This window comes from Mesocricetus auratus, unplaced genomic scaffold, assembly GCF_017639785.1.
Source record: "Mesocricetus auratus isolate SY011 unplaced genomic scaffold, BCM_Maur_2.0 Super-Scaffold_100004, whole genome shotgun sequence".
NCBI classification, from domain to species: domain Eukaryota; kingdom Metazoa; phylum Chordata; class Mammalia; order Rodentia; family Cricetidae; genus Mesocricetus; species Mesocricetus auratus.
In genome coordinates this window covers 9,239,578-9,311,666 of record NW_024429189.1, presented here as the reverse complement: position 1 = coordinate 9,311,666, position 72,089 = coordinate 9,239,578, and the positions used below count along the sequence as shown (strand labels likewise).

Sequence of the window (72,089 nt, the reverse complement as noted above, 5' to 3'; positions counted from 1 at the left end):
TTGTTTCTTCTTCCATTTCCTGCCTTTTTTGGTTTGTTTCTTCTTCCATTTTTTTCATTTTTTGCTTTGTTTTTTCTACCATTTCTTGCATTTTCTGCTTTGTTTCTTCTTCCATTTCCTGCCTTTTTTGGTATGTTTCTTCTTCCAATTCTAGCATTTTTTGCTTTGTTTTTCCTTCCATTTCTTGCATTTTTTGCTTCGTTTCTTCTTCCATTTCCTGCCCTTTTTGGTTTGTTTTTCTTCCAATTCTTGCATTTTTGGTTTGTTTTTTCTTCAATTTCTTGCATTTTTTTGGTTTGTTTTTTCTTTGAGGGATTTTCCTATATCCTCTTTTAGGGCCTCTATTATTTTCATGAAAGTGCTTTTAAGGTCGTTCTCTTCTGCTTCATTCGTATTGGAATGTTGGGGTCTTGGTGGTGTGGAGTCTCTAGAATCTGGCGGTGTCATATTTGTTTTTCTGTTGCTGAGTGTGTTTTTGTATTGTCTCTTTCCCATCTCTTCTTCTAGTGGGTGCAGAAAGAGCCACTTACTGGTCTGGGGACCAGAGTTCCCTTTTGGTGGGTGCTAGCAAGTCCAATAATCTGGTGGTTCTTCTATTCCTTGTCCAAGTGCTGGTCCCGTGGGTGGAGAAGAAGAACAGGAATCTGGGGTGCTTAGCCTCCTACCTGGTCCCCTAGACCCTATGCTGGGTCCTGTTGTACCTGATCTGGAACAGCTACTCCCCTGGTCTCCCTGGCTCCTCTGGTTTCCTGGTCTCCTTGGTGGGAGAGAAGACCTGGAGTCTGGGGTGCTTGGCTCCTGCCGGGATTGGGAGCTCTGTGCAGTTCCCAGGCGATCTGCAGGCACTGGAACACAGGCCGGGAAGCCGGCCTGTTTACCTGATGCTGCAGGAGGAACAGCTGCTTCCCTGGACTCCCAGCCTCCTCTGGTATCCTGGTCTCCTGATGCTTCCGAGAATTTATTTATTTATTAGAGCCTTACTTTAAACCTTTATAGACCTGCTTTATGTTTTGTATTAGTATATTCTTAATATAAGCTAAATCCAAATATAAATAAAATTTTTCATTTTAATCCTGTGACTTGACACAAGTTTTTCTGAACTATTAACAAGATTATTTCTTCCCCATTAGAGTCCTTCATACCACTTCTTATAATGCTATTTCTCACCTTTCTGCTCAAAACTAGTGATTTCCTACTTCCTCAGATCAAGCTCAAGTTATTCTTATTCCCTGTTGAAGAGCTAATCAGGAGAAGGATTACTAATTAAAAATTACCAAAAAATTTTTACAAATGTAAACATGAAATACAACATGAGACCTCCTTTCCCAGTTAAAGTAGGTCGTTGTACCCATTTCCGTTGACAAATAATTTTTTTTCAACTAGGAGATAAAAAGATGAGGAAAGATCAGGGAGAGATGGCAGGAAAACACAGCTCACTGTCTTCCTCAATTGAGACATCTCTTTTCTTGTTCTTCCACTCCATCCCTCTGCCAACTCAACCATCCCATTGCATTCCTTCATGTTCTCTTCCTTCACCGCTCCCCTTTACTGCTGCCCTGTCCCCAGTTTACCTAGGAGATATCATTCATTTCCCCTTCCCAAGGAGATCCATTATGTCTATGGATTGTGGTTATCCTTTGCTTTACAATAAGTGACATAAGAATTCTACCAGGGAACTCCTAGGCTGATAAACACCTTCAGTAATGTGGCAGGAAACAAGATTAACTCCAGTAGCCCTCCTACATACAAATGATAAAGGGTTAGAGAAAGAAATCAGAGTAATACCATCCTTTACAATAGCCATAAATAATATAAAATATCTTGGGGTACCTCTAACCAAACAAGTGAAAGACCAGTATGACAACAACTTTGAAATCTTTGAAGAAAAAAATGGAGAAGGTATAAGAAAATGGAAAAATCTCCCATGCACTTGAATAAATAGTATCACCATAATAAAAATAGTAACATTACCGAAAGCAGTCTACAGATTCAATGCAGTTCCCATCAAAATCCCTTCACAAGTCTTCACAAAAGAACAATACTCACCTTAAATGAAAGACATAAAACCCAGGATAGCTGAAACATGGTAATAGTCTTCATGCAATTCTACAAAGGACAAGTTCTTATGCTCCTGAAATCAATAAAAACTATTAAGGCGAAAAGTATAACAACTTCATTTTATACTTTTCAAAAACTTACTGTGTGATAACATTATTTGTTTGACACACCAAATTTAATGGATATGTGTCTATCAATGTTTGTTTATGAAACAAAAAAATTTTAATTCAATTACTTATTTTTGTGTGTATATGACCATGGGTAAACCTGTATGTGAGTACAGATATAGGTGTTATGTACATGAATATGTATAGGTTTATGTTGGGTGTCTTCTTCATTATCTTTTGTAATTTAATTTTTGAGAAATGGTGTTTGACTAACCTCACTCACTAATTAGCTAGATTAACTGTGCAGCAAGTCACAAGGATAGTCTTGTCTTTGCCTTCCCTTCTTGGGATTAGAGGTACCAGGCACTATGCCCAGATATTTATATGTTTCTGACAGATGTATAAACTTGAACCCCATGCTTATGCAGTAAGTGCTCTGCTGATTATGCCTTCTCTACAAACACAATAAAAATGTTTTAGTACCACTGTGAACTTCTGTTTATTCACAAATATATTTTCAATGTATGAATTTTGTCCAATCCTACATAAGTCACTATTCTGAACAAATTGAGTCTAAATGTTCACAATGACCATCTTAAAGCCCACTAACCAAGATTAAAAGCTTGCAAAGCCACCTTACATTGTATCCTATTTGATTTATTGTCTCATGAACCTAAATTCTCTTTTTACAACATATTTAGGACAATAATTTCCTCTGTGCTTTTATGTTATAGAAAAGATAAAATATTTTAAGGAGATATTCCATGAATGATTAACATGTTTAATACAAAGGTAAACAGGTGACTCTAAAGTAAAGGAGGCAAAAACATGGAGGAGACAGAGATGTAAGATTTTGATCATCTTGTTGTTCGTCTCTCAGATCCAAGTTAAAAGATCCTTATTTTTTTAACAATTACATTTTCTATGTGTCCTCTACAAATAGTGTGAGATATAAGAAAGTTGCTTTAAATTTGTAGCAAAATAGGTATATTTCCAGATTTATCATGTATTTGAATTATTCGATAGCAGAAATGCAGTATTTTTTTCCTGTATTTAAATTAAGCTTTCAGTAGACCTTTGTAACATTTTATTAACAGGTTCTGTAATATTTATTGAAAATAATACTGAAACAATACAGTAAGGAAAATAAATAAAAGTCGTAGATATAAAATATACTTACAACAATGAAAGTACTGAAAAATAGAAAATATTTTATATAAATGGGATTTTTGTATAGAAGATTATATTTCATCAAAAATTAAAGGATGTTCTACAAGAAAAAAATAGAGCTTAAAAAACCCTAGTTTTTAGCATATGCTATAAAAAATAAAGTATTAAAACTTCAGCCAGGCAGTGGAGCATGCCTTTAATCCCAGCTCTCAGGAGGCAGAGCCAGGTGGATCTCTGTGAGTTTTGAGACCAGCCTGGTCTACAAGACCTAGTGTAAGGACAGCCTCCAAAGCCACAGAGGAACCCTGTCTCAACTCCCTCCCCACAAAAAAACCTTAAAAAATATGGCATGGGTATAACTATGTGACTACATATAATTAAAGGTTATTTAAAAATTCTGAGGCTTTGCTGAGTAGGTAACTCCATTGGTAAAGTGCTTTCTGTGAAAATAATGTACAAGAAAACAAGCTTAGAGAATGAACATTGTGCTGCATGTTTTTAAGATTTCACTTTTAATTCTATGTATTGTTTTGGTGGGTCTGTAGATACCTTCAGATATCATAAATGTCAGATACCAGTCGAGATGGGATTTTCACTGTTTGTGAGTCACCCAGTGTGGGTGCTAGGAACTTCACCTGGATCTTCTACAAAAGAAGTCTATCATTTTAACTATGAAACAAGCTCCTGTTGTCATCTTTTACTGAATGACCTGGGCAAAACTTGGTTAAATTTTACTCAAACTCTGTTGGTAGGTTCTTCAGGTAAAGTTCTAGCTTGTTGAATATTCCTTGCTTCAATTGTAGGAAAAATAATATTTAATAATTACTGCTGTATGGTGCTTTCCTGATAAATTATGTAATTATAAAACTTGTTATAGTTGACAAATATTTTAATCTATTTGTAAAATTTGACCCATGATACAAAATTTTAATTAAGCCTATATAATCTTAAATTGGTCGTTAAAGAAAGAAATGCCACTAATTTGTCAGTATTAACTAAATCAGCTTCCCTAGCCTAAGACACTATCATTTTTTTCTTCATATAAGATCTACCTCATTTAGCAAATATTTATTTCCTTATTAAAAAAAAGTGCTTGGTGCACTATAAGAAATGGGTATGGGTTGGGCAAGATATCTTGGTGTGAAAAATTACTTGCTGCCAAATAGTCAAAATAAGTTTTATTCCTGCAATTCACATAGTGGAAAGAAGGAATCAACTTCCACAAGTTGTCTGTTGACCCACATATGCATGGGGGCATAGGACCACACTCAAATATGTGCAACTATGTGCATGCTCACAAATAATTAAATATATAGATAGATAATAAATAAATAAGTCAAAGATCATTTTAAGAACAAGAACTGCATAAGCCATTTCTGCTAAAGCAGAGTTTTATACACCCTTAACCATGATTACTGAAAATGGAGAAATGGTTACAGTGTTTTCACAATGAGTTCCTGGGAAATGAAGATCTATAACAAGAAGAGTTAAATACAGATTATTTTATCAGTTAGAAAAAAAATCATTACAAAGACTTTTCCGTCAAGAGGGAAAATGACCCACCAGGAACTTCTGAGAAACTCGAGTGCAAAACCTCAGAAAATAAATTCATGTCTGCTTCCTTACCCCAAAACTTGTGTCCCCTGTTTCTGAGAACGCATCCAAGTGGACTTCAGAAAAGATGCACAACATTCGTCTTCAGTTACATTCACAACTGAGTACCATAAGTAACATCTCAAAAGCCCTCCAGCAACATTTGCACGAAATCTCATTGTTTTTACATTCTTTATTCATGCTATTGAGATATCTTTAAAACTTTCTAATTTTTGGAAATTTCTTCCGTATATCCTAAATGGCAGAATTATAGTCTTTGACCCAGTGAAGCTTCATAGTATATCCTATTAATCATGTATTTCTTACAACTTTTTGCTTATGCTGACCTCCTTAATTATTTTAAACACATCTGCTGTTGCTAGCCAACTTTTCTTAACTTAAATTATCCTGTCTACCTTTTGCCTCTGGGATTTTACCTTTCTCTACTCTATATGTCTTTCATGTGTTACTCTGTTGCTGACTCTATGGCTGGCTCTTGGCATTTTGTCAGCTTCTCCTTTTTACTCTCCTCCTTTCTCTTATTTGTTCTCTCTGCCTGCCAGCCCTTCCTAGTTCTCTCTCCTGCCCACCTATTGCCCATTAAGCTCTTTATTAAACCAATCAAGTGTTTTAGACACACAGCTTTACAGAGTTTAGCAAATGCGATATAAATGAATACCACACATGTTTACATCATTAAACAAATATTCCACACCAAATAAAACACACCATTAACTAATACTTCGCAACACACATCCTCATATTTTAAAAAAATAATCATATTTACTACCTTAATGTAGAAATTGTCACTTATTTTCTACAACTTAGATAAAATTGAGTTTATAAATTAGTAAACACTTCATTTAGAAGGTACACTCTTTTAAACTCAAAACAATGAACTTCTTCCTACCAAGAAAGAGCAGAGAGAACAAACGGTGCACATTTCAATTTTATACAGAATACTTTCTTTTTATTTTTCATCATGCATCTCAGTTGTGTGCCACTAGGAGGAGTAGCTTATCTAAAACCAAAACACTCATCTACACTTGTATAAATCAGATTGTGGTACAGAAATATGAACTTTAACTTCACGAGTAAAAGACTTCATCTGAAACACTTACACAAAAGTTATATTCAAACTAACATCATTCCACACAACATAGCACATGCTTTCCCTTCCCTTCCCTTGCCAGACCTGCAACTTAGTTTATCAATAGCACAAGAAACCTGTCCTCAGGAGTCACAGAGGTCAATCTTTCCTGTCTTTGCTTTCATAATTTCTGGAGCAAAAATAAAGGGTCGCATATCTTGGTGTCACATTCATTGTTATCTACATGCTGGTGCAGAAAAAATACATAAGTTTCAAGAATTTCAGCTTCAACAACTTATCTGGTTCTAGTCATAAAGCACACTCTGAGATTCTAAGAAATAGAAGTAAATCTGAGCTGACAGAGCCCTAAAGCAATGTTAGAATCTAAAGGAAATACAACTATGGTTCAGGCAGGCTGACAGTGCCCTAAGTGTCATGGCCAATAAAGGTAAATTCACTTCGGTCTATCTTTCCACCTAAATTAAAGTCTGTCCATGATGCATGTGGTTTTGGAAATATCAGAACTGCAAAAATAAACAAACAAACAAAAACCCAAAACAAAACAAACAAATAAAAAACAGAAAACAGCAGAAAGAAAGTTTAGGTGTTAAATTGAGAAAGATATAAACATGAAAATGGTGATCAAATGAACCAAATCTCAGAGCTTCGACTGGTTGTCAACCACTTCAGGGCAGAGGCTTGTGAGTAGTTGACAAACTATTGACTCCACAGATTTTTTTGTGTGTATGTGCTTTTATTTAGGTAAAGTTTGGTGGGGGTTGTTGTTTCTTTTCTTTTTTACTGTTGTATTTTTTTCCAGGTTTTGTTGTTGTATTGGGCTTTTGTTTGCTTTCTGATATAGAATTGAAAGTGGGTTGGCAGGGAGGAGAAGAGGTTCTGGAAGAACTTGGAAGTGGTGAAGAATGTGACCAAATATATTTCAATTTTAAAATTGTTGTAATGGTAACAAATATATTTTAAAATACAAGAAAAATAAAAATATAATGGAAACCTACCACAAAAAGAATATTCCATTTGGTTGCAAAAATTCAATCAATTAGAAACAACTTTATGTGGTATTAAACCTTAAACTGGACAAAATTCTAATGCTGAAATATCAGTTGTGTCTGACCTATGAGTAGTATTCATATAAAGCAGTAGATTTACTATTTATCTTTCAATTTATAAGTCCTCAAGACAATATTAACATATATAGGTTAAGTATATCTAATTTCCATATATGTTGATTTTCTAGTACATTTCCATTATACTTTCTCCTTAGTTTCATTTCAATAAATCAAATGAATTCATGCCTGATTTATTATTTGCTAAAAATTTTATTTTTTAGATATACATTTTATAAACAAACATTTATATTTCCTATACATGTTTTAAATTATTTTATTTATTTTAAACCTTTTTACTTGAGCTTAGATTAAATCTGTGTAAAATCTTGGGTACTTGATACTTCAAAAATACCTTTAAAAGTTGTTCCTGCATTATTCATTCTTGTCTTTCAATCATCTACCTGTCCTAGTCACTGCTAAGAAGTATAAAGATGTTGTAGCAACATGCTATTCAGAAAGGTTAACTCCTGAGAACTAATTAAAATAGCCTGACATATTTTTCACTTACATTACTGTCTTACTCTAACACTCATGACTTGCTAATTTCAAGTCCATGTTGTCAGAACACAACTGCTAATTACTAAGAAAGTGGCTAATTCAAAATCAAAATACTGTCAACTTAAAATGTAGATGTCAAAAATCAAGGATAATGAATCACTAGAACATAACGAATAACTGCTTCCTCTCAAGCTAGAAGGAATATTTTAAGGACATTTACTGCATACTGGGAATATGGACAAGAATGAAAATCAGGAAGAACAGGGGAAGTCAGAGTACAAGTGTGTTTATGAACATGGGAAGCATACAGGCTTGCACATGTGCACATGAGCACATGCATGTACACACACACACAACACCACTTCAAAAATCAATACATTTCCACATGACTATGTGGGAGATTCACCAAACTATGTGAGAAATGGTTTAAAAAGAGTAAAATTCTTACTGGACCACATGTGCAGAGTAGGTGGGAGTACCATGTTGTCAATATTTTAAGGGACTGAATTTCAGAACTAGAATTCACTTTAACTGCTACTCCCTCAATGATAGACAAAAATAGAAAATTCATGTAGGTTTCATGCATGAAAATTTTAAGTGCAAGAAAATAGTCTTATTTTTGTATTTCAGGGAACCACAAAACAGAGGTGCACAAAGATATCCGTATTTATACACATGCCATTCACTTCATGTACTGAAGTGAAATAAATAGTAGCCTGCTTCAATGTCAACACATACATTTTAAAACACAATATTTAAATATCATCTGAAACACCAAATTAGCACAGTTTAAACAGAAATCACCATCACATCTTGAACTCAAGCCATCAAATGCAATAAAGAACAAGATGAGTAATTTTGAAATTTCATAAGAATTTTAAAAGAGTCATAAGGTTCTTAAATAGGAAATTATAATCATATTTGAAAAATAGTAAAAAATTGATCTAAAAAGAGCATAAAAGTGAAATTAAATGTGTAAATCTAGAATCAAAAAGAATAAAAATATAATAAAGACCAAAATGGAGAGATCCACCAGCCTCTGCCTCCCGAGTGCTGGAATATAACGTAGTACATACATAAAAGTTCAAAATTTTATAAACATGAAACACTTTCTATCACAACTTGTATTACCAAGTTAAAATATGTAGTTTGAGATCTTAAAATATTTTCTTAGAAAAAGACCCTAAGCTGTCATATCTCTCAACTTTATAAAGTTTACAACTCTTTTGTAGTTTCATTTCTGAATTTGTAACAGAAAAATCGTATAACTATTTAGTCTTCAAACCCTCCAAAGACCAAAGAATGCTAAAATACTACCTGAGCAAAACAGAAGTACAGTGCAAATAACTTCTCAAACTATAGAAATTAAAGGGATAACTGGCTGCCTGGATATTCACCCTTAGCTTCCTCTGCAATGGTGGGGCATCTATCTCTAGTGTACAGGCCTAGCATATCATGACATAGTTTTCTGTAAAGAAGTTATTTTTGAAAGACTGTCCTACCTTATCTTGGCAAAGGTTGGCAGTCATTTCCTTGTTTTCCTGCTTGCCCAATTTGAATGGCATATTACCAATAGTTGACTCAAAGTCACTTTCTTGGACAGTTATTAATTTTGCTACAAATGAAAGTAAACTTGAAGTTTTTTAATGTCTACTACCTTCACTGAAATAGATTGGTCTTAGCAGGAACATTCATATCTAACAGTCTTGAAGTATTAGTTTATCAAAACATCTTAAAGGCCATATGATGTACATTTCTGAAGTGTTTGAAAAGCACCTATCTATCTGAAATATATTTCTGTTTAAACTTGAAAACATGACTAATGTAACTTCAAGTTTGTTTGGTACAGATGACTACTAATCTGCATTTCTTAATTATCCTAAATAGTTTTTAATAGCAGATTTCCAAGAGTATAATTTTATATTGTATTTTAAATGAGATGCAGAGGTACAATACTCTAAATAAGAGTAGAAACATATACATATTATGTTATATAAAAATACCCTTAAACTTCTATCAATGAACAAAAATATCTTAAACAAGAGTATAAACACATAAACAGTATGTCCTAACAAAAATAACCTTAAATATGTATCTATATACAAAAATCAGTGTAATTGTAATCTATTTTAGATTAATAGTTTCTTTTCAGTTTAAAAGTAGATTCAATAATTACCCTTTTTTCCTATCATCTTTATGCCCCCTGCTGTTCTTTTCGGAAAGAGGTCCCAGAATCTAATCTCCTTTACTTAGTGTCCTCTTGAGAATGTGGGTGTCAAAATTACTTCCTGTTTTTTTATGGGGAAGGGAGAAAATTTCTATAATGTTCAAGTCCTGGCGAGGTAGCCTCGTATCATTTGTTTTCCCGTCTCTGTGCGATGACAAAGTGCAAAGATTAACTTTAGTCACCACTGGAGGAGTCTATGAGGGTAGACTGTCCTATCTAACCACTTTAAAGTTGTCCTGGATGCACTTTTTTGAGGAAACTGCAACAGAAGCATTCTGAGAGGCTGGATCACCTGGGGTATTTGTGTTCTTTGGTGTCTTGTCTTTTGTTTTTTTTCCTGAAAGCACAACTTTTTAAGATAACATTCATATCTGAATTAACATAATTATGGGATGTGTGGTATGAACAGATCAGCTAAAGATGATTTTTTGTTGCTGTTCTAAATTTGAGCAGAAAAAAGGCAGCTATGAACTTTTTAAGTCTATTTGGACTTTATAAGCAAACTATAACATAAATCATTAGCCATGTATGGTATGTAATAATAAGTCATGATGACTTTGTAGCCAACAAGATTTATCATGAATCATCCAATCTCAGAGATGTTCTCATAGAAGAGGGATCAACATATACACTACTTGTCTCATAGTTTTTCATGGTGTCTTCTTTCATTTCTACAGCCATGATTTTCAGGTAGGTCTCCCCCAATTAAATCTTATCTTTATTATTATTGAAGAAATATGTGGTTTCTTTGTTTCCTGTAGGAATAAAGATGTAACCTCTCCCTCAATGCAACACATTTCTTGAATTTCCTTCTAAAGCTGAGACATCCTTAAGATATATAAGCTGGCTTAATTTAGCATTGTTTTCTATAATTCAGTGTCTCTAAGCAGCTATTGATTTTTGCTCATTAGTATTTCAAAAATTCAAAGTTAAGAAAGCACTATATAAGACACAGATTTTCTGTGTTATAATATTTCTCAGCCCTAACTGGGTTATTTTGCTTATACTACTCTCTCTTTAGAGATCTTATTCATCATTTTTAAACTGTTTATTTTTTTCATTAGTGTCAATACCCATTTTCTTTTCTTTCTTCAGTGTCTAAGCATTTTTTCAAGCATACTCTAACTATTCAGAGTTTTATTTTCTTCTTGTATGGTCCTAAGTGTTTCCGTACCTGTAGCCAGTGGCTCTGCTTAGCACATGATACTGGTGGCTGGCTCCACCTCTTTGGGTCCATGGAAGCCTTATGCCTGTAGGTACGAGCACAGAGCCATGTTTACACACTTCAGCTCTGGGAAGGCCCTAGGCCTACACTGCCTCAGGCATTTCTATCTAGTCTCCCATTTCATCCAGTAGTGCATCTGTATATCAAGTGCCCCGAACCATGGGTCATTCAACATGGGGCTGGAGGGTACCTAGGAGAAAGATAAAGGCAGGAAACACAAAAGAATGGATGTTAAGACAGGAGTCTGATCAAAGCAATAACATTTTTTCATCCCAAAGGGTTTATATAGGGGAAGGGAAGGAATGGGGGTGTTTTGCAACTGCAATGAGCTTGGTGGAGCAAAGGTCAGTGAGAGAGGGAACCCTCTGTGCTGCCTGGAAATCTAATTTGCATGGCAAAAGGTCAGGGGTAGAACTTCCTGTGCTACTAGGTAACCTGACCACACATTCTTACTTTATCTGTCTTAATCTTTCTTATGTCCTTGCCCAACTCCTGGCGGAATTGGGGGCTTTCTGTTGATCTAATCTTTAACTCCTAATTAAGCTGCAGGCCTGTTTCTGGAATTTAGCAGAGGTAGCAGGGTGGTCCAGGGTCATGTACTCTCTATGAGGGTTGAGTCACATCTTTTCTTATGAGTACGTGACCAGCCGTATCTGGTTGATGGCCAGAGGACCTTGACAATCAAGGCTCTTTAAAAGAGCCCACAAGCATGGATATTGTTGTGAGGTTATGTCCCCTAGTAATAGCAGAAGCTATATTGCATAGTCTCACCAATATAGCTGCCTAAACATGAGCTATAAAACAGCAATAGACTTCCCAAAGTGAACTGAGAATAAATCTATGAGGGCTCAGCTCCACATGAAGAACTATGGCCATGTTGTGAATGCTGACCAAGGGAGAAATAGTCTTAATCAGGGAGGAACACACCAATTTCATGTCTAGTACCAAAGCCTCAGCCCTGGAAGCATGCACACAAGTAACAGACCAAAGAGTTGATATTTAGGAACACATATGTGTATACATATATATATATATACACATATGCCTGTGACAACATTTTTTAATAAAGAGACCATGAATTTGAAAGAGAGAAAAAACATGTATGTAGGAGAGTTTTTAGGAATGAAAAGGAAGTGAGAAATGGTATAACTATATTACAATACCAAAATAATATAAAAATGAATAAAAACTTCTTATGGAAATTATTATGAAAACTTTGCTGCCACGGGCAAAGAAACTGATACTAAAGAAGTTAAACACATCAAAAATTACATAACATGGAAGAAAGTCCCAAATCTGGATGTGCCTTTTCTGCTGGTTAATGGGACATGTCTTCACCTCATCCCAATATCAAATTACAAAATGTGGTGGTTTGAATGAAAATTGCCCATAAGCACACAGCGAATAGCACTATAAGACATATGGCATGTTGGAATAATTATTGCCTTGTTTGAGGAAGTGTACATCTGGGGGTTGCTTTGAGGATTCAAAAGCTCAGTGTCACTCTCTTTTTGTTTCCTGCCAGTCTTATTATGAGCACTCTGCTACCTCTCCAGCACCATGTCTGCTTGCATGCTGCTATGATCCCTCCTTGATGATAATGGATCGATTTCTGGACTTTAGATAGTCTCGACTAAATGTTTTCCTTTAAAAAAGTTTCTGTAGCCTTGGTGTCTATTCACGCCAATAGAAACCTTAACTAACACAGAAGTTTGTACCCAAGACTAGGGTACTGCTGTCACAAGCCTAGTTGTACTTTTTTTTTTTGAGGAATGTGAACTTCGGAGCTTTGGACAGTACTAAAAAGCCACAGTAATAAAAAGCATCTTGGTATTGACATAAAACTGATATGCAGATCAATGGAATTGAATTGAAGAACCCAATACTAATGGCACAACAATGAACAACTGATTTTTGACAATGAAACCCCAATTGTACAATGAGAAAATTTCCACAAATATAACATTGATTCTGAGAGCAACAATCAATAAATGGGACCATCTGAAACATGGAAGCTTCTGTAAAGAATATAGTAAGAAAAAAAGCAGCCTACACAATGGATAAAGAGTTTCACCAATCCCCCATCTGAAAGAGGTCTCAGATACAAAATATATAGATAACTCAAGAAACTATAAAACAAAATACCAAATAATCCAATTAAAAATATGGTACAGATCTAAATAGAGAATTCAGAACAGAAGAAACTCAAATGCCTGAAAGGCGTTTAAGGAATTGCTCAACATCCTTAGCCACTAAGGAAATGAAAATCAAAAGGACTATTAGATACCATCTTACACCTGTCAGAATGACTAAGATAAAAAACACTGATGACAAAAAAACAGCTAAACACTCAACAGAACTCCTGTAACCCAGTGACAGAGAGGGAGGAATGATGAGCAAAGGGGTCAAGACTGGGTTAGTGAAGCCCAGAGAAATAGTTGACCTGAACAAGGGTAAGATCTTGGACTCCAGACTGATGGCTGAGAGTCCAGCATGGGACTAATCTAGACCCCCTGAATGTGGGTGTCAGTAAGGAGGCCTAGGCAATCTATGGGGCTTTAGGTAGTAGATAAGTATATATCCCTGGCACACAAATGGACTTTGGGTGCCCATCCCACAATGAGGGATGCTCCCTCAGCCTGGATACGTGGGGGAGGGCCTAAGACCTGCCTTGAACAAAATGACCAAGTCAGGAGATCCCCCATGGAGAGCCTCACCCTCCCTGGGGAATGGATTGGGGATTGGGTGGAGGACTGGTGGGGGAGGTGGGGGAGGAGGGAGGGAGATCGAGCTGGAATTGGCATATGAAGCAAGCTTGTTTCTAATTTAAACTAAAACAAATTAAAAAATACAAGAAAGAAAGAAAGAGAAGACACTCATGACAGCTTATATTGAAGAGGATGTGAAGTAAGGTGAACACTCCTCCACTGCTGATGGGAGTCAAAACTTGTACAGGTACTTTGGAAATCGGTATGGCAGTTTCTCAGAAAACTGAGGATCAATCTACCTCAAGACCCAGTAATACCATGTTAGGACATATACCCAAAGATGTGCAATACCACCAAGACATTTGTTCAACAATTTTCATAGCAGCAATATTTGTAATAGCCAGTACCTGGAAACAGCCTAGATGTCCCTCAGGTGAAGAATGGATAAAGAAAGTGTGACATATTTGCACAATGGAGTATTACTCAGTGGTTTAAAAAATGACATATTGATATTTGCAGGTAAATGGAAGGAACTAGAAAAAATACAATCCCATGTAAGGTACTCCAGACCCAGAAAGACACACACATTGTGTATTGACTCATAAGTGGATATTGAAAGTAAAGCAAAGGATAGCTAAGCTAAAATCCACAACCCCAGAGAAGCTAGGTAAAAAGGGAGACACCAAGTGTGATACACATGGAAGACGCCAGGAAGGGAAAATGGTTATGATCTCCTGGGTAAACTGGGAGAGGAAGAAGGGAGGAGATTGGGGATGGGAACATGAGGGATCAAGAAGACAGAGTTTGGGTCATATTGTATATTAAAAGCTTTGACAGAGGAGATTTTCAGACAGCCTTGTATTGATTGTATTTCTTAGTTATTAGTAGTCATGCTTATGCAGATTTATAATGAAAAGGAGCAAGCCAAGGAAGGAAAAGTATAAAATTTATAGTTTGAAGAGATAAGCCATATCAAGAATTATAATAGAGCTAAGTCTACTGCTCACTGAGTTAAAAAGTTTAAAGCAAATCTTGATACTAAATGGAATAAAAATGGGTGAAGACTTCAGGGGAAGACCCTACCCCACGAATCTTCCAACATGTGAAAGGAATTAAAGAAGAGTGAAAAACGATTACAGAAAAGCTTAAGGCTGAGTGTGGTGGAGCACATATTTAATCCAAGTACTAGGAAGAGAAAGGCAGGAACAACTCTGAGTTTGAGTCCTGCTGGGTCTGCAAAGCAATTTCTTTGACAGTGTTGCTTAAGCAATGAAGGAAGCAATGGAAAACTAGAAGCTGAGGAAGATGTAACTGAACAAGAGGACCATGTTTCAACCTCTGTAAGAAGCATGACTTGGCACATTTGGCCATGTGGTTCTGGATTCAGAGTCAGGGATACAAGAAAGGGTTTATAGAATCTCCCTCCATGACTAATGAAAGTCAGTAAGTTCAGGCTGGTGTCAGGAAACCCTTGTGTGGAAGTCTACAGGGGCCATTTTGTGAAGCTATGAAGGTAAAACCTGGATTTCCTGTCAAACCTTGGAGTACACAGGAAGTTGAGATGCCTATGTTGTGGGATACTTTCCAAGGATAGCTGCTGACAGTGAGTAGAAACAGCCCTATTGGGAAGAGTGTGCTGCAATAAACAAAGCAGAAAGGAGTTGGAGGTTTAAAGAGTATATCAGACATAGAAACACAGAATTTGGAGTTTGACATGCTGATTTTGGGCCTTCTTTTGTCTAGTATTTCTTCCCTATGCTGCCTTTCCTGCTTTTTGAATGGTAATGTGCTTTCTAAGTCATTGTATGTTGGAAGTATGTGGTCTGTTTTTGATTTTCATTTTACAGAGGCTTACAGTTAAGAGATGACTAATGGTTTCAGAAGAGGCTTAAAACTTTGGACTTTTAAACATTTTTCAGGCTTTGATGGACTATGGGGACTTTCGCAGTTGGACAGAATGCAGTTTTATATTAAAATATAGGTACAAGCCTATGGGGGCCCAGGAAGTGTAACATGGTGTTTTGAATGAAAATGGCCCCCTATGTGACTAATTTGGATGAAGAACACATAGCTACTTCTACAGCACCATGTCTGCCTGCGTGCCACCATATTGGTAATGGAATAAACCACTGAAATGTAAATCACCCCAGGTAAACGTTTTCCTTTGTAAGAGTTGCCATGGTGTGGTCATGGTGTCTCCTTGCGGCAATAGACACCCCAACTAAGACAAAATAATGATGTAAACCTTAAATAATAATTGAGTTGGATATAAGAGTTATTTTGACTTAGTTACCTAGAAATCTTATAAGTTTGCAGAACTACTTATCATGAAATAACAAGCAGTAGGCAATACTGATAAAGCAACAGTTTTTGATATGCTCAGAGGTTATGTATTGAAACTTTGCATCATCTATAATTGCAATAAAACAATTAGTAAATGGAAAGTGGCCACTGATGCTAGCTTTATTGTGTACCATGGCCCATGAGAACAGTGTAGGTGTTTAACTACTCTGGTTTATGGTTTAAGCATGCCATAAACTGCAACATAATGAGCATATAAAATGAGGACAATCTTATAAATAGAAATCTGATTGTATCAGGGGTATGAAAACATATGGCTGTAATGATTCAATTTGTGATGAGAGAAGGGGGACTAGGACTTTACTTCATCATAATGGCTATGGGGATTTTATTAAGTATAAATTTCTCAAAAATGAATTTTATAGACTAGATATTTCTGTCCCCCCAAGGAGATACATACAAGATATTTACCTCTAAGCATTCATATATACTGCAAAGAGTTAACAATACCTGTATTTGTTCACTGCAGATTTACTTGAATATATTATATTTCTCACACATTTTTATGAACTTATGCCGTGTTTATTTACTTGTTGCTTTGATTAAAAACACAAAGGTAAGTATTTACAGAGTTATAGGAGGTTGGTTTTTATTATAGTTTTTTCTGTCCTTAAACCATGAGTACTGGTAGCATGAAGACATCTGACAATTTTACTCCTACAACAGCCTGAGCAACAGGAACCTGAATTCCTATATATTAAAGTTATTTTGTTTTGCCATACTCTGTTTGAGGGACTTCAAATGGAAATTTCTTTCAAAGTTTTCTAACCCTAATATCGAAAATTTACCAGGAGAGAAGTACAAGTGCTTTACTATACTCTGAAACTTTAGGTAAATAACTTTAGATGGTTAGCATGAACCCATTAGAGGAAATTATTTTCACTTTATATCATCTTATTTGTATGTTTTAAAATTTTTGTATGTACAGAAGTTCATAAATATATATATATTATACTCTTTACCAATGTACTTTTCAAAAACATAGTTGTAGATGCAGATAAAAGCCTCATTACGTAAAGGTCCTTAATGTGCAAGATGGAAGACCCAAGTTAAATCCCCCAAAACCCATATAAAGATAGCAGGAGAGAACTGTGTTCACAAATTTTCTCACTATCCTCCACAGGGAGCCTTTAGCCCACGCACACTCCCACCACTAACAATAAAAATACTTTAAAATAAAATAGCAATTTTTGAAGCTGTTACACTGTCATATATATGAAATTAAGTCTTTTTCAGGTGCCATCAGATATAACTAAGTCTGTGCAACACCTGTGATGGAATGGATGTTTATACAGTTGTATTTTGGACAATGAATCCATAATGCAAGTCTTCCAGTGGATATATGAAACCAATGATAGTACTGAGCCCCATAGACAGTATTTTTTATGCTGCTATGGAGTGATAAATGGGTACATAGAATATACCATGTGGGTGCTGGACAATGAAATTATAGACCTCTTAGGTAGGAATAAAACGGATTGAAGTTTTCATGATGCAATTCAGAGTAGAACAATGCTTAAAATACAGATTATTTGCCAGGCGTTGGTGGCACACGCCTTTAATCCCAGCACTCGGGAGGCAGAGGCAGGCAGATCTCTGTGAGTTCGAGGCCAGCCTGGTCTACCGAGCGAGTTCCAGGACAGCCTCCAAAACAATACCGAGAAACCTTGTCTCGAAAAACCAAAAAAAAAAAAAATACAGATTATTTTTCTTCTGAACTTTGCTGTTATTACTTTTGAACTTTGATTGACTGTAAAAAAACACCTGAAACTTAGGAAAGGAAAGACTATTTTAAAGGTGCCTATTTTAAAGTAAATAAAAGAAGAAGAAACTGAAGTCTGGTTCGATGTTTTGGGGCATAAAGATCAAAAAACCAAGTGAGTATTTGACCTGAGAGCTGGGCAATCATGAATTTTCTTATTGGCCTCAGGGACAGAGCATAGCAAGGACATAATCTGGTTCTTTAGCTATTTGCATATAATCTGCAACCTAAATAAGACTGTTAAACTTCTTAATGGTTATGCTAAATAATTACATTTGTTTTTTTTCTCTTGGTTCATAACATCTAAAATATTTTGAGTTAAATTTTTGAGGTTATTTATATAGTATATTTTGGATAATATTAATATTAACCTTCCATATCAAACTCCTTCAGTGTCACCCCCTTCCTTATCAACCCAATTTCTAGCCTCACTTTTATTTAAAACTATCAATCCCAATCTCTGGCGCCCATGTGCTTTTGTGACTGTGATTTTCTTTTGGAGCATGGTTGGCCCCCCAGCTCCCTTAAAGAGATGTGAGTTTTCTTCCTTCTGAATTTATCAGTTGCCCATAGTTCCTCAGTTAATGATGTGACTTTATGGCCACCTACCTCTCCATGCTAGGATTTGCTCTGGCTTGACCCTGCTCATTTGTCACAATGCTGTGAGTTCATTAGTGCAATTGCCCTATTTTGTCTGGGTAATATTGTTTAGACATGTGGTCATCCACAATTTCTATTCCTTCATCGGTACACTGTAATTTCAGCATCAACAGGAATCAGCCAACATTGTGATTCCCTCTTGTTTCATTCATTGCGTATTTACTTCCAATTTTCCTTTTCTTACCATGATAATAAATGAGCTAATTACATCTCACAAAAATTTTTGATACAAGTCAATGGTTTTAAGAAATTATAGATAGTAAATCTAGATCGTCTTTGTTTACATTTAAGAATACATATTATTCAACCGTGCATCTGTTATAACAAATCCCCTTGTGTCTCCCATCCACGGAAATAAAAGGTCCTTGTCAAAAGAGAACTTTCAGATTGTGTCGGCTTACCTGGTGCTAAGATCTACAATTGTGACCGTTGTAAGGAAATGGCCCACAGAGGGCATGGCACTATTAGGAGGTTTTGCTTTGTTGGAGTAGTTGTGGCCTTGTTGGAGGGTAGGATTTGAAGTCTCCTTTGCTCAAGCTATGCTCAGTTTACTTCCTATTGCCTGTAGATCAAGATGTGGAACTCTCAGCTCCTTCTCCAGCACCATGTTGGCTTACAATGCTGCCATGTTCCACCATGATGATAATGGACTAAATCTCTGAATATGTTAGCCATGCCAATTAAATGTTTCCTCTATAAGAGCTGACATGGTCATGGTGTCTACTCACAATAAAAAGTAAATCTAACTAAAATAACAATGACTACAACATTAGACACACAGAATTATATTTTTATTTGATTAAATAAGGCTTCACATATAAAACAAAATGAGAAAAAGTTATTCTAATCAGATAAATATAATAGGCAAAAGTATCCCAGGGTGAATTTGTGTAACCACTTGATTTAGAAAAGTCACTAGATTCTTTGACCAAGAAATGATACAATTATGAAAGGGTGGTAAAAAAAAGACTTTGGTAGATAAATGCTTGATAATCTTTCTAGAGATGTGTGTTAAAATAATGTAATAATTATTTTATATGCACTCTTTTAAAAGTAAATTTGAAGGTACATCTAATAACAACATATTCCTGAAATGAATAAATGATAATCTACTAAAAACAATAAAGGAATTCTGAAATAAAAGGCCAAACAAAATAAATTAAAAATAAATGATTTTGAAGAAAAATGACCACCGGTTGCTTTTTTATGAAATACAGAAACATATTTTTAATGAGATAAACACCATTTTCTAAAACAAGCTGCTTAATAGAACTGTAGATGAGTCAAGAGAGCCCAAGTTTTTAAGCAGCTTATTGTCTTTACCAGTGTTTCTCTTCCTAAAATTTCAACCAGTGTTAGCTGCCAAAGTTAGTAAAGGAAGCTGGAAACTATATTTCAGTTCCCTGGAGAAAAACCCAGTAAACTTCAGGAAACAGAGACTTCAGTTTTCATTATATGGACTATGCCACCTAAGATGCCTTAGCATCCTTAGAGACCTTTTAAATGCACTGAAATGCCTGCCTCAGGTAAAACCAGCAATGCTTTACAACAATGGTTTTCTAAGTGCTTGTTTATAACACATGTAGAGTTTAAAAAGCACATTTTTCCTTGTCTTGAAGATATGTCTTATTGAGATAGCATACCTCCTTGGAGGCAATATTACTTTTTCAATACTTCAAGCTTGCAATAACACTATTTCCAGGGAGGTAGGACTCAAGTATTTTTATATAGGATAACATGATGATATTTGAACAAATATTATTTCAGAAGATTGTCAATTTGCAAACAGAGAGAGCTATAGTGAAGCAGATGAAAAATGGAACACAAGGAGAGACATGACAGCCAGGTATAGGAGTGTACCATTGTAGAAACCTCTGAAAATCAGTATCCACCGGGAAAGAAAATTTGCTTTTTTAATTATATTACTGGTACTACTAAACACATCTTTGAAATATTTTAAAGCACATGTATGAATCACATAATACAGACTTATAACTAATAGTAGGCCATATACTATGTCTAGATATGCACAGCACAGTCAAAGACTTGGTCATTTCTATTTTTAAGTATGTATATGAAAGTATTTACTCACATGATATTCTTTCTTAAGTAAGTAATATATAAATAATAAAATACTTAAATATATATATAAGTATATTTGATCCATGTCTATCGCCATGTACAAAACTTAAATCGAAATGGATCAAAGACCTCAATGTAAATCCAGCCACACTGAACCTGTTAGAAGAGAAAGTGGAAGGTACCCTTGAATCAACTGGTACAGGAGACCGCTTCCTGAACATAACTCTAGTAGCACAGACACTAAGATAGAAAATTAATAAAAATGACCTCCTGAAATTGAGAAGCCTCTCTAAGGCATAGGACACAGTCAGCAAGACAAAAGGGCAACCCACAGAGTGGAAAAAAATATTCACTAACCCTACATCTGACAGAGGACTGATCTCCAAAATTTGCAAAGAACTCAAGAAGCAAGTCTCCAAAACACCAAAGGATCCAATCAAAAGGTGGGGTGCAGGACTAAATAGAGTATTCCCAGTAGAGGAGTCTAAAATGGCTGAGAGACACTTGAGAAAGTGCTCAACATTCCTAGCCATCTGTGAAATGCAAATCAAAACAACTTTGTGATACCATCTTACTCCTCTCAGAATGGCTAAAATCTTAAACTCCAAAGACAGTTTACCAGTTTACACTGGAGAGGATGTGAAGAAAGGGAAACAATCCTTCACTGTGGTGGAGTGCTGACTGGTACAGCCACTTTGGAAATCAGTATGGAGATTACTCATGAAAATGGGAATCAATCTACCACAAGACTCAGCAATTCCACTCTTGGGCATATACCCAAAAGATGCACATTCATACAACAAATGTTCATATCAGCATTATTTGTAATAGCCATAACCTGGAAGTATCCTAGATGCCCTTCAACTTAAGAGTATATAGAGCAAATGTGGTACATTTAAACAGTGGAATACTATTCAGCGGAAAAATACAATTGAATCTTGAAATTTGCAGGCAAATGGATGGCACTAGAAGAAACCATCCTGAGTGACATAACCCAGGCATAAACAGAAACATGGTATGTACTCACTCATACATACATGAATCAGGGGAGTGCCAGCATACAATCCCACTGACAGAGAGTCTGGGAAACAGAACCTTCATCCAGAAACTGATGAAAGGAGAGGCAGAGACCAACAGCTAAACACTGAACTGAACTCCTGGAATCCAGTGACAGAAAGGGAGAACTGATGATCAAATGAGTTAAGATTGAGCTGGTTTAACCCACAGAAACAGTTGATCTGAACAAGGGGGAGCTCTTGGACCCCAGTGTGATGGCTGTGTGGAAAGTATGGGACTGAACCAGACCACCTGAATGTGGGTGTAATTAGGAGGCCTAGGTAATCTATGGGGCCTTGGGTAATCTTTATCCCTGGTATACAAATAAAATTTGAGTGCCCATCCCACAATGAGGGATGCTCTTTCAGACTGAACTCCTGGGGGAGGGCCTAGACCCTGCCCTGGATGAAATGACAGACACTGGAGATCCACCATGGGAGGCCTCACCCTCCCTGGGGATCAGAGTGAAGATTGGGTGGGGGACTGGGGGGGCCTGATGGGGAGGGTGATGGAGGAGGGGAGGGAGAGTGAGCTAGAATTGACATGTAAAACAAACTTGTTTCTAACTTAAATAAAAAATAGAAAAAAAAGAAATATTTAGTTCATATCATATACCTGTCTAGTCTTGACACCAATGACAATTTGTAGATATAGAACAGGTGGCTTGCTGAGTCTTTGACAATAGCTATCTCTCCTTTACTTCTCAGCCCCTCTAACATTTCATCAGACAACGGAAATTCTCTACTTTAGAAGTCTTCACTTCATACTCCTACCATTAGAGTATAACTAGAATGTACATTCCTTAGAAAATAAGCAATTTCTCTACTTCATTACTTACTCTCAACGTTTTTCATTTCATCTTTCTTTTCTAAGATAGGAGCCAACAGTGCTATTTGGAATTATTGAGGCCTTGCATCATCAGTCAGCAATTTCTTTGGAAGCCAGACAGTAAATATTTTAGACAATATGAACCAGAGGAGAAAGTGAAAACAAGAAAGGATGAAGAGAATTTGACTTAGTGCTTAAGTACTAAAAACAGGCATGTCTTCATTAGATCACTGCCAGAATATAAAGACAAAGTGTGATGCATCTCCCTTTTCTGTGACCAAGTGACACTTGCAGTGCTCTATGCAGCTAGAGTAAAGCTAAGCATTTGCAGCTTATCCCACCAGGTCCTTTTCTGTCTTCAGCATCTGGGCCAGTCTGTTGACCATGGACAGATGACTACCTGAGCTCAGAATGAATCCTACCTAGCCTTTCCTTTCATTCCTGAATCTCCTTGCTCGTCTGCTGCTCTCAGTCTCAGCACAGATTCACTGATTTACAGAATAGAGGGACAAGGACACAAACACCCTGGCTTTCTGGTTCTATTTGCAAATGTTAACATTCAAATGTCTATTTTACTTTGATTTTGTTTCATACAAAGTGAACCATCTGAATGTATTGAGATAAGCCTTCTTACTTTTTTATAGCTTTGCAAAGGTGGCTACATCCTTTACCATCAACTTCCTATCCTTTAACATGTTCAGTTTTTTTGCTCACAGTCTAGGTGCTCATTTGTGTCAATGCATTTGCTTTATTTGGTCATTAATCTCTCCTTTGTCAACATCAAAAAATGCTTTCCTCCTTCTCCTTAATTCTTTATTCGCCTTTAGTATACACCTTTCTGGTTTACTCTACAATTGCTGATGCCACGTAAATATTTGTCTATTTTACTTTTTTGTTGATATTTCCTGTTACCATAGACACACTCACAAGTGCATGCGCGCACAAACACACAACACACACACACACACACACACACACACACACACACACACGCACCATGATCTTCAGTGTACCACTGGTGATTAAGTTTTCTAATGCTATGGTTGAATTAATGTAGCTGCTCAGTAAAATTAAATATTAATTTACAAAAATAAGAAAAAAGTTAACAGATTACTATATAATTAATATCAGAACCATAAGCAGTATTATCAGAACACTTTGTTTAATATTACAGACTACTCGTTATCTCATAAAGTTCTACTAATTATAAACTCTGAAGTCTTGGTCAAACTGTAACTGGCATTAATCCCAGTTTCCTATTCTATAGAAAGAAGGGGTTGAGTATGGTTAATTTTAAGGACTTATTTTACTATATGGTATGGTTTTTGTAACTCCTTTTGTTTCCCTCAGAATTTCAGGTAACTCAAATACCTATGAAGGGATGATTTCCCTGAGTTTAAATACAGTTTTATAGTTATCACTGTATGTTTTTTAAGCTTAAGATTTTTTTTCAGGGGCAAGAAAATTACCTCAGATTATAAAGGTATTACTTGCCAAACCTGACATCATTAGTTCAATTCCTAAAATGCACATAGCGGGATGAGACAACTAACTCTTGGAAGATATCCTCTCACCTCCACACACAGATCATGGAACATACATGTACAAACACACACGCACAAACACACACATACAAATAAATAAGTAAACAAATAAATAAGGTAATATACTGGTTGGCTTTTTTGTCAATAAGAAACAATCCTCAACTGAGAAAACTCCTCCAACAGTTTGTCTAGTGCACCAACTTGTAGGACATGTTCTCACTTAATGATCAATGTGGTAAGATACAGATCACTGTTGATGCTACTACTCCTGAACACGTGACCCTAGGTGGTCTAAAACAATAGGTGGAGAAAGCCAGTAAGAAGCAGCCCTCAAATGCCTCTGCAATAGTTCTTGCCTCAAGCTCCTATATGGAGTTCCTTCCATGACTTGCATTCATGCTAGAGTACAACTAGAAACTAAAATAAACCAAGTTTCTTTTGGTAATGATGTTTATCACAACAATAATCTAACTAGGACAGAAGTTGGTACCAGAAGCAAGATTTATTGGTATAATAGACCTGACCATGTTTTGGAAGGACTCTGGAAATTTGATCTGAGCAATGCTTATGATGGAGACTTGACTTGACTTGACCACCCTGACTTTTAGAAATTCAGTGCTCTATAATGGATGATCACATCATGTTTTTGAATAAAAAAACACCCGTGTAAGACTTCCATGAAGACTTTCTCTGCCTACACACCAACCCATAGTTCCCCTCTGCCTTGCATCTAACTTCCCGAACCCAGCCAGATTATCAGTTTTGTTTTCCAAGTTATAGCCTGATGAATTCTCAGACCTACCCCACCCATAACTTCTACCCAACTCTCAAGATGATTCCTAGGTACAGCATCCAATGCTGTTGACAATCCCAGTCTTCACTGCAACCAACCTCTAGATTTTCACCAGATGTCACCCCACCTGCCACCACCCACAGATCCCATTTGCACTGCATCCAACCTCTCCAGACAAGCACAACTCCCACACACTTCTACAGGGAATACCCCAGTGAGTCTCCATGGTTCTCTTCACTTAAGCAACATTCTCAACCTGCAACATATAGTCACAATCACAAATAAATGCCCCAGTCTAGTATGACCCCCATTGTCTGCATCATAACCAATATCTAAGCTTCTTTGAGGACCTACATGTAAAGCAATGTGCTATGGACAGCTATCTTAAGTTAATATACACAGAAAAATATCCATTATAATGGGAATAGAAAGAAAAATTCTACACATAAATAGCCTAAAAATTATACCCAAGAAATCAAATCTAATTAATAAAAATAGAAAGTGACATTTTGGGCTGAAGATATAAACGAAAATACCACAGAAACTCTGGAAGAAATAGAAATACATAAACATTAAATAAAATGTACCACTGAGGACACACACAAACCAAACATCAACAGGATGACCTCAATTAATAAGTACATTTCAATAATAACTTTAAGTACCAATAGCCTCAAATTTCCAGACAAAAGACACAAGCTGACTAAAAGGTCAAGAAGAAAATATTTTTAACTTTTGTCTACAAGAAACACTTCTGAGATTTAGTGATAGCCACTCCCTCCGACTAAAAAGTTGATAAAAAATTATTTTAATCAAATGGGACCAGGCAAAAACAAGTATTGTTATCCTACTATCTGACAAAAATAGATTCTAAAATAAAACTAATCAGAGAAGATAAAGAGGGACACTTAGTTTTAATCAGGAGATCAACCAAGAAAACATTAGTATCCTAGACTTAGATGCACCAAACTCTGCGGTGTCCAACTTCATAAAAGTAATTACTACTATGTCTGAAAACAAAGATTACCATCAATCCATTAAGAATAAGTGATTTCAATGCCGCAGTTTCTCCAATAAACAGGTCACCTGTGATTAACAGAGAAACTCAAAATTAATTGGCATCATAAATCAAATAGACTTAACATATCTACAGGATTTTCCAGCCAAATAGCAACAAATACGTATTCTACTAAACAGCACAAAGAAGCTTTTCTACAACAGACAGCAAACTAGGACACAAAATAAATCTTTACAAATTTAAAGTGACATAATTGCTTGCATTCCATCTGCCCAACTTGAAATCAACTTGACATTGAACAAGTGTCTACTAAGTACACAAGCTCATGTATATTAGCCAAATCATTGCTGTGTGGTAATCGGGTCAAAGAAGAAATTATGAAAGAAAAAAATTTCCTAGAACTAAATAAAACAATTACAAATGTAAAAATAATACAAAATATGGAGATATGTTAAGAGCAGCCCTACAAAGGGAAATGTATAGCTCTAGTAGCTACATTAAGAAAATCAGAAAGAACACAAATAAATGACTTAATGATATAAGTCAAGAAGCTGAAAAAAGAACAATCAAATTCCAAACATGGTAGACAGGAAGAAATAATAAAAATTAGAACACAAATCAATGAAATACAAAAGCAATACAATACAAAGAATCAACAAATCTCACAGCAGGTTCACTGAGGCAATAAATTGATTGACAAACTCTTGGTTAACTAACCAAAAGAATATAGGAAAAGACCCAAATTAACAGAATCAGAAATTAACAGCAAAGAAATTCAGAATATTGGGGATGGAAAGATGGCTCATAGGTGAAGAGCATTGACTGCTCTTTCAGAGCTTCTGAGTCCAATTCCAAGCAACAACATGGTGGCTCACAACCTTCTTTCATGAGGTCTTGTTTCCCCTTCTGGGTTGCATGCATACAGGCTGGTAGAAGATTATATACATAATAAATAAATACTTAATTTTTTTTAATTTAAAAACCGTTACTCCATTAAGTAGGAAAACCCAAAATAAATGGATGATTTTTTTGATTCAGACAAATCCTAAAAGTTAAACAAAAAGTCAACAGTCTTAACAGACCCATAAGAAATCAGGACACTAAAATATTTATATAAGCCTTCCCACTTAAAGAAAAAAATCAAGACCAGATATATTCAAATCAAAATTCTACCAGACTTCAGACTTTCAATGATACAGATAGACATTACCAAATTCCTTCTGTGCATCCATGATCATCAAATGCCAAAACCCAGGAAATGACGCAACAAAAACAAAAAAGTACAGACAAATACATCTGAAAAACATAGATGCAAAAATGCTCAATAAAATGCTAGCAAAGAGAAAACAAACACACTTTAGAAAGACTGTCAAATATGATGAAGTTGGCTTTATTCCCGAAATGCAAGAATGTTTCAAGGCACATAAGTCAATAAATACAATGAAACACATATATGTACTTAAAGGGAAAAAAATCACATAATCATCTCAATAGATGCAGAAAATCATTTTGCAAGGTCCAACATGCTTTTTGTTTAAAAGCCTTGGAGAATATAGAGCTAGAAGAAAGACTCAACGTAATAGTATGATAAGCCTATAGTCAACATCATTCAAAATGGCAAAGCATTTAAAGCAGTCTACTGTGGGTCCTTCGTGCAAATGGAGGACCTGGCCTTCCCTCCAGTAGCCAGGACAAGATGGCTGCCCCCTCGTGTCCGCGCGCCGGGGCCCCTGGACTCCCTCTATGGCATCCTGAGAAGATTCCTCTCCATAGTTCAGCTCAACCCCTGCTGAATGACCCATCCTCTGTGAAGACAGATGAGGTGGTCCGGTATGAGGCAGGCTATGTGGTGTGAGCTGTGATCGCTGGCTTCTATCTCCTCTTGGTGCCCACTACTGGGCTCTGCTTCTGTTGCTGCTGCTGTGGCCGACGCTGCGGGGACAGAGTGAAGACGGAGCAAAAGGCCATGGCCTGTGAACGCGGCACCCTCATGTCCTTCCTGCTGCTGACCACCCTCGTGCTTCTGATTGGTATGGTCTGTGCTTTTGTCACTAACCAGTACACACACAGCCAGACAGGCCCCAGTGTGGAAGCTATCCCTGAGACCCTGCTCACCCTAAGAGGCCTGGTGTCTGACGTCCCTGGGGAGCTTCAGGCCTTGGTTGAGCAGTTCTTCTTGCCCCAGGAGCGAGTCTTGAAGGAGCTGGATGGTGTCAGTGAGAACCTTGGGAACATAATTCATGACCAGCTCAAGAGCACAGTGTACCCGGTGCTAGCCTCAGTGCGCAGCCTGGGCAAGGCCCTGCAAGTTTCCATAGACCACCTTCGAGCCCTGAACACCACCTCAGTGGAGCTGCGGGAGTGACGGTCAGCAGGACCTGGAAGCGCCTGTGCAGGCACACCAGGAATGCCTGGTCACCCTGCTTCAGGAGAGCTGGTGCTGCAAGAACTGCGAATGGGCCTTAAGCCATGTCAGTGCTCTGCAGTTGGGTGCTGACGTCAGCCAGGTGCCCCTGTGACTGATGTCCTGCATCGACTGAAGGGTGTCCCAGAGGCCAACTTCTCCAGCATAGTCGAGGAGGAGAACGCCACCTTCAATAGTCTCCGGCTCCTGGTTGCAGTGCAGATGGCCAGTGTGATCAGAGATGTGAGAAAGGCCCTGACTGAGCAACCTGAAGGTGTGAGGGCACTGGCCCAAGAGTTCCCAGGGTCAGAGGCAGCTTCCCGCTGGAGCCAGGCACTGGAGGACCTCGAACAGTGCAGCCGCCCCTACTTAAAAGAGGTGCAGCGATACGAGACATACAGGTGGATTTTGGGACGTGTGCTGTGCTCTGCCATCCTGCTTGTGGTGATCTGTAACCTGTGGGCCTCAGCCTAGGCGCATGGGGGTTGTCTGCCAGGGGGGATTCCAGCCACTCAGAAAGCAAAGGCGAGGTTGGAGCCCGCTTCCTCATGGCAGGTGTGGCCCTCAGCTTCCTCTTTGCAGCCCCCGTCATCCTCCTGGTCGTCACCACTTTCCTGGTGGGTGGCAATGTGCAGGTGCCAGTGTGCCGGAGCTGGGAGAGCAGAGAGCTGTATAAGTCTGCAGGCATCCCGAGGAACTTGACCCCGTCCATGAACCTGTCCTACCCTCTTGGCCTGAGAAAGAACATCAGTGTCCTCCAGGCCTATCGACAGTGTAAGGCAGGGGCAGCACTCTGGAAGGTTCTACAGCTCAATGACTCCTATGACCTGGATATCAAACAGTATGTCCACTAGTTCCAGCAGGAGCTGCAGAACTTCAAAGTGAATGTGAAGGATCTAGAACTGTGGCACCCCGCTGCTCACGGGGACCTGGAGGCTTTGCAAGGTCTACTATGAAGACTTCCTTGTGCAGATTCAGAAGCCTGTGGTGAAGACTGACATGGAGCAGCTGACCCAGGAGCTGGAAAGACTTGCTCAGGCTCAAAGCAACTCTATACTGAGGCAGCAGCTGCAGGAGGAGGCCAGGGAGCTCCGAAGCCTCTACCAGGAGAAGGTTTTCCCCCAACAGAGTCTTGTGGCCAAGCTCAACCTCAGTGTCAGGGCCCTGGAGTCCTCTGCCCCAAAACTGCAGGTTGACACCTCAGATATTCTTGGTAATGTCACTCATCTAAAAGGAGTGCTGCCTGCCCAGACCAGCTACATCATGAGGAGTGCCTCTGAGTGTTTCCTGATCAGGGAAATGGGCTACTTCTCTCAGGATGTGGCCTGGGTGAGAGAAGAGGTGACTTAAAACATCGCCACCTGCCAGCCCCTCTCTGGAGCCCTGGACAATGGCCAAGTGATCGTGTGTGACATGATGGCCGACTCCTGGAATGCCTTCTGGTTCTGCTTGGGGTGGTGCAACTTCTTCCTCATCTCCAGCATCATCTTCGCAGTCAAGACCTCCAAATACTTCCGTCCCATCCGGAAATGCCTCATCTCCACCAGCTCTGAGGAGAAACAGCTTTTCCACATCCCCAGGGTCACATCCCTGAAGCTACCCACCGTCTCTAACAGGCAAGGGGATCCGTGGGGCTTACTGTCCTCCTTCCTTGTCTCAGCCTGGACCAGAAGACTTGTGTAATCCCTTTCCCAGAGCCCAGGCTGGCCTCTAGCACTGTCTGTCCCTCCCCTTCTCCAGCTTACAGGTCCTGCCTTTGCATTCTTTTTCTCATGACATGTACATATATCATATACAGCCTTTACTGAACTACATAGCAACAAGTTCTGCGTAGCTAGCCCTTGTCCCTCTTGCTATTGTATCCCAGGAACAGGGAGGACCTCTTCTCCAACCATGGGAGCTCCTTTCCCAGCCTTTAGGTGGGACACAGGTCCCCCATTTACTTTCTCCCCACTTCCTGCCCAAGGTACTTTCCTCTTGTCTGAGTTTGATCCCCCCACCTGCCCCATTTCTGTTCCTCCCCTGCCCATTGCTTGCTCTTTCCATGGAAGTCCTGTCCCAACCCCACTCCCAACCTGATGGGGAAAATCCTGTGTATATCTCAACAAAGCACTGTTGGCCAATAGGGAACCAAGATAGGTGGGACTAGGAGTCCAGGAGGACTCTGGGAAAGAGAAACACAGAGTCAAGGTGTAGCTACCATAGGGATAAGAAGCCCAGAAACTTAGCTCCGGTAAGAGAAATACTTAGATTAACAATTATGGGGTAAATACTTAAGTCAGAGCTAGCCAGTAAGAAACAAGCAAGGCCAACAGCTTCATAATTAATATAGCCTCCTGTGTGTTTATTTGGGACTGATGCAGCTCTGGAACCAGGCTGGCGGGAAGGCTTCCCTTTACACCAACCCAACCCTCATTATCCCCTCTTCATTTGTGCTCACTACCACCTTGCTGGCTCCAGGCTCTGTTTCCTGTTCACTTAACCAAGCAGGAAGCAGATGTCATGGTTGAGGTCATGACTCTTGAGTCTTCTTCAAGTTCTAGTCTGGATCTCCTGTTCTCAGTTGGGGTAAAACAGGCCTATATGAGGACTGAGCTGTCCTGTCTGCACCCCATGTTATAAATAGCCACGCTGGTCCCATTTTCTCTCTGAGCACTGGCTCCTAAGAGAGGACCCGGGATGTGGGTCACACTGGGGCTCCCCATTTACCTTACAGACAGTAGCATGGGTGGTCCCCATTGTCTTTCCCAAGATGGATCTGGTGGTGAGAACAGGGTTTTGCACTCCTCTTTCCATCCTGAACATATGGCCTGGCATCACCCCTCACTTGTCTCTGCGTGGTCCCTATGTGCTGGATACTGGATCCAGAAAGGACAAAGAAAAGAGAGAAGAGAGGGACAGTCTCTGTTCCATTAACATGTCACTTTTGTAAGCTTTGGTTCTGGGTCCCCGAGGCTGGGTACCTAAGGCTAAGGTTCAGTATACAGTTGTAATTAATTAGTATCTGTGGGAAGAATCCCAAGGCCTCTTTATAGGCATCCTGGGACTGTGTGGCAATTCAGTGTGGGGAGCAAAGCCTGCCTAGTCATATGATTCACAGCCTGATTCTGATGCTGCTAGCTGGGGCATCTCAGACATGTGATGTAAGTCCCCCCAAGCTTCTATTTCTTCTTTTGACAAAATGGAGATGCTCCTCAGAGCCTGTATGTAGGGTTTTGATGGGTGGAAACTTTGATAGGGCTTGATTTCAAGCAAGTGATTCTCAGGAGTTGAGAGCTAGGCTGAGGGCAAAGCCAGGGTCTAAAGGGGGTGCCTTCTATGATAGTGGTCTGCTGTGTTTCCAGTCTTCTTGATGTGGAATTGCATCTTAGGAGCCAGCAACAGTTTTGCTGCCAGGACTTAGGATGGTGGTACCCAATGTGCTAAGACTCCTGCAAGCATACTCTCAAACAAGATTTTTTGTTTGGTTGGCTTTTTTGTATTTTTTTTTTCTTTTTTGGTTTTCCCCAGAGGTTGGAAGTTTTTGTTTTATTGTTTGTTTGTTTTTTGGTTGTTACTTGTTACTTGGGGGTGAGGAAGTGACACCCTGCATTTTTAGATCTAATTGATGGGATTTAAACAAATGAAATAAAAGCAATCAAAAATCAGAAAAAAGAACCTGTACTTTTAAGGTACCTGAATTTGTTTCAAAGGGAATTTTAAAGTTAATTTTGTGTTATGTTGTGATAGTTACATGGTATCTTGGGCATGAAAAAAATATATCAAGTTGTAAAGGAATTAGTTGTGGTGTTTGGCTTTTTCTTCCAACTAGACTCAACCTAGGGTCATCTGAAAAGAGAAAGCCTTAACTGGAAAAATGCCTTGTAAGAATACGGTTTATAGAAAAGACTATGTACATTTTCTTGATTCATGATTAATGTGGCAGAGCACAGCCTACTATAAGTAGAGCCATCACTCGGATAGTAATCCTAGGCATTATAAGAAAGCTAGGTGACCAAACCTTGGAAAGCAAGCTCCAATAACCTGTGATCATTCATGGCAACTGTTTCAGTTTCTTCAATGAGTTGCCATCCTGACTTCTATCCGCGATGGCTTATAACCTGTAAACTGACATAAGCTCTAATCTTCTCAAGTTGCTTTAGGTCATGCTGATTATCACAGCAGCAGAAAATTAACTAGAGCACAAACAAATACTTTTAAATGTTCAACTCAGCCAATATTTAATTGGTGGATGGTGAACTTTAAAAATCATTTCTTTTCATAAGCATTTAAAGTTAAATAGTTACTTTCTTAGGGAATCTCAAACCTAATTTTAACTATGAAGAAAGAGAACAGAAAAATGAATGGACTGAAACCTAGAAGGTAGGTAGATTGCTTCATGGACAGATAGGTGGATAGAAGATCAATGATAGGTTAGAAACATAGATACATACATCAGATATTCATACATAACATACATACAGAAATAGATGAAGGATAGATAAATACATAGGTGGTCAATGATAGGTTCGATACCTACATCATATATACAGATACATAGATATAAAGATAGATGAAAGATAGATAAATAGGCAGATGATAGATGATAGATAGATAGATAGATGATATATAGAAGTGATTATCAATACAGGCACTTTGGTAACTTTGTAAATCAGAATAATGATACATCTGAAAAAATGAGCCAAAATGAATACTTTTTAAAATTATTTCATATCTGCCATGGTTCAGTTTATTTATGAGTCTCTAAAGTTTGGTTGTCATTTTTGTTAGTTGATAATGCAATACACCATGCCATTTTAAGTCTTACATGTAGTGTTGGTCCATCTCTCTCGTCTCGTGTCTCTCAATCCCTCTTGTTTTCCTGCTTTTCTACTGTGCTGCACAAGTTTTCCAGCTATATACAACTGGATTCTGGGTGCTCTGCTCAGTGCATAGGCTGTGGATCTCTGCATCTGCCTCTAACAGTTACTGGATGAATGTTATATGATGATAATTCAATCTGATTATAGAGGATGGGCAGTTCAGGTGCCCTCTATACTATTGCTTAGGATCTTAGTTGGGGTCACTTTTGTGGATTCCCAGGAAATTCCTTACTGCAAGGCTTCTCACTTGCCCCAAAATTACTCCTTCTCCAATCTCCACCATCCAGTTCCCTCATGTTCTCCTCTCCTTCTTTTTCTCCTTCCCCCTTCCACTTCTGCATTCCCTTCTCCCCCAAATACACTCTCAATTTTATCAGAAGATCTTTTCCATTTCCCTTTCCCAGGTGGACCCATGTATGTCTCTCTTAGTGTTCGTCTTGTTGCCTAGCTTTTCTTGGTCATGTTTGGTCATGGTTATCCTTCGCTTTACACCTATTATCCACTAATAGTGAGTACATACTCTATTTGTCTTTCCGTGTCTGGGTTACCTCATTCAGGATGTTTTTTTCCTAGTTCCATCCGTTTGCCTACAAATTTCATGATGTCTTCTTTTTTTTTTAAACCACTGAATAGTACTCCATTGTGTACAAGTACCACAATTTCTTTATCTATTCTTTTGTTGTGGGGCATCTAGTTTGTTTCCAGGTTCTGGTTATTATAAATCATGCTACTATGAATACAGTTGATCTGATGACCTTGTGGTATGAGATTGTATCTTTTGGGTATATGCGCAAGAGTGGTATTGCTGGATCTTGAGGTAGATTGAGTTCCAATTTTCTTAGGAACCCCCATACTGATTTCCAAAATGGTTGTACAAACTTTCACTCCTACCAACAATGGAAGAGTGCTCCCCTTACTCCACATCCTGTCTAGCAGAAACTGTCTGTGGTGTTTTTGATCTTAGCCATTTGGGTGGCTATAAGATGATATCTCAGAATCATTTTGATTTGCATTTCCCTGATGACTAAGGATGTAGGGAAATTCCTTAAGGACCTTTCAGCCATTGGAGATTCTTCTCATGAGAATTTTCTGTTTATATCTGTATTCAATTTTTAATGGGATTATTTGGTATTTTGCTGTCTAATTTCTTGTGCTCTTTAGATATTTTAGAGATTAGTCCTCTGCCATATATGGGGTTTGTGAAGATATTTTCCCATTCTGGAGGCTGCCATTTTGTCTTATTGACTGTGTCCTTTATTGTACAAAAGCTTCTCAGTTTCAGGCGGTCTCATTTATTAATTATTGTACTCAATTTCTGTGCTACTGGTGTTGTATTTAGGAAGTGTTATTCTGTATCAATGCATTTGAGGCTACTTCCCACTTTCTCTTCTAGGAGGATAAGTGCAACTTGATTTATGGTGAGGTCTTTGGTCCATTTGGACTTGAGTTTTGTGCATGAGAATAGATATGGATCTATTTGCATTCTTCTACAGGTTGACATCCAATTATGCCAGCACCATTTGTTGAAAATGCTTTCTTTTTTTCCACTGTGTAATTTTGACTTCTTTGTTAGAAATCAGGTGTTCAAAGGCATGTGAATTAATATCAGTGTCTTTGGTTCAATTACATTGGTCCACCAAGATGACTGTCCAGTGGCTGGAAAAGTTTTTATTGTAGATATGAGAAAGAGAGTGCCATAGGCATCTGGAAGAGTCCAGGGCAGCCATAGTTACTAAAGAGTGAAGATTGTCAGAATTATCTTTTGAGAGCAGAGAAAACAGCAAAGATTGTAGGAGGGTCCTGCCAGTTATAAGGGCTTATGTTGCAGCAGGAGGGAGGCTGGTTAGCTAGAAGAGCCTGAGAACTTGCCTGGTGAAAGAGGTAGGAGCAGGGACAGGAGGCTAGCAGGGGATAAGGAGGCTTTTGTATTCATAACAGCTATATGTTACTAGGGATGTGAGAAGCCTAAAGATTAGTGTGAACTTTGATATGTAACCATAGGTGTCCATAAGGCAAGTGGTTCTTTCTGGCCAGCAGAAAAATTATTTCATTGTTTTTTGAGGAAAGATGACCCTAGGCTTTTATTTTTCTTCCAGAAATCTTCTATAGTCCAATTTCAGGTGATCCAAGACTATCATTTTGGGATTATTCCTGTCTTTAGGAAATTTGGGATTCTCTTTGGATGTGACAAAAGAACCCATTGTGGAAGAAAAGAATTCCCAAAAGTTGTCCACACACACGCACACACACTCACACACACAAGAATATTCATAATTAATTATAATAATACGTTAAATTTTAAAACAGATCCAAAGATGTATTCTTTCAAAAATTCACACCTCAATGTAAGGTGCAGGAGAGCAAAATGTATTCCAAGCAAATGCAACAAGGGACTAAGCAGGAACTAAAACTCAAATATCTTATGGAATACACTTATAATAAAGCTAATTTTAAGGGATAAAGAAAGCAATTTCATTATTATTACAGAATTCAAATAAATGATAATTCTAAACAAATAAACATTTACCATGAGACATCCAATTACTCTAAAATTTTCTACTAGATATAATGGTATTGGTAAACTCAAACATGATAGATACATGATTGAAGGTCACTAGAAGGAAATTTAAAAAGAATCAAATAAAAATTGAAACAAATAATTCCTATATAATATGCATGAAAAGTTCTAAGTAGGAAGATCATATTTATGAGTGCTACATTAAATAGTCAGAGTGATAGCAAATAAATATCATGATTCACCTTTTAAGAGTCAGACAACAAGAAAGGGCCAAATCCAAAATTAATACATGGAAATCTGGGCGGTGGTAGCATGAGCCTTTAATCTCTTCACTCAGGAGGCAGAGGCAGGTGGATTTCTATGAGTTTGAGACCAGCATGATCTACAAGAGTTAGTTCAAGGGCAGCCTCCAAAGCCACAGAGAAATCCTGTCTGGAAAAACCAAAAGAGAGAGAGAGAGAGAGAGAGAGAGAGAGAGAGAAGGAGAGTTCAATATCAATATATCAATACAAGGAAAGAAATAAATGAAATCAGAAGCAAACAAAAACAACAGGTAACATCAACAAAACAGAAATTTGCTCCTTTGAAAACAAACACAACGTATAAACCACTAATTAAAGTAGACAAAGGAAATAAGAAAAGAAAAAAAGGAGAGGAATTTTTTCATAATTTTTTATTTAGCTTTTCACAAAAGGTTACTCTCAGTTCCCTCTACATCTGTTCCTCCCCTCACCCCCACTCTATCCCCCCTCTGCTCCCCAGGGAAGGCAAGGGTTTCCATGAGGGATTTTCAGAGTCTGTCACATCATCCCAGGAAGGGCCTCGGTTCTTCCCCATGTGTCCAGGCTGTGAGAGCATTCCTCCACATGGTATGGGTTCCCAGAGTCCATCTGTATGCCAGGAAAAACTACTGCTCCACTCTCCAAAGTCCCACAGATTTTCAAGGCCTCCTCTCTGTCACCCAGGTTCAGTGGGAGGGATGTCTTGATCAGTCCCATGCTGGCCCCTCTGTCATCAATCTGGGGTCCATGTGTTCCCTCTTGCTTAGGTCAGCTGCCTCTGTGGGTTTCACCAGCCTGCTCTTGATTTCTTTGGTCATCACTCTTCTTTGCTACTGGGTTACAGGACTTCAATTTGGTTCACAGCTGTGGGTGTCTGACTCTGCCTCCATCAGCCACTGGATGAGAGTTCTAGGATGGCATATGATGTAGTTATCATTCTTATTATCATGGGAGGGCATTTAAGGTAGCCTTAATGCCAGTTGGTGTCATTCTTGTAGATGAGTGAAGATCTCACTAGTGCCAGATCTCTCCTCCAACTTATAATGGCTCCCTGTTTTATGGTATCTCCCATCCTTTTTTCCTCTATTCTTACCCTGGCTCAACCTTCCTGCTCTCCCATGTCCTCCTCTCCCCTCCTCTTTTCTCCCTCTCTTCCTCCCATGTCCTTCTGCACTCCCCTTCTTCTCCCCCCAATCCAATTAGGAGATCTCATTCTATAACCCTTCTCCGAGTTACCACGCATATCTCTCTTAGGGTCCTCCCTGCACCCCAGATTCTCTGACGGTGGTATTGTGGGCTGGCAATGACCTGCTCCATGTGTAAAATCCATATATGAGTGAGGACATACCATGTTTCTCTTTTTGTGACTGGATTATCTCACTCAGGATGATTTCTCTGTCAAATGTGGTGAATATCTTTTCCCATTCTTTAGGCTGCTGTTTGTCTTATTGACTGTGTCCTTTGCCTTACAGAAGCTTCTCAGTTTCAAGAGGTGGTCCCATTTATTAATTGTTCTCAGTGTCTGTGCTACTGGTTTATATTCAGGAAGTAGTTTCCTGTGTCAATGTGTTCAAGTGTACTTCCCACTTTCTCAGCGTGGCTGGGTTTATGTTGCTGTTTTTGGTCCATTCATTTGGACTTAAGCTTTGTGCATGGTGATAGATATTGATCTATCTGAAATCTCCTATATGTCAGCATTCAGTTATACCAGCACCATTTGTTGTTCTTTCTTTTTTCCATTGTATAATTTTAGCTTCTTTGTAAAAATTCATGTGTTCAGATGTGTGTGGATTAATATCAGGGTCTTCAATTCAATTCCATTGGTCCATCTTCTGTTTAATGTAGCAATATCAAGCTGTTTTCATTAGTATGGTTTTATAATAGAACTTGAAGTCATGGATGATAATTCCTCTTAAAGTTCCTTTATTGTACAAGATTGTTTTGGATGTCTTATTTTGTTTGTTTTGTTTTTTCCATGTATAGTTGAGCATTGTTCTTTCAAAGTCTGTGAAGAATTGCGCTGGGAATTTGATGGGGATTGCATTGAATCTGTAGATTGCCTTTTGTAACATTGCAATTTTAATAACTTGATCTTATCTATACAAGAGTATGGGCGACCTTTCCATTTTCAGATACTTTCTTCTTTAATTTCTTTCTTTAAAGACTCAAAGCTCTTGCTATGAACATCTTTCACTTGTTTTGATGGCATTACCCCAAATATTTTATGATGTTTGTGTACCTTCCAATGACCACTTCTCTCTCTCTCTCTCTCTCTCTCTCTCTCTCTCTCTCTCTCTCTCTCTCTCTTGGTTTGGGATTCCAGTCCATAGCACTTTTCCACTGATCATCAAAAGTCTATTTCAGATGCAAAATACACTTATTTCATTTACTGACCAAAAGTGTCAACTCATTCAACATTAACTATAATATCTGCAACATCATTTAACTATCTAAAGTAGAGATATAGATGATGCATCAGTTATGACTCACAAGGAAGGAAGTCACAATTCAGATATACATTTGTAACACCAGACAAATTGCATGCTTACAACTATTTTGGAGGCTCTGACTAGGATAGGCATTCCTTTTCTGAAATGGAAAACATGAAAGAAGAAAAATGTGGAAAATTGAAGCAAGTTCAAGTTCAAACCTTAAAAAGGAATATTCTATTTTGTCAAGAGATATGAAATATTATTGTTGGGCTTGATGTCATTTATATTACGATGACTGGAGTAACCCTTTATAAACAGTGAATCAGTAGAGCGCCCCCCCTGCTTCTGCTGGTAACTCTAAGATTATTTAGGACCACTCTTTTCACTGTTCATAGCCAAATGGCCCTATTGTTCCTCCCTCAAGAATATAAGAAACATGAAAACTTTGAACAATGAATCTCATTTTTCAGAAGATTACTGTCTGTTTTGATGAACAAAGTGTTTTTATTAGGAGCCAGCTCCCTGGGCAAAGATACCTGCCACTAAGATAGACAACCTGACTTTAAAACTTCTTGGTTAGGCTTACTCCTAGATATTTATTTTCTTTGAAGCTGGTGTGCTTGATGTGTATCCATGATCTTCTTTACTGTGTGCTTTTTGGTGATACATAGAAAATCTATTGGTTTTTGCATGTTGAATCTTTATCCTGTCACTTTCCTGACTAGCTTACAACGTTTCAGAAGGTGCAATACAAGCTTCCAACAAAAGAAAGCAATCAATAGTACTACCCAGCTATGCAGCCAGCACAGTATGATCCCTCTATTGCGCAATAGTGGCCCACATAACTTATTGCTATTTAACAGTTCTATAATTGAACTTAAATGCAATCAATATAGGAAATCAACCACTCAGGCTTAGTGATGTCATGGATAGTTCAGGAGAGCCTAAAATCACCTCTTTTCTATGCCAACATGATTTTTAAATACATTCAAAATAACTATCCTCATTATGTTAGAAAAATGTAGTATCATACCTGATTTAGAAAACTTTTCTATGTAAAAGATGGAAACAATTATAGAATACCAAATCAGGAGCCAACTGTTAACTGATGTAACTACAATCTAACTTCAGAAAAAGTTTCCTACACTATACCAATTTATTATACAATACCAAATGGCCCTCCCTGAAAACATATCCATACAAGTAATATTATTATGAGAAGAACGTTATATTTTTAACTAGTGGAAATTCACATTCTACATAGAATAAGGAAGTATTCCATTGGGAATAATTGCGTAACTTCCTGAAGCATGTCCACAAGCATGCTGGGGAAGCTGCTTACAAATGGAAAAGATGATCACAGTATGCAGTACATCTAATATCCTAAAGAAGTCAACTGCAGTAAGGGAGTCCATTCTGATGTATCTAGCTACAGTACAAGAACCAGAGATATAGAAGTAGTTTATGCTTTAGAAGCCTACCAAGAGAAGTACAAGAAATTAACTTCTACCTTCAAAATAAAATAGACCTAAGACTAAAAGTTACTTAATAAACCAATAAAAACATACATATAAAATGCATCATGTTCTTTAGCTCTGTAACATGAAACTAAGTTAAAATTAATACACCTTACATCATTTTTCCATTGTCATTATTTTTGTACCTTTTACACTTCAGCTGAACAGATAATCAAAGTTTTTAAAATCATGATCTTATTTGTTCTGTATTTTTGTTTATGTGTGTGTGTGTGTGTGTGTATAAAAACAGGTAAAAAAAATTAGGTCCTAAATAGGGGTAGGACTATATGAGAGAGGTTAGAGGGAGGAAAGGAAATGGAGAAATTATGTAAACATATAAAAAAATTTTTAAATTTTTACCTACCTACATGTTATCTAAAGAATCAAAATTTGCCTATGAGGAATAGTGAGCAAAACACTTATTCACTCTGATAGGCTATAGGAAATATTATTAAACATTTCAGTCTTTAAATAATTTGCATACTTCCCTTGTCTAATGAAGTTAATCAATATAATATTGAAATCTCTTCCCCATTCATATCACTGATACTTTTTCTGAATAATATTGGAAAGTAAATTACCAAGATATATGACAATGTTATGAATTTAGGATGCAATTGTATAATTTAACTTCAAGGATTGTTTTATAAAATTGCCTTAAACTCACTGAAAAGCTCAAAATGTCTTATAATATTGACATGACATCTTAGTCATGAATGGAGTTCTGCAACAGTATTTATGGTATGATGCTAAAAATAGTGGAGAGCTGTGACATTGAATACAGTACCTCATATATCAGTTATGAATGAAACTACATTTTACATGTGAATTATAAAATAATAGAAAGGAGGTTAAAAATTGTAATGTGTGTCACTGAATCAAGACTCCATCTGACAAAAATGTTGCTTACTTCACACTAACAGGTGAGGCCTGTGGAAAGTACAGGTTTTTGGTGCTGAGAAAAGTTCCTTAAAATTGATGAATAACAAACCCTTCATTTATTTAAGTATTTTGTTGAATTGCTCAGAACATCTGTGAGGTAAATTATGAAAAAATGTCCAATTAAAAATGGAGGACTGACACTCCATGTATCTTATCAGACCACCATGCTAAAAAGTTAGAGTTCAAAAACAACACAAACTGCAGGAACCCTACAAACTCATGGAAATTGAATAATGTGCTATTGTACCATGCCTGAGTCAAAGAAGAAATAAAAAAAGAAATTAAAGACTTCCTATAATTCAATGATAATGATGACAAAATATATCCAAACTTATGGGATACTTTGAAAGCAGTGTTAAGAGGAAAGTTCATAGCACTACGTGCCCACATGAAGAAACTGGAAACTAGTTACACTAGAGAACTAACAGTACAGCTGAAAGCCCTAGAACACAAAGAAGCAAACTCACCCAGGAGGAGTAGAATGCCAGGAAATAATCAAATTGATTGCTGAAATCAATAAAGCAGAAACTAGGAACACAATAAAAAAAATCAATGTAACAAAGAGTTAGTTCTGTGAGAAAATCAACAAGATAGACAAACGTTTATCCAAACTCACCAATCGGCAGAATGTGAACATGAAAATTAACAAAATCAGAAATGAAAAGGGGGACATAACAACGGACACTGAGGAAACGCAGAGAATCATCAGGTCATACTTGGAAAATCTGTACTCCACAAAATTCAATAATTTAAAGGAAATGGATGACTTCCTATATAGATATCATCTGCCAAAATTAAATCAAGAATAGATAAGCAATTTAGATAGACCTATAACACCTCAGGAAATAGAAGCAGTCATCAAAATTCTCCCAACCAAAAAAAGCCCAGGGCCAGATGGCTTAAGTGCATAATTTTACCAGAATTTCAAAGAACAGCTTATACCAATTCTCCTCAAAGTATTCCATGCAATAGAAGCAGAAGGGTCTTTGCCAAACACTTTCTATGAGGCTTCAATAACATTGATATTCAAGCCACACAAAGGCACAACTAGGAAAGAGAACTTCAGACCAATTTCCCTCATGAACATTGATGCAAAAATAATAAAATACTGGCAAATCAGATCCAAGAACACATCAGAAAACTCATCCACCATGATCAAGTAGGCTTCATTCCAGGGATGCAGGGATGGTTCAACATATGAAAATTTATCAATGTAATTCACCATATAAACAAGCTGAGGAAAAAAAATCACAAGATCAAATCACTAGATGCTGAAAAAGCCGTTGACAAAATCCAATACCCCTTCGTGGTAAAAGGTCTTGGAGAGATCTGGGAAAACAGGAATATACCTAAACATGATAAAAACTACATACAGCAAACGAACAGCCAGCATCAAACTAAATGGACAGAAACTCAAGGGGATTCTGCTAAAATCAGGAACAAGACAAGGCTGTCCTCTCTCCCCATACTTCTTCAATACTGTACTGAAAGTTCTAGCTAGAGCAGTAAGAGAACAAAAGGAGATCAAGGGGATACAAATTGGAAACAAAGAGGTCAAACTTTCACTATTTGCAGATGATACGATAGTTTACATAAGTGACCCAAAGAACTCTACCAGGGAACTCTTACAGCTGACTAACACCTTCAGCAAAGTGTCAGGATACAAGATTAACTCAAGAAAATCATTAGCCCTACAGAAGATAAGAGGGCTGAGAAAGAAATCAGAGAAACATCACCCTTTACAATTGCCACAAACAACATAAAATACCTGGGGGTAACACTAACCAAACAAGTGAAAGACCTGTATCACAAGAACTTTGAGTCTTTAAAGAAAGAAATTATAGAAGACACCAGAAAATGGAATGATAGTGCATGCTCTTGGATAGGTAGGATCATTGTAGTAAAAATGGCAATATTGCCAAAAGCAATCTACAGACTCAAGACAATCCCCATCAAAATCCCAGCACAATTCAGCACAGACCTTGAAAGAACAATTCTCAACTTTATATGGCAAACAAAAGACCCAGGATAGCCAAGACAACCCTGCTCAACAAAGCAACATCTGGAGGCATCACTATTCCTGACTTCAAGCTCTATTATAGAGCTGTAGTCCTGAAAACAGCTTGGTATTGGCACAAAAATAGACAGGTAGACCAGTGGAATTGAATTGAACATTCTGAGATTAATCCACAAACATATGAAATGCTGATTTTCAACAAAGAAGCTAAAATTATACAATGGCAAAAAAAGATAGCATCTTCAACAAATGGTGCTGTCATAACTGGTTATTGGCTTGTAGAAGTCTGCAGATAGATCCATGTCTACCTATGCACAAAACTTAAGTCCAAATGGATCAAAGAACTAAAATAAATCCAGCCACACTGAACCTGTTAGAAGAGAAAGTGGGAGGTACCCTTGAATGAATTGGTACAGGAGACTGCTTCCAGAACATAACACCAGTAGCACAAACACTGAGATGGACAATTAATAAATGGGACCTCCTGAAACTGAGTAGCTTCTGTAAGGCAAAGGACACAGTCAACAAGACAAAAAGGCAACCCACAGATTGGGAAAGGATATTCACTAACCCCACATCTGACAGAGGGCTTATCTCCAAAATTTACAAAGAATTCCAGTAGCTATTCTTCAAAACACCAAAGGACCCAATTAAAAAGTGAGGGACTGAACTAAATAGAGATTTTTCAATAGAGGAGAATAAATGGCTGAGAGACAATTGAGAAAGGGCTCAACACCCTTAGCCATTAGGGAAATGCAAAGCAAAATCTTGCTCCTGTCAGAATTTCTAAAAACACCAATGACAGCATATGCTGTAGAGCATGTGGAAAAAAAGGGAAAACTCATCCATTGCTGGTGGGAATGAAAACTTGTACAGCCACTTTGGAAATCAGTATGGAGATTCTTCAGGAAAATAGAAATCAATCTACCACAGGATCCAGCAATTCCACTCTTAGACATAGAGGTTCCCAAGAGATCTGCATTATAACCCAGAGAAGTAGAAAGAGGCAAGATCTCCTAGGCAGATTGGGAATAGGGGATAGAAGAGAGGGAATCAGGAAAAAGAGAGGGGGATAAGAGGAGGGTAGAAGACGACATGGGGGAGCAGGCAGGTAGAGTTGGGGTAAGAGTAGAGGAGATCATGATGAGAGATACCACAGTAGTCGGAGTCATTATAGCTTTGAGGAGAGAGCTGACACTAAGGAGATTTCCAGAGATGTACAAGGATAACACCAACTGGAAAACTAAGTAATAGTGGAGAGACTACATTAATATCCCCTGCCTGCTGATAAGGTTGATGACTACCTCATGTGACATCCTAGAATCTTCATCCTGTGACTGATGGAAGCACAGACAGATACAGCTAAACACTGAACTGACCCCCTGGAACCCAGTGACAGAGATGGAGGAGTGATGAACAAGGCAGTCAAGACTGGGCTGGTGAAACCCTCAAAGACAGCTGACTGACCAAAGGGGAGCTCTTGAACCCCAGACTGATGTCTAAGAGGCCAATATTGGACTGATCCAGACTCCATGAATGTAGTATCAGTGAGGAGGCCTCAGAAATCTCTGGGACTTTGGGTAGTAGACTAGTGTTCACCATGGCATACAAATGAACTTGGGAGCCCATTCCACATGGAGGGATGTTCTCTCAGCCTGGACACATGGGGAAGGGCCTAGGTCCTGCCCTGGATGAAATGACAGACTCTGGAGATTCCCTCCAAGGAGGGCCTCACCCTCCCTGTGGAAAGATGTGGGCATTCGGCTGGGGGTAGGGGGTGAGGGTGGGGTTGCTGCAAGGAGAAGAGGGGAGCAGAGATTGACATTTGAAGCATGCATGTTTCTAATTTAAATAAAAAAACAGACTTAAAAAATAGAAACAAGAAAAGAAAAAAACTGGGAGACTGAACTAAATAGAGAATTATCAATAGATGAGTCTAAAATGACTGAGAGACACTTAAAAAGTGCTCAATATCCTAAGCCCTTAGAGAAATGCAAATCAAAACAACTCTGAGATATCATCTTACTCCTGTCAGAATGGCTGAAATCAAAAACTCCAATGACAGTTTATGTTGTAGAGGATGTGGATACATGGGAACATTCCTCCACTGCTGGTGGGGGTGCCAACTCGTACAACCACTTTGGAAATCAGCATGGATATTCATCAGGAAAATGGGAATCAGTCTACCACAAGACCCAGCAATTCCACTCTTAGGCATATACCCAAAGGATACACATTCATACAACAAGGATGTTTGTTCCACCATGTTCATAGCAGCATATTTGTAATAGACAGAACCTGGAAGCAACCTAGATGCCCCTCAACTGAATAGTGGATACAGAGAAAATGTGGTACTTTTACACAATAGAGTTATATTCAGCGGAGAAAAACAATGGAATCTTGAAATTTGCAGGCAAATTTATGGCACTAGAAGAAACCATCCTGAGTGAGGTAACCCAGTCACAAAAAACAAACATGTTATGTACTCACTCATTTATGGATATTAGACTTGAATCAGTGAGTACCACCATACAATCCCATGGCCAGAGAGTCTGAGAAACAGAACCTTCATCCAGCAACTGATGAAAGCAGAAGCAGATACCCACAGATAAACACTGAACTGAACTCCTAGAATCCAGTGACAGAAAGGGAGAACTTATGGGAAAAGGAGATAAGACTGGGCTGGTTTAACCCACAGAAAGAGTTTACCTGCACAAGGGATAGCTCTTGGACCCCAGATTAATGACTGTGGAAAGGATGGGACTGACCCAGACCCCCTGAATGTGGTGTCAGTGAGGAGGCCTAGGTAATCTACAGGGCCTTAGGTTGTACTTATCCCTGGCGTACAAACAAATTTTGAGTGCCCATCCCACAATGAGGGATACTGTCTCAGCCTGGTCTCTTGAAGAAGGGCCTAGACCCTACTTTGGATGACATGACAAACTCTGAGGATCCACGATGGAGGGCCTCACTCTACCTGGGGATCGGAGTGGGATTGGGTGGGGTCCTGGGGTACCTGGTGGGGAGGGGTTGGGAGGAGGGGAGGGAGAGGGAGCTGGGATTGACACATGAAACAAACTTGTTTCTAACTTAAATTTTTAAAAAGGAAATAAAATAAAAAGGAAAATAAAAAACAAGCCAAAAAAGAAAAGAAAATAGTAAAATAAAAAAGAATGATAAATCCCTGTAATCCACAGTTGATATGTGAAGCAACATATATTTTACAAATAGGTTCTTTATGGTTCATCCTCTCAATGTGTGTGTTATTTTTCTTAGTATTGTGATAAAATAGTGAGCAGAAGGAGAGGGGTCAATTTGCCTCATGATTTTATAGATTGTAGTCATTGTGCTTGATCAGAGAAGCTCTGTTGTTCTGACAGTCTTCCCTGGAAGCACAGACCACAGACACAACCAGGAGGAGTCTGTGACCTTCAGTGGAATCTCTCTAGTGACTAATTGCCAGCTAGACCATCCTTCTGAAATCTCCACTGCCTTCAAAGTAGCACTGCTAGCTAGGCACCAAATAGTTAAAACCACATGGAGAAATAATGTTACGTTCGAAAACAAAAATATTCAGTTATCTATTTATGTATGTGCACTAGCTGTCTGTTTGTGGGCAGACGTTTATCCTTCACATTAACTAATAAGTGATTGTTAAATCCATTTGCCAAAGGTGGAAACAGAATGTGATCTATATCAGTGGATTTTATTCATTCATTTATTTATTTTTGTGGTGTTAAGGATCAAACCCAGAAACATGAATATGTTAGGGAATATTATACTAGTGATCCCTAGCCCAGGCCTATTTATTTAATAACATTTTCATATCAAAAATTTTTGATGAAATCTCAGAAGAAAAATATAAGATTAACATTTTCTATATGAAGTAATTGAATCTAGATACTAACATGTAAGAGAAAGAAATATGAAAGTGGAAATACAGTATTACATGAATGTTGCAAGAGCAACAAGACAGGAAACACGTTGCTACAAGCTAGGGCTCTGCTGGGTGCTTCTGAGAAGGCAGCAGCATCTGAGGTGTACAAAGAAGGTGTAAAAATTTCCTGCCATGTAAAGTAAAAACCTCAAAGAAAAAAATTATATTTTCATTGCAGGAAGTAATTAGAGGAATGGGGAAATAAATGCAGCAAGGTGGGATAGGGCTGGAATATTAAGACCTTGTAAACTTTGGTAATGTTCCTAGTAGCTTCTCTGACTTTGGGGTGTGCGTATATGTCACCAGGGACATGAAATTTGGAAAGTCAAAGTGAATGTCACTTTCTGCCTTAGGGGTGTTTATATCTATCTTCTGCTGGGTTAATTTAAGTGTCTGGTTCACTGCGTAGAAGTTACTGCTTGAAAGAAAACAGAAAAAACCTCTCAATTATTACATGACTTTTGGGCCATTTAAAAGGCAAGCTTGTCACCGGATTCAAAGCATCCCTTACCCTTTTAGGCAACATCTTCTTAGGAAGGAAAGCTGCAATCTCTTTACTCACAGTTGTTCTGTGAGAAAAAAATTCGCAGCTCTCCAGTAAGTGTGCCTTTCTTTACAGAGACAGTCTGCTTTCATCCCACTGGACATTGTTTTCAAAGGCCATTGATGTATAGGAAACCTTTTGCTTAAAAATGAAAGGAAACTGGGAGAGTGAATAGAAATCCAGGACTGCAAAACACAGAAACTTTGTGTTCTTTGGCTTTCTTTTTTGCATTTTAGGTGAGTAGACAGGTAATTTGAATTGAAATTTTGCATTAAAATGTCTCTTGATTCCAATAAGTTCAAGGCTTATTATGTCATCGTCCTATCATTGGATAGCCTTGCTTTGACATATGCCAAATTCTAAAGAAACTATTTTCTTTTGCAATGAAATAGAGAAGAAAAGTCGTCTCTGTTTCTATTGGTAGGCTTAAGTTCTTCACAGGAACTCAGGAAATCTGAAGGCCTAGGTTTCTACTCACTCAATCTATATTCTTTAATATTTTTCCTTTTCTCTTATCCATCTTGATTGCTGGAAACCTGCTGCAGTAGAGGTGCAATATTTCATTTACTGCTGTACCTTTGTTTCTGTGCTGGTTTTTGAATGCACTGCACAGTGCCCAGTTATAGACTAAGCTCAGCAAGAAGATAATGAAAGAACAACACTTACAGCAATTATATATATTTAACAGTGTGGATTCAGATGATTCCATGGATTGCATCTCAAATGTGAGATATAAAACTGTAAGGGCTTCCTTTTAGTGCATATGGCACACAAGTGGTCATGATTAGTCATTGGACAAAAGCTTTCTATATTCAAACAATGCTGAAAATTACAAAGTAATTTTGACTCTAGGTGATATCCATTTCCTGTTAGAGGGTGCTGTTTTACTAAGTATGTTGACATCATACAGTAAGTTTTTGTGTATCATGAAAGGACACCCACTAAATAAAGTGAAAGGATCATCTGTCTTAGATTAGAGTGGCCACATGCAGCTCTGTCAGATGATAAGGCTCAGCCCATCCCATTAGTCCTGGACAGGTACAATGATTTGTTAGCCTTTGAAAATACGAATAGAGTCTTACATAATCATGGAATTGGGTGTCACTTCTTTTTACACTGTTGGTGATTAAATCCAGGGTTTGGGTGTCACTTCTTTTTACACTGTTGGTGATTAAATCCAGGGCTTTTTGCATGCTATACTAGTGCTATATCACTGAAGTGTAGACCAAACTCTTTGTCTTCTTCTGCCAGAAAATAAGTTTCAAAAATTGAAAGGAAGAGCAAAAAAGAAACCCAACATGATATGCAACCACATGCATGCACAACATATACGTATACCAAAGGAATTTAGAACAAGAAATAAGGAATGAGAAAAAGCTAAGTCGACATAGGTAAGTCAGGAAGACACAAGCCCCAAATCACTTGTTTTGTATAACAATGACAACAGCTGATTCTCTGTCAAGTTCTTTACATGAAACCTTATTTAAAGCATATAACCACTGGAAACAGTACTGTTATTAAGGCCATTTTCTTGTTGAAGAAATAGCCTTACATCACAGTCCACTCCACCAAGTGACAGGTTTAAAACAAACTGGAACGCTCCGTCTCTGAAGCCAGGGCGCCTGTGAGAAATCTTGCTTTAAGGCACTGTATTTTGAAGAGTCATATCTGTTCAACAATCATTAATCCTGTGTGATAAAGGGAACAAAGCTAAGCAAGCAGGACAGTAAACCAAATATAGTATCAAATGTTGCACAAAGACTGCATCCATGGAAAAGACACAAAGGATGTCTTCATTCTAGAAAGCAGGGTTGCATATACATTATTATGACCATCCTGAGGTTTCTGGGTCCTTTTCAGAATACATGAAAACTCGTATTTCTGATGGCAGCTAAGTTTATAACATTTCAAAACATAGTTCTATCCTTTAAAATCTAACAGCAAATGAAGGATAAAGAAGTTTATATGGAAAACTACATAGCAGAACTGACAATTTGTATACAGATATTAGAGGGCAGATTAGGCAATCATATTATGGTTCTAAACTGAAATGTTTCACCCCTGCATTGTTCTGTTTTTCAATTGTTTCTCTTCCCTTTTCATTCCTATAGGAGAATTGATTTTCACAGTTCCTTCATGGAAATGATTTTTAAATGTGACTCTTGAAAACTATGATAAGTCATCCAGCAGTTATTGGGAACAAGAAATAGCTCTATATAGTGTCTTCCTCAGAGAGCCTGCTAGACAGCATCCTATTAATTATCCAACACTGTCTTACTTACATTTCTATTGCTGTAATAAAACACCATGGCCAAAAGTAATTTGGGGAGGAGAGGGATTATTTCATCATACCCTCCCAGCTAACACTTGCTGCTGAGGGAAGTCAGTGCAAAAACTACAAGGGGATTGAAACCTAGAGACAGGAGCTGAAGCAGAAACCATGAAGGAATTGTGTTGCAGATGTATCAGTTGGGAATAGGCATCACATAGGCAATTGTTACCTGCATTCTGGCCTGAATAGTGGTCTTCTTCAGCTGAAAAAGATCCGACTTTGGTGAGGAATGAAAACTACATTTACCTGTAGAAATAAAAATGAATGTTTAAAATGAAGTTAGAAATTTTACTGGCTTAGTGAAATGATAGTGGATTTTCTTCTAGGGTCCATGGGCTGTTATCAGCCCATGTTGACCATTATATATTTATATTGAAGAAGCTCAAAAGCCCCTGTCCCATCATATTCGTGGAAGCAGCCACAAATGATCTAGAATCTTAAAACACACACAAACAATCATTAGGGAGATATGGTAACATTTTTCTGAAATTGTGCCTACAAATGTGATGTTCAAAGTTTTACCATCATTAGTTGAATAACATGAGAAAAAGAAACAGAAGACAGAATGACCAAGAGCTAGTGATTTGAAGTGCTTCTTAGAAAGCTCCAACAATGCAGATGTGATAAGCAAACATTCCGTGGACATGTGAGGGGTTCATTTGGAGCATGCCTTTTGATGTGAAATTATGAACAGTTTTGAGGATCGGCACAAAAGACAGCTTACAAAACGAAAGTGCGAGATTCTTCTCATAACAGAGACAGCCATTCTTTTTCAATTTACATAATTGTATCCCACAGTTTGAAAAGGAAAATACATGCAGGGTGCAAGAACCAAATAGGCAATACAAAAATACCAGGAGCAAGACGAATTAGAGTCCATTTCCTTTCTAAAAGAAGCAGATTCTATACAAACTTGCCTGACGGTATTCAAAGTCCTATGTGTCATGTTTTCAGACATTCCAATGTAAAGAAAGAATGAGAAACCCATCCTTTATTTTAAATATAATTTAGCACCTTTAAAAAAAACCAAGTGTGTCAAAGTATACCTGGAGGCCAGATCTAGATCACTCTTCACATATTTGAGCTCTGAAAGCTAAACTTTGGTACCTGTGGGTAGAAAGAACTGAGGAGAAAGGAGCACCATCTATCATCCCGAAGCAGCATGCTTGAGGAGTTTTATGGCCCTGCAGAAAGTGATGGGAATGGAGGTTCCAGATGGGCTTCAGGTCTTTCTTCATTTTACTCATACAGAAACCCTGACCTAGATGTGGTCCAATGCTAAAAAAAAAAAAAAAAAAAGGTGGGGGGAGGTGGAAGATAGTAAGAAAGGTAAGAAAGGAAGGAAGGAAGGAAGAAGGAAAGAAAATGGAAAGAAAGATGCACTTACCAGATAAATCCTAAAATGAAAGTCTTTCATGGCAGAACAAAGCCTCAAAGTCAGGGAAATGCAGAAGGAGGGACTCAGATAAGGGAGACAAAAATATTTTTTCAAGCTCTGCTTGCAGTGCAGTCTCTAATAGGTCCCTGAACAATGTATAAATGACAGCGGGAAAAAGAAGCTTAGGTTTAGTCAGTGTGTAAGTTTGGGGGGAGCATATGGCCTAGTCACCATACTAAGAACTGAGAGCTGAGGAGTTCTAAAAGAGTTTGGAAACATGTCCTTTACTTAATCACATGTTGAGATTAAGGGAGGTAGATTTTATAAAGATGATTTATATCCATGTATAGACACTATAATCAAACACAATCTATGGTTTCCAGAAAAGCGAACATTAGAGCCTGAGAATGAGTAGGACACAAGAAAAAGTATAAAATCAAAATACGAGCAAGGTGAACCAATTTCTGTAAAATTCTTTAGTATCTGAAGTACTGTTTCTGTTGTGTTGGAGTCCCTGGGAGACAAACCAAAGTCATCCCAGGGACCCATAAACTGGTGAGAAAATTTCTGGTCCCCTCTCAGCACTCGTTTGTAAATTCTTTAGTGCAGATAAAAGCAACCAAGATGAGGAGGAGAAGCATTTTGTTATCTTTAAAGTACAACAATAAAAATGAGGCTGAAATGAAATTGTTCTAAAAAGGGTTAAGACAGACTTCACAAGAGTGCCAAGAGATTTCAAACTGTTTTCCTTGAATCAGGCTTGTAAACTTTCTCATATCTCAGCACACCCTGTATGCACAGTTCCTAGCCCCAGGCTGTCTCTTCATCAGACAACTCAGCAGTGGTATCACCTGCTGCTATGGCTGCAAGCAGTCCTCCACCCCCAGATATCCTGGCCAATCTATCCATAACTACAACATCCGCTTTCAGCTTACAGGCAGCCTGGCTTTGCAGTAAGTTTAGATGCCAAGAAGGGATGTGCTGCTTGTTGTTAATTCTGAGATTTCCTGGAAGAGGGGGAGGAGAGAAACAGTTCCACCATTTGAAAGAAAACTTCATTAAAATATTAAATACTGACCAAAATGGACTTTGATTAGGTAGGACCACCACCTGGAAATAATACCTCCTGAATGGACTCAAAACACATGCTGTCAGGGCTTATATGGACAAAACTCATAGGCCACAACACTTTCCCATGAAATTTCGTTGTTATTTTTCAAGAACTACAACTCCCACTATCACGGGAAGTTACCTTCTCCTTGGACAGGTGGGGCTTACAGGGTGATTTAGAGTATTACACTTGATGCTGATACAAATTTGAGAGCATCAAGGAAAGTTGAATTACCTAAGTCTTTTAAACAAGAAGATATCAAAATCGAGGCTGAATTACCTGCCAGATCCCAATTGGTTTATAAACAAATGGATGGACTCTCCCAACAGGTTCAAAGACTGCTTTGTAAAGCCTGAAGGAGGTAAATAAATAAGTAATAAAGGCCTCTGATTTTAAAACATACTGTAGGTTTTCTTCCACTTCAGAAAAACAAAAAACAAGCAAACACAAAAAACTGTATGGACTTCGTTAATCTTCTCCAACATGCTATAAAAACACAGATGATAAAGAGATTTCTACCAAGTCACTTCTTTCATTGATTTATAAACACAAATTCGGACTAAGCCTCTAAATGTTTCAAATGTAAAATTCAGACGCTGCCTGGAGCTAATAGGCTTCCTTTTAAATAGGTAAACTCACAAACAGCATTAAGAGAAGGAAGCAAAGTCAGAGCTATCATGCTTCTTCTAATGTTTTAGATTTTCTTTTACTCTTTCTTTATGCTCCAGTGATGACAAAAGGATGACTTGGTTTTTCAGTGGCTACTGTGAATAATCCACAAGCTATTTTTCGTTCTATTTAGAAAATAAAACAGTAAGTAAGAAAGGTAAATGAAAACACAAATATTTTTGATGAAATGATATCTATAAACTTTAAAGTAGAAGGATATTTCCAGATGGAAAAGAAAGACAACAGGTTTTTGCAGATTCTTAGGGAGCTTTTTTAGGGAGCTTAAAATAATTGTATTTTTCCATATGGAAAGGAAAGGTAAAGAGTTTACACAATAAGGATAAGGATTTAGATCAAAGGATGTTTCCAGAAAGAAAAAAATGGGAGATTTACGAAAGTACTGAAGGTTTTGGTAGTGATTTAAGGCCTATGAGATATGATACCTAAATATGAGTTATACAATATTAAAACTGCAAAGATTAAAGATTAACACATTGATGTTAAATCTCTGCTTAAATCAGTGGAATTCTCCTAAATTATTAATCTGCACTCCATAACTGTTGGACTACTAAAGCTTTATAAAAGCAATCAAAATTGTCATAAACACAGGCTTAAAAAATTAAACCTAAAAAAAAATTAAACCTCCTTTGGCCATTTAAAATTTGTTAATGTTTCTATTGATAACTTATTAGGTTCTTTCTCAGGTTTTGACAAACACATGAATCTCCTCTAGCTGTTTTCAGGTACTTACTAACTGCCTTCCTTATGACAAGAATCTCAGGAGAGTAAAACCAACAATAGTTTTGTTTATCTAAAATTTTTATCTCTTTTTGCAAAATATGGAAATGTACGTGTTTCATGGCATTTCCTACAAACCTCAAGTACAAGTCATAATTAAATTTCCTTTCTCAGCCAGGCGTTTGTGGCGCACACCTTTAATCCCAGCACTCGGGAGGCAGAGGCAGGTGGATCTTTGTGAGTTCGAGACCACCCTGGTCTACAGAGCTAGTTCCACGATAGCCTCCAGGACAATACAGAGAAACCCTGTCTTGAAAAACAAAGACAAAAAGATTTCCTTTCTCAAAATTCGAATATATAAACAAAAGGAAATATGGGATTAAGAGCTCAAGGGCAATTTGCAGCTTACACTTTACATTTTAAAATATGTTTCTCTGAATTTCTCTCCTTCATATCTATAAAGAGAAAAATATCAAAAGAAGCAGAAAGTTTTATCTAAACTCATGATTTTATGTAAACCCCCTCAAAGAATAACCAATATCTGAGTCCTGTTCCCACCATAACTTGGCTTCGTGTTTGTGCCTTCTCCTGTAAGCTTTCTCTGGATTCCATCAAGATTTATAAAGCTGTGCCAGGCACTGGCACCAACAGCCTGATAACGAATTAGGGACACTTTTCTGCATTTTAACCACATTTAAACTTCATGGCACTTTAAATTCTTACACCACTTGCCAAACTATTTTTCAATACACTGACACCTTGTACCGTGTTTTGTATACTTTATGTCATAACTCAATTTCTTAATAATCTACTTTTATGTTAATAAAACAAGATCCCTCATTTGGTACATAAAGTCCAAGAAGATTGTGGTTTGACTACTAGAGTGTCCCAAAGGAAAACTTACCTTAGGTCCTCAGAGAAAGATAAATAACTGTAAAGTCGGATATACAGATAGCCAAGAACTGTGACCTAAGTATAATCAGTATAAGAATATGAAAATATAAATGATGACGACAGAGAAAGAGAAGCACAGAAATTTTAAAGGAAAAAAATAGGAAAGGGGGAAAATCTCAATTAGTAAGGTTCCTGTTGCCATGAATGAGGGCCTGGATTTCAATTCTCAGTACTGATGCAAAAAGTAATGAGGGGCAGAGCTCTGTTTCCACAGTGCTGAAAGTGCTAAATGAAGACAAAGAAAAAAAAAACGACCTGGCCCACCTGCCATCCACCTATGCATCCATTGCCCTCACACACATGTGTATACACACACAAACTTGTACACAGATGTGAATAATTATATGCACACAGAATGAAAATGAAAATTTATAAAACAGAAACGATCAAAGGATATTTTAGCATTAAACAAAATAATTCAAAATCACTGGTAATAGAAAGCAGTCACAGAGAAATTAGGTCATTCAGATTCAAACATAGATTCATTTTCTTTTACTACATGCTTTTCTACTCCAGTAGGAAGACTAGATTTCCAAACTTATCAGTAAAAGAGTTGGGGATCATGGAAGGAGAAGGCATCTCAAGCCCACCAAGTTTTCAGGGAATCGTTTTTCAAATAAATCATTCTTTTAAAGCACATATTTTTAGATCAATAAAATCACACATGACATTTTAATCTTATGCAGACACACAGTGTATGAAACAAAGAAGCAAGGCAGGAAGAAAATAAATGCAAGCTTTCTTTTTCCTTTACTGAATTTCAATATCAGAAGTAAACAATTTTCTTCACAGTTCACACCTAAATAGTTAGCATATCTATTTTTTAAAGCAGAATCCTGCATCTGGTTATAATTAGAAAAACAAAAAGCAACATCTGGGGCATATCAGGCCAGGCTGTTCTTAAAAGATTATAAACATTAAGAATGAAAATTATCCTGGTGCAACACCCTCATGAGAAACTTTCTTTATATATTCAATTGAAATATCAAGCACTCGACTCTGCCCCATATGGTAGGGATACTGTCAGTTGATGAATGCTGCAGCCCAGAAAGTCTCCATCAGGATAGAATCAAATGTGTCCCTCCATGCATGTACATACCTTTCTGCCTCTGGCTCCCAGGCCTTCTCTGTGACTCTTGAAATTCTCTTCAGCTATTATCTTTCTTTTTTTTTTTGCAAGCAGAGCCTTTATCTCACTTTTAAGCAACACTATATATAATTATTCTCAAAAATTTCCTTTAAAAATACTGTTACTTTCTTTTTCTGCCACAATGTCTCTTCCTTCAGAAACAACTTTTTTAATTTAATTTTAATTTTAAATAGCTTGCTCCACATGTCAATCCCAGTTCCCTCTCCCACCCCTCATTCCGCCCTATTGCCAATTCCCTCCGCATAGGGGATATCCATAGTCTATCATTTCACTCAGGGTAGGGTCCAGGCACCTCCCCAAGAGTCCAGGCAGAGAGAGCAACCCTCTTTGTGTTATGGCCACACGATGTCTGTTAGTATTCGAGGGATAAACACTGATCCACTGCTCAGGACCCCATAGGTAGCCCAGGCCTCCTCACTGACTCTTACATTCAGGGGGTCTGGATCGGTCCCATGCTGGCCTCCCAGCTGTCGGTCTGGGGTCCAAGAGCAAAGAATGGGCTGAACCGAACAGAAACAACTTTTGAGAGAGAGAAGACAGTACTTCTCTTTAGCCTCACCTGTTCTTAGCCTTCCTGCCTGACCACTGCCCTCACCAGGTCATAACTCTCCTCCAACTGCACATCACCTCTGAGCTACAAAGTTGTCAAACCAAGCTTGTATATTTTTTAAACTCTTTTGGAATTTGACATTGTTCTTCCTTTTACCTTTAGTTTTATTTCTTCCTATTAGGTATTTGAAGGGAGCGGCAAACATTTGCCAAGGCACACGTATGGAGGACAGAGAACACTTTGCTGGAGTAATTTCTCTCCTTCCAGTGTGTGAGTCCTAAGACTGTCAAGTTGGTCAACGAACACCTTTGCTTACTGATCCATCTTGCCCTCCCGAACACTGATCGTCTTAATAAACTTTAAAGAAGTATATTGTAACATTTCTTCCATTTTCTATAGTATTCCCTTCATCACATTATCCCTTGTGTGTTGCTATTCCTTGAGGTTCCATCCTAACCTCCTATTACTGGATATGCTTTCCCAAGTCACACATAATTTCATAGCTTCTGAATTCAACAGGTTCCTTTCTGGGCTTTATCTGAGTTCCTAACACGAGTATCTTCAGTTGGAGGAACCTGATGAACTATATGGTGATATCTTGCTTGTACAAATAAAGCCTATCAGAAGGTCAAAGAATGAAGCTTGCCACTAGCTAACAGAGGTCTGGAGGTCTGTACAGATAGACAGGAAGTAAGATACCTGGGTAGAAACAAGATATAATCAGGGAGAACAGGAACTTGCTCTCTGCTGAGACGCGAAGGAGGTTAAGTGTGGTGGTGGCTTGCTCCTTCTCTCTGATCTCTCAGCATTTTCCTCTAAATCTGATTCTGTGTTTTTATTATATAGACCAATTAAGAACTCCACAGATAGTTATAATTATGGTTAGCCTTAGTTATGATAAAAACTAAGTTTTATATAAAACCTTAGACTAACAAAGATGGAATAGATGATAGAATACTTTCTTTAAATTTTGCCAAATATGAACGGACTAAATATTGTAACTATAATTGTTACTTTCTTATTTTTTGTATGTAATTTTATGATGTTAAAGTTAAAACTTTCCTTTTTATTTATACAGAACAGAGGAGATTATGGGTATGTTCTTCTTTATGCTGTCAGTATGTGATTTTCTTATTGGTTTAATTAAAACACTGACTGGCAAGTAGACAGGGAGGAAGTGTAGGTGGGGCTACCAGACAAGGAGAATGTTGGGAAGAGGAAGGTAGGAGTGAGTTGTGAGAGAGACACCATGTAGCTGCTGAAGGAGTAACATACAGGAGCATTATGGGTGAGGCACAGTCTATTGACAATACATAGTTTAATAGAAATGGGTTAATAATTAAGAGAGAGCAACCCAATAAGTCTGAGCCATTGGCCAAACAGTTTATAATTAATATAAACCTAAGTGTGTTTATTTGGGATTGAAGGGAAACAGAACCAGGCAGCAAAAATCTCCACCTACAGACCCATCCTTAACGCCTTAACTACCTTTCTCCTTTTAAAAGGTTTAATGGAGGTGGCAGGACTATCACCACACAAGTTAGCTGAGTATGATTAACCACCACATAATTTGAAAGGTAAAAAATGTGCTGTAACTCTTGTTTCAATTCCTATTGCTCATTCATCTAACATATTTACTGGGTACTGAAAAATTCTAGGATCCTGCCAAGGCAGCAGGTAAAATGACTTCAAGGCTTCATCTCTTCCTATGTGTCCTCATAATACAATTCTCTAGTGTTATTCCCAGTGATGCTGCAATGATAAATGGCACACTTACTGAAAGTATAAGTAAGTATTTATTGTAGAAATTACTCACAAGTGACAAACAAACAACCCAGATGAGCCTAGTATTTTCCTGCCGCCAAACTGGAAGCCAGTAAGAGGGCAAGAGTTCTGCTGCTCAGTCTTTTATTCCTTCCTCCATACATGCCTCTAGCCATGCCCAAAAGTGGGCCTGGCTAGTGACGTAGTTCAAACTAAATTGAGAGAAAATCAATGTGATTCCTCTAAAATCAAGAACAAGACAAGGTTGTCCACTATCTCCATATCTCTTCAATATTGTATTTGAAGTTCTTGCTATAACAAGAAGACAACAAAAGGATACAACTGGATAGGAAGAAGTAAAACTTTCACTATTTGCAGATGCTATGATAGTTTTCATAAGTGACCTGAAGAATTATAACAGGAAACTCCTACAGCTGATAAACAATTTTAGCAAAAGTAGCAGCATACAACATTAACTCAAAGAAATCAGTAACTGTACGATATATAGATAATACTTGTAGTGAGAAAGAAATCAGAGAAACATCACCTTTTACAATAACAACCAACATAAAATATCTTGGGACAACTATAACCAAACGGTGAAAGACTTGTATGGCAAGAACTTCGAGTCATTATAAAAAGAAATTAAAGATACCAGAAAAAGTAAAGATTTCCCATGCTCTTGGATAGGTAGGATCAATTTAGTAAAAATGACAATCTTACGAAAAGAAATCTACAGATTCAATGCAATTGCTATCAAAATCCTAGCACAATTCTTCACAGACCTTGAAAGGACAATTCTCAAAATTATATGGAAAAGCAAAAGACCCAGGATGCACAAAACAACTCTGTACAACAAATGAACTTCAGAATGCAACACCATCACTGACTTCAAGCTCTACTCTAGAGTTATAGTAATGAAAACAGCTTGGTAGTGACACAAAAATGGATAGGTAGACCAATGGAATTGAATTGAAGACCCTGATACTAACCCACACACCTATGAACACCTGATCTTTGACAAAGATGCTAAAACTATACAATTGAAAAAAAAAGCATCTTCAACACATGGTGCTGGCATAACTGGATGTTGGCATGTAGAAAACTGCATATAGATCCATATCTATCACTGTGCACAAAACTTAAGTACAAATGGATCAAAGACCTCAACATAAATCCAGCCACACTGAAACTTTCAGAAAAGAAAGTGTGAATTACCCTTGAACAAATTGTCAGGAGAGACTGCATCCTGAATGTAACACTAGTAGAACAGACTCTGACATCGACAATTAATAAATGCGACCTCCTGAAACTAAGAGGCTTCTGTAAGGCAAAGGACACAGTCAACAAGACAAACAGAAGCCCACAGAATGGGAAAGGATGTTCAATAACCCCTTATCTGACAGAGGGTTGATTTCCAAAATATACAAAGAATTCAAGAATCTAGTCTCTAAAACACCAAAGGATCAAATGAAAAAGTGGGGTACAGAACTAAATAGAGAAATCTCAATAGTGGAATCTAAAACGGCTGATACACTTAAGAAAGTGCTCATCATCCTTAGCCATCAGGGAAATGCAAATCAAAACAACTCTAAGATACCATTTTACTCCTGTCAGAATGGCTAAAATCAAATAGATTAATGACAGTTTATGCTGGAGAGGAAGTGGAGAAAAGGGGACACTCCTCCACTGCTAGTGGGAGTGCCAACTTGTTCAGCCACTTTGGAAATCAGCAAGGAGATTCCTCAGGAAAATGGGAATCAGTGTACCATAATATCCAGAAACTCCACTCTTAGGCATATACCCTACAATTGCACATTCATACAATAAGGACATCTGTTCAACTATGTTCATCACAACATTATATATAATAGCCAGACCCTGGAAGCACCCATATGTCCCTCTACTTAGGATGGATAGAAAAAATGTGGTACATTTACTGGATGGATAGAAAATTGTGGTACATTTACACAATGGAGTACTACTCAATGGAAAAAAAAACAATGAAATCTTGAAATTTTCTAGCAGATGGATGGCACTAGAGGAAATCATCCTGAGTGAGGTACCCCAGTCACAAAAAGACAAACATGGAATATCCTCACTCATATGTAGATTTTAGACATGGAGCAGGGGAGTGCCAGCCTACAATCCCACCCTCCCTGGGGAATGATGTGGGGATTTGGTGCCAGGATAGGATGGATGATGGAGGAATTGGGAGGAGGGGAGGGAGAGGGAGCTGGGATTGACATGTGCAAAAAACTTGTTTCTAATTTAAATAAAAATATACAATTAAGTAAGAATTAGGATATATTCTAAAAGTTCAGTTATCCAGAATTTTGCATGAGTTAGAAAACCTATATATTAGCTATCTTTAACTAAACTCTATGAGAAGTAAGGAAGCATTCCACAATAGGAAGGGAAGATTAGCCTCTCCTGCTTTTTACATAACAATACTAATGAATGTTTTCCTTGTTCATCTTCGATTAAATGTACTAGCTGTAAGACTACTGGAAGAAATTTTGACCAATTCAAGTATACCTATACTTCTTCTAAATGTCAGATAAAAGTGAACATTGTACCAAGGGTTCTATCAAATAGAACCTTAATCATTCTAGTATGAGATTCTGCTTATCATAGATGATATAGTTTTCTTAAAGCCTTTTGATATAATTTTCTTGAAGTCTTTTCTTGAAACTAGGGCTAGAAGAAAAAGCTAGCAAGACATATTACACTACTGAATAACTGAAGGGGGCAGAGCACACAGTACTTAGCACACAACAAAAATTACAAAAGTCTCATCCATGTAAAGATATAAAACTAAAAGATACCTAAAATAAAATACTCACAGTTTACAACAAATTCACTAAAATAAGGACAGTTTTATATTTGTTCACATAAAATATCTGCTCAAACATAAGGTTCTGTAATTGCTTTAACAACTAAAAACATGTTCTATTACCCCTCCTCATCTCTAAACTTTTTTTTCTCCCTCCCTCCCCCTGTGCTCTCAATTTACTCAGGAGATCTTGTTCATTTACCCTTCTAAGGGTGGGGTCCATGTATTTCATCCTGAGGGTCCTCCTTGTTTCCTGGCTTCTCTGGGGTTGTGGATTACAGGATAGCTATCCTTTGCTCTATGTCTAATATCCACTTATGAGTGAGTCCATACCATGTTTTTATTTCTGTGTCTGGGTTACCTCACTCAGAATGGTTTCTTCTAGTTTTATCCATTTGCCTGCAGATTTCAAGATGTCTTTGTTGTTGTTTTTTGTTTTCTGGGGTTTTGTTTTGTTTTGTTTTTGGCTGAGTAGGATTCCATTGAGTAAATGTACCACATTTTCTTCATCCATTCTTCAGATGAGGGGCATCTAGGCTGCTTCCAGTTTCTGGCTATTACAAATAATGATGTTTTGAACATAGTTGAACAGATGTTTTGAACATAGTTGAACAGATGTTCCTGTGGTATGAATGTGCATCCTTTGGGTATATGCTTAAGAGTAGAACTGCAGTATCTTGAGGTAGATTGATTCTCATTTTCCTGAGAAACCACCAAACTGATTACCATGAGGGATCAGGAAGGTTGAGTTGGGTAATAATGGAGGAGAGCAAGGAAAAAGATGGTGTAATATGGGCTTAATGAGAAACCTGGCATTAGGGAAATCTCTCAGGATCCACAAGGATGATCACAAATAACAATCTAAGCAATGGTAGAGAGGCTGTAGTAAATGTACATCCCCTGTAATGATATTGATGACTACCTTAACTGCCATCATAGAGCATTCATCCAGTAACTGATGGTAGCAGAAACAGAAATACACAGCTAAGAACTGAGCTGAACTCCCGGAATTCAGCTGTAAAGAGGGAGGAATTATGAACAAAGGAGTCAAGACCATGCTGGGGAAACCCACAGAAACAGCTGAGCAAGTGGAAGCTCACAGATCCCACCTGAGAAATAGAGAACCAGCATTAGACCAAACCAGGTCCCCTGAACATGGGTGTCAGTTGGGGCCTGGACTGTCTATGAGGCCTCTGGTGATAAAACCAGCGTTTATCCCTAGTGCACAAATTGACTTTGGGCGCCCATTCCCTATAGTAGGATACTCTCTCAGCCTAAATACATGCAGAAGTCACAGGGCCTGCCCCAAATGATAATCCAGCATGGGAGATCTTACCCTCCCTGACGAGTGTATTCAGGGTGGAATGGGGGAATGGTGGGGGAATGGGAGTATAGGAGTGAGAGGGAACTGGGATTGGTATGCAAAATAAAATGGTTTTTAATTTAAATAAAACTAATGCAAAAAAACAATTAAAAACATGCAATCACTAAGGTGATAGAAGCTTACAAATTGTCAGAATTTCTGTTTTACTTAGTAGATGGGCTGCCTGAGGACATATCATAAGAACACACAATATGTTGAGTAATAGAAGTAATAGAAGTGACATTTTCAGTATAATTATTTCCTTAGATAAAAGTTGAGCAAATGTATCATGACAGACTGAATTTTAAAAACTCATTTCAGTAATAACTGAGAGAATCCAATAACCCCCTTCCCTCCCTGTTGTTTAAGAACATTTGAGTTAATAAACCAAACTAGCTTAGACATTCACTGGTGAATATACTCTTTATTAGAACTTAATATAAAAAGTTTTTATTTCACCTTTGTCAATCACTGAAGATACTGTCCTGTTAGAAGATATGAGATGTGATTTCTGGTGCAATATTCTTAGCAAAGCTTGAAATTCACTCTTGTAAATGGTTTTCACAACAGCTTGTTCACATCGAAATCTACAGACATCTTGTCTAACAGATGTAAATATTAACATAATATATTTCATGTGGGAGTTATAGGGATAGAATATATGGGATTCAAGAGAGATAATCAATGCCCATTCATGAAAAGACAGGGCAATGATAATTAATATTAATCACAATATGACCATGAATCAGATACTTTGATGAAGATGTTGTGTAATTTTTTTAATTAATTCTCAACACAGATGTATGAAGTACACAAAAATCATTTTGTGTGTTCCACAGGTAATTTAGCTCAAGCAAACATTTGTTAACTATCCTGTCAATTTTCACAAAAGTGAAAACTTATGGAACCAACTCACATGTAAATATATGGTATCAAAGGTAGCCTACATAAACAGTCATTTATCTAATAAGCAATAAAATATCTTCCGTATACTGTACAGAGACCTTGGTGAAACTGTAGCAGATACCAGACAAATCTACTGCCAATTGTTCAGTTTAATAGCTCTCAGAAATTAGGATCTATTACATGTTTAATTTCCTCTCCTTATCATAGCAGTCCTAGCAATAAGGGGGTTGCTGCGATTGTGTCCCATGTCTTAGGTCAGATTGGGATATATTTTAATACTCTGCCTCAAAGCCACAACAATGTATTGGACCTTACACCTTACAGGTGATCTTTTTGTATGACTGTATGTGTTTATAGACTCTGTGACGTGTGATTCCTTAATCCTGTAGGTGTTTTTTATCATCTAATCATAGAGCTCACAAGAAGAGAAGTTTAGGAGACCTAGGCTCTAATTCCTTGTAGGAATCCATAAATATTTACTTCATAAAAACCTTTGACTAACCCATACCAAATGGTTAGTCCTGAGAATATACATACAAGTGACATTATATAATTAAGCAGGTTATAGTTAAATTGCATAATAATCTCAGTATATTAGAAACAATTCAAAATAAAAAACTTTGTCCTGAACAGAATAATTTATTTTCCAATAATAAATATTACAGCCATTATATGGTTCAACCACTTGATACACGAAGAAAAAAAAACAGATTATGCTCAACTAGTAATGCATTGACAGAGTGTGAAAAGGAGCTATTTGATCTATTTTTGTTGTTGCTGTCTACTAAATTTTTAGTTCAAAACAAGATCTGTTCAAATCAAATCCAAGCACATAAATGGCCCAGAATGCTTACAGTATAACACTTAAAAAGTCAAAATTCTGAGTATTTATTAACTGTATACTCAGTATGCAGATTGCCTACCTCCTCAGATTCAAATAGTCTGATCTTTCACTGCACAAGAAAGAAACTCAAATTATTTTCCCACCTCATTAGCAACCACGGTATTCCATTCACAGATACATATACAATAATTATTGTCTACATCGACCAATATAATATAATATATCTGAATGTTATCATGGCCATCTGAAGCTGTAACACGAAGAACAAAAAAATGCAGATTCTACCAAGAGAAACTTGTCAGTCAATAGGCCTCAAATTGTCTTTTATGTAAAAAAAGATCTTGCAGCAATTTCAGAGGAAAGTTTTTCAAATTCGTAGAATCCTATGGCCACATCTTAAAATAAAATTATTTATAAAATTCATATGTAACATATATAATTCTTAAGAACCAATATTCATACTTCATTATATTACTTATTGTATGTCTGTACTGCAGATATAAGGTAAAGTGTGCCTTTTTTATCTTTTCTGAACCCCATTTTTTAGTAACCTTGGTAACTTGAAAGTGACCACGATTGGATGTTTTTTAATTCTCTCACACTGCTGGATGTAAGGATCCCTTAACATGGCAAATTCTGACATGGCAAGTTTTAAATTGAATGTCAGTTAATAAAGTGCTTGTAACAGGTGATTTATAATGGCCTGGCATTTACTCATAAAAGCCAAAGTAATCATTTCAGCAGTTATCAAATTGCAAATAAGAAGAATTATTCTCATAAAATCTCCTTTGTTAGTTAGAGCCTTCTCATGAGCTCCTTTCATTTTTAAGAAATATCAGAAATCCAGAACATGACAGTAGCACAATAGACAGTGCCATCACTTACTCTAATTGCATAAACAATGAAAAGCAAATTTGACAACAAATTTTAAACTTTTGTAAGATGACCACAGTCCAATTATAATGTCCAGCACCATGGAGGACACAAAATATAAAGGCAGCAATAAAGAAAGGAGTAAAAATAATTTCAGCCTGTCGATTTCACTTTTCAACAAAACTTATACAACCTAGTTTTGATAGAAATCTCGGAGCCCAAACCTTCTTCCCCAACAAAAGAAAGAAGGGAAGAATGAAAGGAAGAAAGAAAGAAGGAAAGAAATGAAGGAAGGAAGTAAATAAAATCAGGAAAACAGTTTATGGTAATATTAAGAACTTTCACAATGATATCACTTTTAAGAGAACTATTATTAATGGAAAAGTACATAACTTTCAAAATTAAAACTGAGAGTTTGACCCAGTTCACATATCTCAAAACATTTTAAATAGTTTTCTTCAAGCTGCACCATATGAAGCAGAAGAGCAACAAGTTACACTCATTGGTAAAGATCAATTCATAAATGAACACAGAGAAACAATCCTATACAGTCAATGCACAAATCGTTTAGAGTCATCAAACAAAATCCTTTAAAAAACAAAAACTGTAACTATTGAAAGTTTGGGATGCAAGTGAAATGTTTTGTTTTTCATTTCTGTGTTTTTCATTTATGGCTATTTTACCTGCCTGTACACCATGTACATTCAGTGCCCAAAAGGTTAGAAGAAAGCATTAGTTTCCCCCAGCGGAATCACAAAAGGTTGTGAACCACACTGTAGATGCTGGGATTAGAACCTGCCCTCTGCAGACTCCCTCGGTTAAGTACTGAGATGAACTAAAGAAAGGCAGTAACAGAGAGGGAGGACTGATGAGCAAAGGGATTAAGACTGGGCTGGTTTAACCCCCAGAAACATCTGACCTGACAAAGGTTAACTCTTGAATCCCAGGCATCAGCCTGGGAATCCAGCATGGGACTGATCAAGACCCCCTGAATCTGGGTGTCAATGAGGAGGCCTAGGTAATTATTGAGCTTTGGGCAGTAGATCAGTACCCATCCCAAGTATACACACGGACTTTGGACTCCCATAGAACAATGTGAGGTGCACTCTCACCCTGAACTCTTGGGGGAGGGTCTAGGCCCTGCCCTGTATGAAATGACAGACTATGGACACCCCCATGGAGGGCCTCACCCTCCCTGGGGAAATGAGGGGATAATGGGGGGGTTGAGAGGAGGGCACGGGAGGAGGGGAGGGAAAGGGAGAGGGACCTGGAACTAACTTGTGAAGCAATCTTGCTTCTTATCTAAATTTAAACTGAAAAATAAATTTAAAAAATAAATAAATTAATTAATTTTTTAAAAAAAGTAATGCAATGAAAAAAAAAAAAGAACCTGCCCTCTGCCCTGGAACAGCACTCAGGGGTCTTAACTGCTGAGCTGTCTCTCCACTCCCAAAATGTCGTTTACATATATACCTGAAGTCCTTTTAAGCTCAGACTGTTATAACTATAAGAGTGTTTTGTTTAAATTTCTGAACTTCATAGTAGCTACAGAGAAATTATCTAGAAAAAAATGAGAAGTATCAAATAATTTCAACAAGAAAACAATAATAGCTCCATCAAGAAAAAGAAAACAAAATCAAAGAATTCCAAAGCAGAAAGTGGCTAGCAAATACTAATTATTAGAAAGAGAATACTTTTAAAGGGATGGACTAAAATCCCCCCACTAAGACACATAGAAATGAATTCATCAAAGAAAGTTATAAAATCTTTGTCCCATAAAGTAAAGTACCTCTGATATCAAACAAAGATCTAGGCACCATGAGAAAAGCTGATTATACATTACATCAGATTATGTTCCCTCAAGAAAATTTTACAAAGCAGATTCAACTGTGTAGTACAAAGATTTTTACCTAGGATGAATTGTGAATGCCCATTTGAGGTGATGTCTTATTTATGATTTATTAAATTTTGCCTGAGGATTCAGAAAGCAAAGCCAGCCAGAAGCCATAGAAGCAAGACACACACCTTTAATCCCAGGACTCAAGATTCAGAGGTATACTGATCTATGTTAGTTCAATGCCGCACTGAGCTGCTCCAAGCAGATCCAGTACTAAAGAGAAGCAGTTCACACAAAGATGATCTCATCACTTGGGATCAAATACCTTTACTACCAGGACTTATGAGACGTATTTAGGAAAGGAACAGAGCTGGCATTCATTCTCCAGCCACATTGAAAATAGGAAGGCATTGGAGTCTCAGAATTCTACAATCATGCTGAGGAGAGTTTAGCAGTCTTGGATTTCAGTCTGAGTTTTGTTGGAGCCAGGATCACTTTACAGTCTGAGGTAGAGGTAAGAGCTAAAGGCCAACTGTTTTGCTTTTCTGATCTTCAGCTTCAAGCTTGAACCACTCTATCTGTCTTTGGGTCTTTTATTTTTTCATGCTATGCCTATTAAGTGTGATATGCCACATTAAGAGTATATAAGATTTAGAAGAACATATCTTCATTTCATAGAGAAAAAGCATTGCTTTCTGTTGCAATGATAAATATAATAACCAAAAGCACCTTGGAAAGGAAAGGGTTTATTTCATTTCACAGATCACAGTATATCTAGAAGGAAATTCAGGGCAGGGACGCAAAGCAGGATCATGAGTGCAGGAAGTAAAGCAGAACCATGGAGCAGAATAGAATAGAACCATGCTGCAACAGGCCTACTCTCCTGGATCTTTTACACCTGAAGACCACCTGGCAGAGATGCCATAACCCATAGCAGGATGGGCCCTGTCTTTCAACCATCAGTCAAGTAAATATTACAAAAACTTAGCCCAAGCCTATTCTGACAGGTAATTGCTCAATTAAGACTCCATCATCCCATATGACATAAAGTGATTTTTCAAAAACTATTTCTACTATCCTTTGAGATTATAATATAGCTGCACATTTATATACACATTTTTATACATTTAAGTATAATTACCCTTCCCTTTCTTCCAGACACACCCTTATGTAGCCCTTCTTGCTCTTTTTAAAAATTTGTTGTCTCATTTTTAATTAATTGTTGTTATATACAAGTAATGTTAGCAGGCTGAACAGGTTGCACTTATATATTACAATTTTGTTACACAAGTCTTTCACTTCTTTATTCAGAGTTATTCTCAGCAGTCTTTATTGCTAACTCTTAGGAGGGAGGAGTCTAATAAATCTTGTTAGTTTCAGGAACTTCCTACAGCTGTATTGAGTTTTACCTTCTGTCTTTAAGCTTCTGGGAAGAATGGAATGTTTCAGTCTCAGAGGAAACTGGTACACAACAGATTGATTTGAGGCTATTAGGACCTGTACCATTTTCCTGGCTAATTCCTTTGTGTACTTGCTGATTTTTTGTGGGTTAATGTATCTTTTTTACTTTGCTGCATATACTTATCAATTGCACAATTTACCTAGTGAAGTCTTTTATGAATAAATTTTTTACCTGCAAATAAAATGTTTTTGACTTCTATGTTCAACCTTAATCTCTCCCAGCTGTCTTATTTATCTAAGAATTCAAAAGTTACATTGAAAAGAAATGAAGTAGACACCTTTGCTTTTCTAGCATTGTTTACATTTCTCTTCATTTTATAGTAGTGTAATCTATGCATGTTTCTTTTATTGTGTAGAGTGAGAGGCCTGTATCTTTAGTTTTAGGACTTTTATCATGAGGAGATATTATATTTTGCCAAAGGCCTTTTCTGCATCTAAGGAGTTATCACAGGGTTTACATGTTATGCCATCTCTGAATCTCTGCAGTGAAACCAATTTGATGGTGGATAATCTCTTTGATGTGCTTTTGAATTTTTTACATGTGTTTTATACAGAATGTTTTAGTGCATATTTATAAGAGGTTTTGATCTATTTTCTGTTTCCATGGGTCTCTGGTGTTTCTAATACTGGTTTTATTAAAATTGTTTGAAAATGTTCTTTCAGCTCAGAGGTTAAGAGCAGTAGCTGCTCTTCCAGAGGTCCTGAGTTCAATTCCAAGAAACCACATAGTGGTTCACATGCATCTATACTGAGATCGGGTGCTCTCTTCTGGCATGCAGGCAGAACACTATATATAATAAATAAGTCTTTCAAAGAAAAATAAAACATTCTTTCAGTTCCTACTTTGCAGACTAATTTGAGAATTATTAGTGTTAGTTCTCTGTGGTCTGGTAGAATATTTAACTGATTAGATCTTCCCATAGACATTATTTTAGATAGGAGATTTCTAATTACTTATTCTTTCTCATTTGATCTTATGAGTCTATTTAAACTATGTAGTTCATCATGATTTACTTTGGTTGGTCGTTACTGTCAGGATATTCATTCATTTCTATTAACTTTTCTACTTTGGTGGAATATAGAGTTTTAAAGTATGGTACTAAGATTTCCTCAGTACCTACTGTATTGTTTGCATTTTAAACTCTCATTTTATTAATTGGAATTATCTGTCTCTATTTCTCTTTTAATTTGGCTATAGTTATGTTCTATTTTTAAGTTTTTTTAAAGAACAAACTTTGTTTCATTGATTTGATGTGTTCTTTACTACTATTTCAATAATGTAAGCCCTGAGTTTTATCATTTCATATTGAATCAGTAGCTTTATTTTCAAATATATTTTCTAAACTTGACATGCAATTACATATGTACATAAAGATATAATAGGAACATAATGTTCATTATACAACATGTAATTTTCCATTTACGCATTACTTTGTTACAGTCACACTCCCCTAAATTTACAAAATCCACCAGTGCCATATTTTTGCTTATGGTACAATAAAACAAAAATGAAACTTAAGTAAAATGAGTTTATTTGGTTCACAGTTTCAACAAAGAGTCAGTCATTGCAAGGAAGTCAAAGGGACACAATCTTGAAACACCTGGATACAACACATCTACAGTGATCAACAAGCAATAACTAATTACTGCATACAAATAACTGTTCCACTGATTCCTATTCATTCATTCTGGTATTTGGTCTATCAAAATAATATCAGATGCATTCAGGGTTGGCCTTCCAACCTTAATTAATCCAGTAAGAAAGATTCACGCACACATTCCAGTAAGCCAACCTAATTTAGAAAATTCTCCATTGGGGTGTGCTTTCTGACATATTCTTCATTGAATAACACTGACAAGTAAAACTAACCATCAACATGTTTTAAATTTTAATTTACCTTTTAGGGGACAGGGAAGTCAACATAGAAGGAGAGAGAAAGCAAAAGCAAAAACAACAGTAATGGTGCCTGAAAAAGTCATAGAATAATATTATTTACTTATCTAAATTATATATAGTATGTACATCTGTGTGTATATATATATAATTTATATTATGAACAAAAATTTCTCATCTTGGTTGACAATGCTACCCAAAAGCGGCATAGCCTATCCAACAAAACTCCTAATATGAGGCATGAGCAATTTCTTTTCAAGTTGTTGGTCAAGGGAATACAAAATTCCAAAAGCATTATAGAAAATTGCTATGCCTTATAAAAATTGAGGTAAGTCACTATTGCTGAGAATCTATGTATTTTGGATGTAAGACCAAAAAAATCCAATGTGAAAATGTCCTGAAAGTCTCTTCATTAATGACTGGCTTTCATGGTCTCCAGAGGTCTCATGCAACCTTACAAGGGAAGAAAGAAAACAATAGACCTGTCTAATTATGATGGCTATGAATTACAACAACCAGTAATGCAGAAAAACTCGGAGGTAGTGGCACTCATAACTACTAAGGTCATGATTCTTGGAGGAGAACTAACTACTACCACTTTAATAACTAACTCTCAATATTTATCCTTATACCTATATATAAGTGTACTTCTTACACTTTATCAAATAAACTTCTTTTTGCAACAGATGGAGGCGACTTGGTCAAATTGCATAAAACAAGTGATTATATGTTGCTGAATCCCATCTGCCACATCTACAGAACAGCTTCTGCATTTATGGCGGCTCAGGATAGATCATAGAAGAGCAGACAAAATGTTTGTAAGATCTAGTGTAAAAGATTTCTCATATAAATGTCAGTAAAGCTACACTGGTGAAATTTCCACAACTGACTAAACAAGTGTTTAACAAGGAAGCTATCAATAGGCATGATAACAAGGAATGAGGAAGAGTCCTGATCTTCAACCATAAAAAACAACTACAAGCAGCTAAGGAATACTGAGGCCTTGAGAAATAGACTTCCCCATGGAACAGCTTACCAGTTGGTTATCCAATATGGTCAGCATGAAATTCCTTACAAATGTACAAGTAGAAATATAGGGAGTAAGCAATTTTTACTTATGTATTTAGAAGTGTGTGTGTGTGTGTGTGTAAACAATTTAAGAAAAATAGACAATGTTTCTAAGAGATCAAGGTGAATAACAGGAGCGATTTTATAGAGGAAACAAAATAGGGAAATTGATGTAACTATATTTTAATTTCATAAAATAAAAACACACAAAACCCTGTCATGATCAGTTATCACTTATTTTATTTTAGAATTTATGATAATTGCAGAATTCAAGTAACAAAGGTTCCCCTGTGTTTTGATGGAATCATAGATGAGAGCTCAAAAACTCCATGAATCACTCACATAATGTAAAGTACTAGAACTAGCCTATCACCTGCCATAACAGAGGCTTTTGCAATAGTTTTCTGCAATCTCCACATGTATTACTGTGTTCATTTAGTATTATAATTGCATTTCCATAATAAGCAACTCAAAGTTACCAGGTGATATATGTACTATCCTTTATTACTTGATCATTGACTTTGCAGCTGCTCACTGTAGTTGTCACAAATCAAGAAGGGAAAATTATCATAGATATTTCTCTATCAGAATAGTGTGAAAAAATACATTTTTCTGGCTGTATTTTTAATTTGGGATATAGCATTCTGAATTAATTTCACTTAGATGGATATTCACAAAGCATTATATTTATCAAAATACCATCAGGGGCTTTTATTTTTAATGTTTATATATTTTTAAATTTTATTTAAATAGAATTACAGCACTTATAGTTGTCTCATTTTGAGAGGTGTTTGCAGAATGAGAAATAATGTTGTGACAACTCCAGAAAAGCATTATCTTTCAAATTTTCAAGAAAATATATAGAAAAGTCAACTTTCTGAAAATACTATTTGAAATATCAGAATGTTGGAATAATTCTAAAGACGAAAGAAAAATCTCTAGTCAGTGGCTAGAGCGATGGCCCAGGATTAAAAGTATATCCAAAGGAGATCTGTTCTTG

At 37.3% G+C, this 72,089-nt stretch overlaps 1 pseudogene; it reads left to right on the top strand.

Moving 5' to 3' along the window:
* The first annotated feature begins 13,487 nt into the window (after positions 1-13,487).
* Positions 13,488-29,994, top strand: LOC101826049 (annotated as a pseudogene).
* Positions 29,995-72,089: the final 42,095 nt, after the last annotated feature.